This window comes from Chenopodium quinoa, unplaced genomic scaffold (assembly GCF_001683475.1).
Source record: "Chenopodium quinoa cultivar QQ74 unplaced genomic scaffold, ASM168347v1, whole genome shotgun sequence".
Classification (NCBI taxonomy): Eukaryota; Viridiplantae; Streptophyta; class Magnoliopsida; order Caryophyllales; family Amaranthaceae; genus Chenopodium; species Chenopodium quinoa.
Window position 1 is genome coordinate 28,598 of NW_018742788.1, and position 72,089 is coordinate 100,686.

Sequence of the window (72,089 nt, forward strand, 5' to 3'; positions counted from 1 at the left end):
ATCACCCGTTGATGTAGAGCTGTCATACTACGGTCGCATTCAAGAAATATGGGAGCTTGATTATTGTAGATTCACGGTTGCTCTTTTCCGGTGTAAATGGGTTGATAATATCAGGCGTAACGTCAAATATGATGACTTTACTCTTGTAGATCTTAGCCACCTAAATGACAGTGCGGAACCATTCATCCTTGCATCTCAAGCTAAGCAAGTGTTTTACGTAACTGACCCAGCAGATATGAAATGGTCTATTGTGTTTGCCGGCAAAAGAAGAATCCTAGGCATTGGAGATGTCGAGGATGAGGAAGAATATGATGCGTTTGATGACTCGGCACCTTTCACTGTTCCTAGACCTGTTGTACCAAATGACATAGACGACCAAACCAATTATGTGCGATTAGACCACAACGAAGGAATATTAGAATGAGGTACTATTTTTCAGCATTTTTGCAAATTTAGGCATTGAAAGTATTATCAAATGAAAAGTTAGGTGAAAATGAATTAATTATCTGTCATAAGTATTATTAAATGACAGGTTAGGTGAAAATGAATTAAAGTGTTAATTTACTTGCCCATTTTTCACATTTTCTTTTAATTAAATGAAGTAATTTTTAAAACATTTGAAATATGGAATAAAAACGACCTACACTTGTCTATTTTCTATGTTGATTTGTATTATAATTAAGCAATTTATATTTGATTTTATAAATTTACCTTACAAATGTATTTATATTACAGCTAATAACGTGTTATGTTTGTTATGGTAGGTGATTACATCTCATGGCGGACGATCAGGACCGTATTTATGTCGAGGATGTAGAGGATGATGATGATGATTTCTCTGAGGATGAGGATGGTGATGAGCTGTATGATGTGAACAAGGAGCCTGATTTGGGTGAGACAGAAGATCAGGCTCAGGATGAGTTCGAGCGTAGGTTGGATGAATTTGAAATTTCGGCTGAACTAGCGCCTCCTATTGAAAATGCAGTTGCTGAGACGGTTGGTGAGAACGCTACTTCCCACAATCTAAGCCAAGGAAAAAGTGGAGGAGGTGTGAGGGCACCGGCTAAGAAAAAGGTGAGGGGTCCGACGACAAGTTTCAAGAAACCCGTCGGTCCAATGGTCCTGGAGTACGACAAGGCGGGCCAACCTGTAGGAAAATTCCGTCGTCCATATGCTATTCACGTTGGTCTTTGTGCGCGTAAAATCCCAATTACACTTCGTATGCGGGAAGTACCTCCAGGCTTGATTGACACCTTTTGGAATGATACAAGGGTAAGTGTTTTATTTGCATATTTACACAATTATAAAAACCTTTACTTTAATGTTATGTAAAAGGGGAAACTAATAATCGACTTTGTTTGTGCTTGCAGAGTTTGTTTAATATTCCTAATGATCCCGCCAAGCGAAGGGTGTTTGAATCTTTGCTAGCCGAAAGATTCAGAGGCTTCAAGACCGTATTAGTCCGTGGTTGGATCACAAAGACTGTTGTGAACAAACCAAAGAAGAAGAAAGGCAATGATGCTGAAGTCATCAATGAAGAGCTACTCCCATGGCAAAAATGGCCAAACATATCGAAGGATGATTGGGAAGCTTTTGTTATTCAACAAAGTACAAAGGAAGCAATTGTAAGTTTAAGTAAATTTGATTACAATTGTATAATATATTAACTTTTTTGAAGTAATGATACTAACAATTCTAATTACGTAGGAACCGAGGGAGCAAAATTCCAAAAATGCAAAGATGAAGCAATACACCCAATGTATGGGGTGTAAGACATTTGGTGAATGTAGGGAAAGGTGGGTCAACAAAGGAGTATACCCCACTTCGCTACTAAAGTCCTCCGAAGGATCCTCTGCTTCCACGATCACTACGCTGGTGAGTCGTGCCGGTGATTTCTTCTGTTCACTGCATGCGCGTGACAAGAAGACCGGAAAATGGGCCATCAAGGCTCCGGAAACCAAAGAAATGGCAGATAAGCTCGTAAGCAACTATGAACTTGTGAACTTGTGAACTCTATGAATCTTTTTCATAAATATCATTTATGGATGCTATGAATCTTATTTACCCACAAACAAAAAACTATACTTATGATGCCTTTCTTTTTTCTTTTGCTACAGATTGAACACACTAAAGAACTGGTTGAAGGCAAGCTCGTCCCAAGTGTAGAAAAAGACCCTTTCACCTTGGCTTTAGGAAAGCCCTACCATCCAGGACGGGTAGTAGGTGCAGGAGGGTCATTGCTAGGATGGGAAAAAGTGATGGGTCTAGAGTATACCAAATCAGGAAGATCCCGAGCAAGTGTTAACTCACCTCATGACTTGGTTTCCACGATGGCATCGATTAAGGAACAAGTCCGCAATGAGCTCATAGGTGAATTTAACGCTTGGGCGAAGCAAATGAACTTACCGAGCTTGCCTTTCCCCTCGAATACACCTGTCGACTCATGTAGTCACCCAAAAGGAAAAGGGGAAGATGTTATACATGGAAACGATGATATACATGAGGTAGTTTCAAAACTATTAGTTTTGGCATATTGAGTTAGTGGTATCTAAGGTGGCATTAATTTATTTCTTGTTGCAAGGTGGTACGCCTACACATGCGGACTCCAGAAAGCTCGATAATCCAACACATCATCATTTTCCAGATTTATAGGTGATTTTGTTTTGTTCTATCTTAGTGAATATGGGCACATTATCAATTGTGTAGGAAAACGACCCCTTATGATATGTTTGGCTCTAATAACTGATCTTTCAAATTGGTGTAGGAAGACACCCGTTGTGCACTTCTACACCCGGACGAATCTGGAGCTTTGCTTGTGGTTGCATATGGTAGTGCACAACCGGCCGAACAAGGTACGGTCCATTTACGACCGCTTAGGCCACAACACTACTCGGTTGGGATCAATTCTGTTATTACCGGGTTCGAGGACATCCTAATACCGGTGCCCGTAGAGGAGGATGAGTTTACTACACTTTAGGCGACAAAAGGTACTTTTGTTCAGTGGCCATGTACTTGGGTAAGGTTGATGAACCAGGTAATTAAGATTTTGGGCTCGCTCTTTACTTTATGCCCGGTTGTCTTCAAAAGAGTTAGATGGATTTGTCTTTTCTAACTAATTGCGTGATTTATTGTATTAGATTTCGCAAAAAAGACAAACTTCAAAGAGGAGGGTGGAACAACCTATAAGCATTGATCAATCGGTGGCAAAAAAGAGGAGTGAACAAGGGTCGGACAGTGAAAAAGGGTCGAAGAAGAACTCTTCGAGAGGTTCAAAGCTACTCCACTTGTTGATGACACGGTCCTTCAAACGCTGTCTAAAGATTTAACTTTTCTACACAACCATGTTAGTATGTTGCCTAGTGACACTCCCATTCAAGTGCCACTACCTAAGGCAATGTTCCACTTTGATGAGGATGCAGTGGCATGGCTTAACAAAGAAGATGTGAAGGAATTTCTAAGTGGTTCAATGCTTAACATTTCCCTCGTTCAAACATTCATGAGGTAATTTAATGCCGCTTATATCATGTTATTCAGATTAGTGGTGATTGTCATTTAATTTTCAATTAATATTTTGTTATCATGCATGCAGAGCTCTACGGGAGCACTTACTTGAGATTGATTCTCCGTGTCAAGTAGGGTAGTTATGCCCCGAGCAAATCTCCACTACTAGAATCTTAGGCGACTACCCTAACGTGTCGTACTATGTTGAACGGGGTATCAAGGAATCATTGCGTGCGGGTGACGAGTTCATATTCGCCCCATGTTTTGAGGAGTACGTTTGACCATTATGTCAAATTTATTTGTTTCCCCTAATTATATGTTGTACATGGCTAATTACTGATTTGTTTGTGTATTGTGAATTTATGTAGTGCACATTGGACCATGCTGGTGATTTGTGTTCCCAGTAACACCATCTTCCTTTTTGATTCAGCTCGATTGCCTCATCTGAAAAAGCTCCTCGTGAAGTCTATACTGCGAAAGTAAATATAGCTATCTAGTGTTGATTATCCTTACTTAACTCATTTATTATATTAGTCATACTAATCAAGTTTTAACTTACTTTTCTATAGTGTTATGAAGAAGATCAATTGTCGAGCTCCTCAAGGTCCCACATGGAAATCACCAATGGTAATACTACATGATTTTGTGATTTTCATAATAAACAATGCGTAAGATGTTGCTAATTTTTTATGCATGTTTGATTCATTTACTGTGTTCCTATGCTAGTGCGCACAACAAGATAACGGAGTTGATTGCGGACTATACGTGATGAGATTCATGTTGGACATACTGAGTCATTCTACAGACGCACAACAGCTTGATGAGGTATGCGTCTTAAAACCCTTGATAAGAGAAAACCCTTGAATTGCGTCTTAAAACCCTTGAATTGTTCTTTTAATGTGATTTCAAACTCTAGCTTCCTCCAACTAGGTATTAATGACTTGTTAAGAGGAAGAGTGGCTAATTTGATTAAAAATATAGAAAATAGGCATACAAGTAGTGATATAGGCCTTATTCGGACCAATTAGGTTCAAATTGCGTCCTAAAATAATTCAAACGCTCTTTTAATGTGATTTCAAGCCTTAGCTGCATCTAACTAGGTAATAATGACATGTTAAAAGAAATAATGAGTTGATTTGATAAGAAGTGTAGAAAATAGGCATACAAGTAGTGATATAGGCCTTATTCGGGCCATTTAGGTTGAAATTGCGTCCTAAAATCATTCAATTGCTCTTTTAATATGATTTCAAGCCTTAGCTGCCTCTCACTAGATAATAATGACATGTTAAAAGAAAGAATGAGTTGATTTGATAAGAAGTGTAGAAAATAGGCATACAAGTAGTGATATAGGCCTTATTCAGGCCATTTAGGTTGAAACTGCGTCCAAAAATCATTCAAATGCTCTTTTAATGTGATTTCAAGCCATATCTGCCTCTCACTAGGTAATAATGACATGTTAAAAGAAATAAAGATTTGATTTTTTAAGAAGTGTAGAAAATAGGCATACAAGTAGTGATATAGGCCTTATTCGGGCAATTTAGGTTGAAATTGCGTCCTAAAATCGTTCAATTCCTCGTTTAATATGATTTCAAGCCTTAGTTGCCTCTAAATAGGTATTATTGACATGTTAAGAGGAAGAATGAGCTAATTTGATAAGAAGTGTAGAAAATAGGAATACAAGTAGTGATATAAGCCTTATTCAGACAATTTAGGTTGAAATTGCGTCCTAAAATTATTCAATTGCTCTTTTAATGTGATTTCTAGCCTTAGCTGCCTCTCAGTAGGTAATAATGACATGTTAAAAGAAATAATGAGTTGATTTGATAAGAAGTGTAGAATATAGGCATACAAGTAGTGATATAGGCCTTATATAGGTTGAAATTGCGTTCTAAAATCATTCAATTGCTCTTTTAATGTGTTTTCAAGCCTTAGCTTCCTCTAACTAGGTATTAATTACATTTTAAGAGGAATAATGAGCAAATTTGATTAAAAATGTAGATAATAGGCATACAAGTAGTGAAATAGGCCTTATTCGGGCCATTTAGGTTGAAATTGCGTCCTAAATCATTCAAATGCTCTTTTAATGTGATTTCAAGCCTTAGCTGCCTCTTACTAGGTATTAATTACATGTTAAGAGGAAGAATGAGCTAATTTGATTAAAAATGTACAAAATAGGCATATAAGTAGTGTTATAGGCCTTATTCGGGCCATTTAGGTTGAAATTGCGTCCTAAAATTATTCATTTGCTCTTTTAATGTGATTTCAAGTTTTAGCTGCCTCTAATTAGGTAATAATGACATGTTAAAAGGAAGAATGATCTAATTTGATAAACAATGTAGAAAATAGGCATACAAGTAGTGATATTGGCCTTATTCGGGCCATTTAGGTTGAAATTGCGTCCTAAAATCATTCAAATGCTCTTTTAATGTGATTTCAAGCCATATCTGCCTCTCACTAGGTAATAATGACATGTTAAAAGAAATAAAGAGTTGATTTTTTAAGAAGTGTAGAAAATAGGCATACAAATAGTGATATAGGCCTTATTTGGGCCATTTAGGTTAAAATTGCGTCCTAAAATCGTTCAATTCCTCGTTTAATATGATTTCAAGCCTTAGCTGCCTCTAAATAGGTATTATTGACATGTTAAGAGGAAGAATGAGCTAATTTGATAAGAAGTGTAGAAAATAGGAATACAAGTACTGATATAGGCCTTATTCAGACAATTTAGGTTGAAATTGCGTCCTAAAATTAAAAATTGCTCTTTTAATGTGATTTCTAGCCTTAGCTGCCTCTCACTAGGTAATAATGACATGTTAAAAGAAAGAATGAGTTGATTTGATAAGAAGTGTAGATAATAGGCATACAAGTAGTGATATAGCCTTTTTTAGGTTGAAATTGCGTTCTAAAATCATTCAATTGCTCTTTTAATGTGTTTTCAAGCCTTAGCTTCCTCTAACTAGGTATTAATTACATGTTAAGAAGAATAATGAGCTAATTTGATTAAAAATGTAGATAATAGGCATACAAGTAGTGATATAGGCCTTATTCGGGCCATTTAGGTTGAAATTGCGTCCTAAAATCATTCAAATGCTCTTTTAATGTGATTTCAAGCCTTAGCTGCCTCTTACTAGGTATTAATTACATGTTAAGAGGAAGAATGAGCTAATTTGATTAAAAATGTACAAAATAGGCATATAAGTAGTGATATAGGCCTTATTCGGGCCATTTAGGTTGAAATTGCGTCCTAAAATCATTCAATTGCTCTTTTAATGTGATTTCAAGCCATATTTGCCTCTAAATATGTAATAATGAAATGGTAAAAGAAATAATGAGTTGCTTTTTTAAGAAGTGTAGAAAATAGGCATACAAGTGGTGATATAGGCCTTATTCGGGCCATTTAGGTTGAAATTGCGTCCTAAAATCATTCAATTGTTCTTTTAATGTGATTTCATGCCTTATCTGCCTCTAACTAGGTATTAATGACATGTTAAAAGGAAGAATGAGCTAATTTGATAAGAAGTGTAGAAAATAGGCATACGAGTAGTGATATAGGCCTTATTCGGGCCATTTTGATTGAAATTGCGTCCTAAAATAATTCAAATGCTCTTTTAATGTGATTTCCATTCTTAGCTGCCTCTAATTAGGTAATAATGACATGTTAGAAGAAAGAATGAGCTAATTTGATAAACAATGTAGAAAATAGTCATACAAGTAGTGATATAGGCCTTATTCGGGCCATTTTGGTTGAAATTGCGTCCTAAAATCATTCAAATGCTCTTTTCAAGTGATTTCAAGCCTTATCTGCCTCTAAATAGGTGTTAATGACATGTTAAGAGGATGAATGAGCTAATTTGATAAGAAGTGTAGAAAATAGGCATACAAGTAGTGATATAGGCGTTATTCGGGCCATTTAGGTTGAAATTGCGTCCTAAAATCATTCAATTGCTCTTTTAATGTGATTTCAAGCCATATTTGCCTCTAAATATGTAATAATGACATGGTAAAAGAAATAATGAGTTGCTTTTTTAAGAAGTGTAGAAAATAGGCATACAAGTGGTGATATAGGCCTTATTCGGGCCATTTAGGTTGAAATTGCGTCCTAAAATCATTCAATTGTTCTTTTAATGTGATTTCATGCCTTAGCTGCCTCTAACTAGGTATTAATGACATGTTAAAAGGAAGAATGAGCTAATTTGATAAGAAGTGTAGAAAATAGGCATACAAGTGGTGATATAGGCCTTATTCGGGCCATTTAGGTTGAAATTGCGTCCTAAAATCATTCAATTGCTCTTTTAATGTGATTTCAGGCCTTAGCTGCCTCTAACTAGGTATTAATGACATTTTAAGAGGAAGAATGAGCTAATTTGATAAGAAGTGTAGAAAAAATAGGCATACAAGTAGTGATATAGGCCTTATTCGGGCCATTTAGGTTGAAATTGCGTCCTAAAATCATTCAAATGTTCTTTTAATGTGATTTCAAGCCATATCTGCCTCTCACTAGGTAATAATGACATGTTAAAAGAAAGGATGAGTTGATTTTTTAAGAAGTGTAGAAAATAGGCATACAAGTAGTGATATAGGCCTTATTCGGGCCATTTTGGTTTAAATTGCGTCCTAAAATCATTCAATTGCTCTTTTAATGTGATTTCAAGCCTTAGCTGCCTCTCACTAGGTAATAATGACATGTTAAAAGAAAGGATGAGTTGATTTTGTAAGAAGTGTAGAAAATAGGCATACAAGTAGTTATATAGGCCTTATTCGGGCCATTTAGGTTGAAATTGCGTCCTAAAATCATTCAATTGCTCTTTTAATGTGATTTCAAGCCTTAGCTGCCTCTATCTAGGTATTAATGACATGTTAAGAGGAATAATGAGCTAATTGATAAGAAGTGTAGAAAATAGGAATACAAGTAGTGATATAGGCCTTATTTAGGCCATTTAGGTTGAAATTGCGTCCTAAAATTATTCAATTGCTCTTTTAATGTGATTTCTGAACTTATCTGCCTCTCACTAGGTAATAATGACATTTTAAAATAAAGAATGAGCTAATTTGATAAAATGTGTAGAAAATAGGCATACAAGTAGTGATATAGGCCTTATTCGGGCCATTTAGGTTGAAATTGCGTCCTAAAATCATTGAATTGCTCTTTTAATGTGATTGCTTTAGCTGCCTCTCACTAGGTAATAATTACATGTTAAAAGAAAGAATGAGTTGATTTGATAAGAAGTGTAGAAAATAGGCATACGAGTAGTGATATAGGCCTTATTCGGGCCATTTTGGTTGAAATTGCGTCCTAAAATCATTCAAATGCTCTTTTAATGTTATTTCCATTCTTAGATGCCTCTAATTAGGTAATAATGACATGTTAGAAGAAAGAATGAGCTAATTTGATAAACAATGTAGAAAATAGGCATACAAGTAGTGATATAGGCCTTATTCGGGCCATTTAGGTTTAAATTGCGTCCTAAAATCATTCAATTGCTATTTTTATGTGATTTCAAGCCTTAGCTGCCTCTCACTAGGTAATAATGACATGTTAAAAGAAATAATGAGTTGATTTGATAAGAAGTGTAGAAAATAGGCAGAGTGGTAGTCGTATTAGTCTTATTTAGGCCATTTTGATTCAAATTGTGTCTAAAAACTCTTGAATTGTTCTTTTAATGTGGTTTCAAGCCTTAGCTGACTATAAATAAGTAATATTGATATGTTACAAGAAAGAATGAGTTGTTTTTCTAAGAAATGTAGAAAATAGGTGAAGTAGTAGTCATATAGGCCTATGTATTAATTTTTTGCCTAACTTAAATTGTAAATGTATTTTTACATACATAACCTCAGTAATCAATTCTAACTAATATCATTTTTGTTTAACCAAGTTTAGAAAGGTATAGAAAGGAGGTCCATTGACGAGCAAAGAGCTGAATGAATTTCGAGACATGTTAGCGTCTTTCATCACATATAATTTAATTTGAACTTGTTAACTAATACATTAATTATTAGTATTGTTTGTAAATATAACACCTTTTAATTAATGAGTTGTAAAAGCTATATGACACTTCATTGTATCGCATTTAGGATTATTAATTAATATTTATGTATTGTTGTTATTATTTCAATGTAAAAATTATTATATTATTAGTATTTTTAATAATATAATAATAATAATAATAATAATAATAATAATAATATATATTGATGGCAAAATTAATACAGGATGTGCAGGTTTTTAATTATTATTAGGAAATTTTGAAAATAACCACCCAAAAAAGAGTCACTTTTAAATTTAACCACCCAAAAAAAAAAAAATATAACCACCCATTAAATTAAATTTTCACACAGATGACCACCCATTTTGAAAATTCGGTGGAAATTTAAGACATTGGGCCCACCATAACTTATTTCCCTCCTTTTTTTTCGTTCTATTTCGACTTCCCTCACAGTTGAACTTCCAGAAGTTATTGTCAGTTGCTTCTTGGTTGAATTTCTCAGAAAAATCTCAAAAAAAATTGTTTAATCTGTTTTGCGCTCTCTATGTATTCATAATTTATCAAAAATTGGGGAATTTAAAACCCTAATTAGTGGTGGAAACCCTAAATTTCTCTCTGAAACAAAGGACTTGCTCGTGGGTGATTGCGCGCCATCTGTTTGGGTGTTTGCTAGAGACCAGTAGCGTGGGGCAGGAACCTGACAATTGCAGTGTACAATGGCGACGTCAGAGGTAATGTATTTTGTTCCTTGTCTTTAATTGTGAAAGTTGTTGGTTGTTGATGGTATAATTGCAAATATGTGCAAAGTTAGGGTTCATTATGTAGTTCATTGAATTAATTAAAGTAGGTCAATTATTGTTGAATACTTTATGTATGTTGGTAGGACAGTGATACAGGGATATGTTTTTTTACAATATGCCCAATACATTGCTTTTTTTTAATGCTGGTTTGTTTAGTGGTAGTTGAATTGTTTAATGATGTTTTGAGGACAATTAGTTTTGGGATTAGTTTATTGCTGCTATGTTGAACACATTGCATTATGTATGTTTACTTCTAATATGGGGATTAGTGAGGCATTTGGTGTTGTGTACATGTATTGATAGTGGCTTATGATATGCACAGATTGATGTTGAAAATGAATTTGTGGATGTTAAGGTTAGATTAGGGGTGGGTTTGTGAATAAAAAAATAAAGGGAAAGACTTTGTGTGGGTATGATGGTGGCTCTGAATATTGGAGGTACAAGTGCAGACTGAGTGAGATGTCAGTCAACTTGTTAGGGAATCTTGCATTTGGGGCTTTGTAAAGTTAGATTTGCATGTGCCTAGCATGTGGAACATTTGGTATAAAAAAAAAGGGGAAGAGTTGGTCAACTAGTAAACAAGAAATAGTTACTGATGATGATGTGAGGGGGTTTTTGGAGACAAAGACCAAGGATGGGTTTGTTGTAGTATATTGTACTACCCAAGACAGTCAAAGTAAAGCAGTGAAGCCCAGTAAACTTAGGAGAAGCCCAAGGTTTAAGCAGCAATTGGGAAATAAAGAGAATGATGGGAAACAAAACCAAAAAAAAGGGGCTAGGGTTGGAAAGCAAAGTGAAAAAACAACAAGAAAGCAATTGTTTTCAGAGAGTGTGAAAGGGAAGAAGAAGCAAGGTGAAGAAGAAGGCACATCTGGGGGAAGTAGGGTGAAGGGAAAGGGAAAGGGTAAAACACAGGGGAAAAGGAAAGGGAAAAGGAAAGGGAAAAAAAAGAGAGAGGTTGACAGTGAGTTGTTTGATTCAGAAACTGGATCTGGTTCTTCAAGCTCTGACTGCCCTGATACTAACATAGAGTGGGAAGCAGGGGAAGATGAGGAGACTGATATTGGAGATGGTCTTAACAGCACAATTAACAACATCATTGATGAGGTGAATGCAAGTCTCCAAATTGAGCAACAAAGGGTTGAATATGAAGTGCTGAACAATGATGATCTGCTTGAAAGTGAACTATTGAGCAAAGAAGTTGTTGTGCAGGGAGAGTTCACTTCTAACAGTGAGGAGTTGGATAGCCCTAAAGGGTCTGATGATGAGCAGGATGATTGTCCATGGTTTCATGCATCAACAGACTTCAAGAAGGTCATTCAATTTGTGAAAGGACAGAAGTTTCTTAATAACAAAGTGCTCAGGAAAGCTTTGAAGCAGCATGCCATTGAGAACGGGTATGAATACTGGTATTTGCACAATGACAGCAGCAAAATAACAACACAATGTAGAAGAAGATGTAAATGCAAATGGAATAAAAAAAGAACTAGGCTGCCTATGTGCACATGTGTTGGGGGGAGTAAATGCCATTTTAAGGTTGTGGCTAGGAGGTCTGTGAACCAGGATTTTTGGCAGATTAAGAGTCTACATTTGAAGCACAAGTGTGTAAGGGTTAGAAGCAATTTGAATTTGTCTACTGAATTTTTAGCTGAGAGGTACATTAAGGAGTGGAGAAGTGACCCTGGGTGGAAGCTTAAAAGTTTCAGGAGGAGAGTGTTAGGTGATTTAGGTATTGAAATTAAATATTGTAAAGCTTGGATGTCAAGAGCAAGAGCTAAGCTTATGATATATGGTTCTGCAGCAGAACAATATGCAAGAGTGTGGGACTATGGGAGGTACTGAGTGCAATGTGGTAGTTGATGGATTGGAGCAGATTGAACCACCTCTGTTCTTGAGAATGTTCATACGCCTTGCACCACTTAGGAAAGGATTCATGTCTAGTTGCAGACCAATTATTGGGGTTGATGGCTGCCATCTGAAAGGTCCCTATCCTGGTCAGATTTTGGTTGCAGTTGGTAAGGATGGCAATAACAATATTTACCCCATTGCTTGGGCAACAGCTGAAATTAAAAATACAGAAACTTGGGTGTGGTTTCTTGAGAGCTTGATGAAAGCACTGAGAGATGAAGATCAAGGTCTGGGCTATACCTTTATATCTGATAGGCAAAAGGTAAACATAAATACAAATCTAATATGAATGCTTTGTTTATTTTTCATGGCAATTGCCTTATTTGATGTATGCTGTGTGAACAGGGACTGGTAGAAGCTTTGCACCAAGTGGTTCCTTATGCAGACACTAGGTTTTGTGTCAGACATATTTGGGCAAACTTCAAGTTTCAATTTAGTGGCTCAACTTTCAAGGAACTCTTCTGGTCTAAAGCAAGGGCTACAGTACAACACTGGTATGCAAAAATACCAAGATATAATTGTATTTCATATTTGTTTGTGACTGGTTGGCATTCTGATTTTTGTGTGTAAATGTGTGTATGGTTTGTCTTGCATTTGTAGTTTGACTTTGAGGTTGCAATGGAGTCAATTAGGTTCTTGTCTAAAGAAGCATTTGAATACCTTTCTGACATTCCAGCCAAACATTGGTCTAGACATGCCTTTAGCACATCCTAAGTCAAACATGTTGCTCAACAACATTTGTGAAACTTTCAATGCTGTAATGAAAGAAGCTAGGGACAAGCCTATTTTGACTCAAATGGAGTGGCTTAGGAGGTATGTCATGAAAAGAAACAATGACAAATGGGATGCTTATCAGAAAATGGAAGGGAAGGTTGTTCCTTATGTGAAGAAGCTTTTTCAGAAGATAGAACCAGCTGCAAGGCATTGCATTGTGCAACTGTCTAGGGGTGACAGTTATGAGGTAGAACTCAATTCTGATCTAGTCACAGTGGACTTGAGTTGGGCAACATGCACCTGCTTTCATTGGGATCTAACTGGTATCCCCTGTGTCCATGCATATACATGCATCATGAACAAAAGGGCTGATCCAGAAGATTATGTTGATAGTGCTTATCTTGTGTCAACATATATGTTGGCATATAGGCTGGAGATTGCAGCAATGCTTGGTCCACACCATTGGCAAAAGGTGAAGCTTAGGCAACCTCTACCACCAGCCATCAAAATACAGCCAGGTAGGCCTAAATCAAAGAAGAGGAAGTTGGAAAAGGGAGAAATTGGGGGGCAAAAGCAAGAGGGGCAGCAGCCACTCAAAAGGATGGCCACTTTTAAGAATTGTGGCCAGCTAGGCCACTATGCTAAGACCTGCAAAAACCCTCATGTGACACCAGTTGTAGTGTCCTCCCCAAAGAAAGAAGGTGGCAGACCCCATTTGGACACTGACTGGGTCAAAGATCAGAGAAAGAGGAGAGCAGAAAGAGCTTTGAAAAAGATAATAAGTAAGATTTTAGATTTTTGTATTTTTGGTTTTTGCAGTCTAGCTTTAATTGCTAACTCTGTAATGTGGTTTACAGAGTGCAGTTGGTGGTACACCTGGTCTTAATAGCATAGGGAGCAAGAAGTTCCCTTAAGAAGAGCAGCAGAGGAAGCAGCAACAACAACATGACAGTCAGCAGAGCCAAGCTGCATCCACAACAGCTGCCACAAGCTATGCACCTCCTCCAACATCATCCACATCAGCTGCAGCCAACCTCCCAAGTCAAATGCCACCAAGAAGCAAGCTAAAAGTCATTATACCTAAGAAGTAGTATAATGTACTTAGACTTAGGAAGTACATGAATCACCTCCCATTTTGTATGTTAGAAGGGGGAGATAGTTAGTTGGATGTTTTTGAACTTGTTAATGAATATGTGATATGCTTTTGGATGCTACAATGCTTATGGCTGTAATGTGTTGGGTTGAACACAAATTTTTTTTGTGAGACATGTTCATTGACAGTAATAACATGTTCATTGACAGTAATCACTTTGCACATAACAGTAATAACTTCTTCATTTCATTCCATATTAAAACATATTCATTCAAAGCTTGTTCATTACATTCCATAATATAACATATGAATAGCATTACAATCATCCCAGCTTGCACCTCCCCATTAAACCAGTTTATTCAATACAACATAGCCTAAAACTGAAAAAACAGAAAACATAACAACTACAACAAGTTTGAGGTTGCTGTCAGGATTGGCATTGTTGCTGATCATCTTCTTCTTGTCACACTTAGGGCCTTGCATTTCAGTTTCAAAGTGTCCACCTCATTCAACAAACATCTTCTCTGCCAGTCAAGTCATCAACCTCTCTCTTCAGTGAGTTCACTTCAGCCTTGATCAGCCTTTTGTCAAGAAGAAGTTGGTTGATCACCTCTTTCTGCCAATCTGTTCCATCTTCAGTGTCAACCCATTCAAAACACTTGCACCCCCTTGTCTCAGTAACAAGGTCATAGAATTTGCATGCCCTGAATTTCCTCCCTGGGTTCTCCCGAGTCCAAGATGTCAGCTTTGCAAAAGGCAGCCCACAATTCCATTTCTTCTGGTTTGGGGGAGATGAGCTATTCCAAGACATTTTACAACCTGCAAATACCAAAATAAGTGTCATTTACCAAACACTTTCATTACACAATGTGTTTTAGAGTTTATACTCAACCACACATACTCATTGTAGGGGTTGACCTCCATAATGAGGATAACCAGGGGGTGGCCATGTCCCATTTTGCTTCATCTTGTGCTCTAATATACAGTCATCCAAGAAACCAGGGTCATCTGTGCTCCCAACATGTATGGTATACATGTCCTTATTAGGTAACCTCCTAATCATCTTGAACACATCACCATCATCTTCTAAAGTCCAATACTTCCCTTTATATATATATTGAAATGTGGGATGCAGGAGGTCAATTGATCCTTCTACTGGATCTTCCATTTCACGAATTTGATCCTCAATTGCTATTGCTGTGTCCAACAAATTATGTTTGCCTACTTCATATTCAATGTCTATAGCAACACTCAAGTACTTAAACATGAATAACTCCTTATTCTCCTCCATTACTGCATCAAGATTTCCAACAACAACAAATCAATGACAATCATGCATCCAACAAAACCCCAATTACCTAATCACCCTAATTTCCCCCAATTGTACAAACAAGGTTAATTATACAATTGAAACCAAATAATTCGTGCTAAAAAAACAAACCCTAACTAACAATTCCGCCAATTTTCCCCAAATTAATTGCAATAAGAACCCTAATTTTAAAAATTCAGAAACCATACCTGCTACGATTACAACTGCTGTATGTATGGGGGATTCGTCTACAACTAGGGCATTTGATTTCGCTGCAAATTTTGAAGAAATTGAAGGAGATTTGTGGGTTTAATTTTGGGGAAGTGTTTACTCTGAAAAAATCGTGGACAATTTCAATTACAAAAGGGAAAAGTAGCCGTTATTAGCCGTTGGGTGGGCCCAATGTCTTAAATTTCCACCAGATTTTCAAAATGGGTGGTCATCTGTGTGAAAATTTAATTTAATGGGTGGTTATTTTGAAATTTTTTTTTTTGGGTGATAAATTTAAAAGTGACTCTTTTTTGGGTAGTTATTTTCAAAATTTCCTTATTATTATTTGTTAAAATAATTATTTATTAAAAATTTTTATAAGAAAAAAATAGAGGTTTTTGGCACCGGTTTTTACAAAGAACCGGTGCCCAAAAAAAATTTTAATTATGGCGCGTGAACTTTTTGCCACCGGTTCAATGTGAAAACCGGTGCTAAATCCCTTGTTATTGCCACCGGTTCACTTGAAAACCGGTGCGAAAAGTTGTTTTGGACACCGGTTTCGAACCGGTGCGAAAACTTTGAGGATTTAGCACCCCCCAAATAAAAGACCGGTTCAAAACCGGTGGGGAATGTATGGTTGGAACCGTTGGGGATTGGGGTTTTTCGCCTAGTGTCACTCTTTGTTTCGGTGTTCGCTGTCCGGTATTTTACCGGTGGTGAACGTTTCTAAGGTCGGTTTTTCTCGTTTTCTCTTTTCCGTGATACCTGATGAGTTATCCGACGAGGGTTTGTCAGATTTTATGGTAATCCGGCGGGGTTGATTCATGGTTTTATTGGTGTTTAACTGTGAGAACAGTTGCAATAAATCCTCCATTTTTGGGATAATGAGTTGTTTTGTCGGTTTTCTGGTAGATGATGAAGCCAAACAAGTTTCCGGTCGCCGAAAAAACGAACCTAGCTCTGATACCAAGTTATAAAGAATAGACAGAATTTTTGGGGGTTTTTAATTTTCTGTATTGTGTATACAATCAACTGATTTACAGGTAAATTAATACACTAACACTTGCCATATTAGCTCCTAAAATCATTCCTGGAAATATGGACTGATTTGATACAATAATCTAAACATAGCAAGTGAATAAACATAATTACAGACAAGATTTTCTACACAATATTCTAACATTTTGTTTGTATCAAGGTGCTGAGGGATATGGTCCAGCCTGCGCATATCATGGCAACTACTGAAAGAAAGTCCAATGGGACCATACCGAGAGCTCTAATTCTTAGTTCTTGTTGTAATAACCTTTGTCAAAAAAAAAAAAAAAAAAAAAAAAACAGAAACATGGAATAAAATTGAAGGGAATGGTTCCATAAAAAACAAAACTTTCAAGTTGCTTAATTTGTAGAGTGACAAACAGATTCTTCTCCGGGACAACAGCCACCATCAGCACAACAGCCACCTCCATGTTGCGGAGACAACATCAGAGAGAGAAGCCACATCTTTGAAAGCCTGGTGAAAGGCACCGGCATTTCAGGTTTTCGTTTCTTTAGATTTCTTGATTGGTTTGGTCTGCATTCTTCTTGTTTCCTCACAAACAAAGCAATGAAAAAAGACTTCTTTGTCCTTAACAGGAGCCATCCGAAGCACGTGTTCAGCTGCCATACAAGATAAAGGCATTAATCAAACATAAGCCTTGAGGCAATTTATCAAGTTACTTAATGACAAGATCCAATGGGGAAGTGCTTCACAGTAAAACCTCACATATAGACAGATATGTATCATCATGAGGCAAAAATGAATGGGTATTAGAAGCGAATATTACTACTAGCACATGAACTATTCCTACTCCTATACAAAACATCGCCACATAATGATATAGATGGTTCCGCAGCATATGATAGGACATGCTACAGTGCTACCCTTCTAGCAGTGAGCTACTCCAGCACTGCCACAGTTCTGAGCAGAAAATGAACCAAGTGAAGATTACTTATTGTTTATATATGAAAAGGTACCTCCAATATTCCCTAACGAGATATATGAAAAAGTATCTCCAATATTCTTTAACAGGATATCCATCTTCATTTTCTAAGTTAAAGTTGATAAATTAAGACCATAATTATACACTGACATGTAAACATAATCATTTGGATCTTGTTATATGCATTTCAATGTGTATTTTCAAAAAATCAACATTTCGCACTTCTACCATCCCCAAATAAGCCACAAGTGACTAGATGTCACTTTACAAAATTATGGGTACTGAAGTCTGAAGGCAAATAAATGGGTAATTCTCTGTTTCTCATTGTGAGAAACAAGTTTTGTTTCTCATAGGGTATGTGTCAAGATTTGGGGCTCCCACTCATGACACATACGCGGTCCCCACCAGTGAAAAACATCATATTATATTTCAAAATGCCATTATGAGAAACAAAAGTGTTTCTCATAATGAGAAACTAGGGCTCCCTCCAAATAAATGGGTCTTGGAGATTGGGGGGTCAACTTTTTGAGGGTAGAGCCAGTAGCAGTTAATCCAGACTGCGTCAGGGATTAGAAGCATCGAATATCAAACGATAAAATCTTGGTGCTTATATCTCCCTCCCAACCATTTTATTTGTGCACAAGGAAAAGGAAGTATTTTTTTATTTGGCCCCAAAAGGCACATAGTGCATAACAAATTAACAATACATGTGTGATGAATTGACTACCTTATATTTTGATGATTGACTTACGTAAAACAAATTCCGACTAATGATGCTTAAAGAGTCTTGGTTAAGCAGAAGATTCAGGTTTGAAGTAATATGTTCCGGAGTAGGAACAACAAAGTTTGGAAGATTTGATGATGAATGCAAGCTTTCAAGATGTCCTCACAACTCTATATACTTAGTTACTCAGTGTACGAACTTAAGAAACAAAAGTGTTGGAAGGAATTAAGAAGAAACTCGAAGTTCCTGAAGGAACCTGAAGTTCCTGAAGGAACCTGAAGTTCCTGAAGGAACTTGATGATTGACTCAAAAAGTTTTAAACGAAAATTTGAAAACGGTTTTCAAAACCCTTAATTTAAGGAAGTGATAAAATCAGTTTTGAAAAAGATTTATTTTATAAATAAATAAAATCAAAATAATTCATTAATTTAAATGATAAGTTTTAAATTAATTAATTATTTAGTTATCTTTTTTAATAATAAATAATTATCTTTTTAATAAATCTTTAACTGATTTTTGACTTAGTAAAAATAATTTTTTACTTAAATTAAGGAAGCACGTTGATTTAGGAGTCAAGCTAGGGAAATCATGTTCCTAAATTTCCTCTGCCTACATCCCAACTTCTCAGTCAAAGAGAACGTGGGATTAAGGGGGAAGTGTGAACTTGATGGAAGCTTGGTTTAACTCCTTATAAAAAACAGATCAATGTTAAGTTTTGAAAGTGTGGAAAAACAATTTTAAGTATTCTGAGCGTAGGGTTTCAAAGTGTTTAAACGAGAAGTTCCTTCCATCCTTAGTCTCTTAAGTTCTTTAGGAAATATTTGTAATCATTGTGTAATTGGGATTGGGTTGTGAGAGTTGTAAAGTGTGAGACTTGAGAGAGTTCTTTACACTGTACAAGTGATTCGGAGTAGAATCACAAAGTGTGAGAAACTGTGATTGAGGGATCACAGTTGGGTAACTTGAGTTCCTCACGGAACTTGAGTCTAGGCAACGTATTAGTGATTGTAAATCATTTTTACATAGTGAATTTATTCATTGCCTATCTCAGTGTCTTTTCTCTTAGTAGTAGATTTAATTCCGCAAAATTTACCATAGTCTACATATATTACAATTCACCCCCCCTCTTGTAGTATACATTGTTCTATCAATTGGTATCAGAGCAAGAAACTCGAAAAAGCAGGAAGCCCTGTCGAGTCAAGTTCCTGGAGGAACAATGTCGAAGGACGAGAGACTAGCTGAAGGTTACTCTACACAAAGACCACCACTCTTCAATGGGAAGTACTATGCCTATTGGAAGACAAGGATGGAGATGTTCATACAGTCCGAGAATTATCAAGTCTGGCGAGCTATCGAAGTAGGAGATTACGAGGTAACCAAGACCAATGCAGAAAATGAGGTAATTCCTAAACCTATCTCTGAATATGATAGAAGCGACTTTGAGAAGAAAGAGATTAATGCTACTGCTAAAAATCTCCTAGTTTGGGGTTTAGGGCCAGATGAACACACTCGTGTTATGGGATGTAAAACAGCAAAAGAAATATGGGATTTACTAGAAATAACCCACGAAGGAACTCATGAAGTCAAACGTTCTAAAATTGATATACTGCTTTCTATATATGAACGTTTTGAAATGGGTTCAAAAGAAACTATTCAAGAAATGTTTACTCATTTTAAAAATATTACTAATGAATTAGTTTCTCTTGGTAGAGTTGTTCCAATGGATGAACAGGTACGCAAAATTCTAAGAAGTCTTCCTGAAGATGAACGGTGGAGATCCAAAGTGGCTGCTTTGCAGGAATCAAAGGACTTTACAACTTTTAACCTTGAACAACTTGCAGGTTCCTTGATAACTCATGAGCTTCACCTATCAAACAAAAGTCAAGAAAGCTCAAAGAGCCGAGGAATTGCTTTAAAATTTGCCCAACCAAGTGAAGAGGATTCCGAATCTGGAGAGGAAGAAGCTGCTATGCTAGTCAGGAAGTTAAAAAAGTTGTACCGCAACAAAAGGTTTGGTGACCAAAAGAAAAGGAACTTCAAGAAGATCCAGTATTCCAAGGAAACAGGAGGATGCCACAAATGTGGGAACACAGATCACTTCATCAAGGAATGCCCTCTCTGGGAATCAGAAAAAGGAAAAGGCAAAATGAAGGAACACGGAAAATCTCATACTCCTAACTTTTCAAAATCTGATTACAGGAAAGCCATGATAGCTGCGTGGGGAGACACAAGTTCCGAGGATGAAGAAGAATCCACGGAAGAAGAGACTGCAAACCTGTGTTTGATGGCTAAACACAGTGAGTCTGCTAAAAAGTCAAAGGAGGCCAAAGTGAGGGGGAACAACACATGGTACCTCGATAGTGGTTGTTCGAAGCACATGACTGGAGATAAATCAAAATTCCTCTCACTGAAGGCCTACCATGGAGGGACTGTGACTTTCGGTGACAATAAGAAAGGTGAAATCGTTGCAATTGGAAAGGTAGGAAAGTCAAGTTCCCATGCTATAGATAACGTGTTCCTAGTCGAGGGACTCAAGCACAGTTTGTTAAGCATTCCACAATTTTGTGACAAAGGTAACTCAGTAGGCTTTGATTCTGAAAAAATGTAGCATCATCCACAATGATACAGGGGAGGTTATTTTGGAAGGAACTCGGAAAGGGAACACATACACAGTGGACCTCAATACAGTTCCAAGGAACAATTTAACTTGCCTAAGTGTCATTGAGGATGAGCCCCTTCTATGGCATAAACGTTGTGGACATGCCAGCTTTTCTTCAATTGATAAATTGAGGTCAAAGGACTTGGTAGTAGGACTTCCTTCAACCAAGTTTCTATGTGACAAAATTTGTGATGCTTGTGTGAAAGGAAAACAGGTCAGGTCATCCTTTAAATCCAAGAAAATGGTGAGTTCCACGAAACCTTTAGAGTTAATTCATATGGATTTGTGTGGTCCTATAAGGATTCAAAGTAGAAGTGGAAAGAAGTATGTCTTAGTAATTGTTGATGATTATTCTAGATTCACATGGGTAATTTTTATGTCTAGCAAAGATGAGACTTTTGATGAGTTTATTACATTTTCCAGGAGAATTCAAAAGTCCACCGGTCATCAACTGATACACCTTAGATCCAATCATGGCACTGAATTTGAGAATTTTAAATTTGATGATTTATGTAGGGAACAAGGCTTAAGTCATAATTTCTCAGCTCCAAGAACTCCACAACAAAATGGAGTTGTGGAAAGGAAGAACATAACCTTAGAAGACATGGCTCGAACCATGTTAATAGCAAGCGAGCTTCCAAGGAACTTCTGGGCAGAAGCCGTGAATACAGCCTGTTATATTATAAATCGTGTCATGCTAAGGCCTATATTAAATAAGACACCCTATGAACTTATGAAAGGAAGAAAACCGAATATATCTCATCTGAGAGCATTTGGTTGTAAATAATAATGGTAAAAGGAACATAGGGAAATTCGATGAAAGAAGTGATGAAGCCGTATTTCTTGGATATGCTACTAACAGTAAAGCGTATAGAGTTTACAATAAACGTACTATGTGTGTTGAGGAAAGTGTGCATGTTATATTTGATGAAACTAATCCACTTCCATGTAATCAGAAACATGAGGACTATGACTTTGAAATTGGTCTAGTACATTCTCAAGAACAAGAAGAAGATGCAGTAATTCCAAATAAGCAGCCAACTCGAGTAAATGAAAATCATGAAAATCGAGAGAAGGAACTCGACATACTGACTGAAGTTCCTTCGATAGAACAGCCTCAGAATGAAGAACCTGCCAAGGAACCAATAACACAAGAGGAAATCACTGAAGAAGAAGCAACTGGCTCAGGAAATCAGAATAGTCGAGTTACTATCCAAACCTTCCAGCCCAAACCTTGGAAGCACCAAAAGTCACACCCACTGGACAAAATTATCAGTGACTTATGCAAAGGAACTCAACTAGATCGCAAACGAGGAACTTATGTGCCTTCAATGCTTTTCTATCTACTTTGGAACCTCGCAACCATAAAGAAGCCTTAGAAGACCCTGACTAGATTATAGCCATGCAAGAGGAACTCAATGAATTCGAAAGAAATCAGGTATGGCATCTTGAACCTAAGCCAGTAGATAAAAAGGTCATAGGTTTAAAATGGGTCTTTCGAAACAAACTTGATGAATATGGTACAATTGTAAGAAATAAGGCTAGGTTGGTTGTAAAGGGATATAACCAACAGGAAGGTATTGATTTTGAGGAAACATTTGCTCCTGTTGCTAGACTGAAGCTATTAGAATATTGATTTCATTTGCTACTTTTATGGGTTTTAAGTTGTATCAAATGGAAGTAAAATGTGCATTTTTAAATGGTTTATTAAAGGAACATGTTTACGTTGAACAACCCCCTGGATTTGAAAATTCAAACTTTCCTAACCATGTCTTTAAGCTTGATAAAGCGTTGTATGGATTAAAACAAGCCCCTAGGGCATGGTATGAAAGACTATCAAAGTTCCTTCTTGAAAATGATTTTAAAAGAGGAAAAATTGATAAAACCTTGTTTTTAAAATCTAAAGGAACTCATTTATTAGTTGTACAAATCTACGTTGATGACATTATTTTTGGTGCAACTAACGAATCTTTGTGTAAGTATTTTGCTGATTTGATGAGCAGTGAGTTTCAAATGAGTATGATGGGGGAACTCAATTTCTTTCTCGGTTTGCAAATCAAACAAACTGAAACAGGTATATTTATTCATCAGCAAAAATATGTCAAGGAACTTTTGAAAAAGTATGACCTTGAAACAGCAAAGATTAACCACACACCCATGGGCACTAATGTTAGACTAGACGAAGATCCCTTGGGAACTTGTGTGGATCAAACGAAATATAGAGGTATGATTGGTTCCTTATTATATTTAACTGCAAGTAGACCTGATATTTCTTTTAGTGTTGGTCTTTGTGCTAGGTTCCAATCCAATCCAAAAGAGTCGCATCTAACTGCCGTAAAAAGAATACTGAGATATCTTAAAGGAACGGCTGACTTAAGTTTATTCTACCCACTAAGTGATACATTCGATCTCAAAGGATTTGCTGATGCAGATTATGCCGGAGACTTAGTAAATCGCAAGAGCACGTCAGGTATGGTTCAATTCTTAGGCTCTTGTCTAGTTTCTTGGAGTTCCAAGAAACAAAACACTGTAGCTCTATCCACTGCTGAAGCAGAATATGTAGCTGCTGCTGCATGTTGCTCCCAATTAATATGGATAAAGCAACAGTTGCGTGATTTTGGCATAATTTTAGAATGTGTTCCTATATACTGTGATAATACTAGTGCTATATGCATCTCAAAAGATCCAGTACATCATTCACGTGTAAAGCATATTCATGTTAGGCATCATTTTCTAAAAGACAATGTGGAAAAAGGCTCTATTAAATTAGAATTTGTACAAACTGAATATCAAATTGCTGACATTCTAACAAAGCCTTTGAGTAGAGAAAAATTCGAAAAGATGCGATTGGAACTCGGAATGATAAAGCTGAATTGAGCAGTTCTTCTTGGAACCCCAAGGTATGTCTTAGTGAAACGACTGAGCATTGCTATATATAACCTTGGTGTGAAAAAACATAATCTCGAATCTTGCAATGAAAGAGTGTGTAATTCTAATGAGTGTGTGATCATGTGATTATGTTGATGAAGAAGACAAATTAAGCCATATTATTTTCCAAGTTCCTTTTTGAAAAGCTCTGTACAGGTCAACCAGTATTTTACTTTGAAGTAACTTACTGGAATTTTTTTTCTTTCGTAATTTTTAATTTTCTTTATCTTTAAATTTTTATTTTTATCTTTTTATTAATTTTATCTTATAAATTTCAAAACAACAAAAAGATTTTTTATTTTCTCAATTAGATTTTATCTTATTTTTTATCTTTATCTTTAATTTTTTATTTTATCTTGATCATTGTAAATGAATCACAAAACCCTTCAACTTCCCCCATTAACCCTCAACCGTCACTTCCAACCCCTTCAAAAGTCACATCATCACCCGTCACTTCCCATAAACCCCTCTTCACCTTCAAGTTCCCACCAACCTCCATTAATACACTTCTCCTATTTTCTCAAAATTCACCCAACCATGAAAACCAACATCAATTCCAACCCCTTTGAACGAAGATCCGGACGGAACTCACCATCAAAACTCGTCCCTCCAACTATGATAATCTCTTCCTCCTCTCAAGCTCCAAAACGCAAGGCTACTCAACCCAAGGAAAAACCAGAAAAAACTAAGGCCCGTCGCACCGCAGTACCCTCGAAGAAAGCCCGGCAAACCCGAAACGACAAATTCTTACTTGGCTATGCAATTGATTACTCATGGTGCACGGATTGTAAGTTTTCCGAAATTTTAGAGTTGTTGGATTATCAAAGTTGGATATATTTGTTGGATTTGTGTACAAAGCTTCCAATTTATCCTACATTAATGGATGAATTTTGCTCCTCTTTTGTTTGCGTTGATGGTGTATGTAGTGCTACGGTTGGTGGTGTGAATATTGAGTTTGATGCAGGTTATTTGGCCAAATTGTTTACAACCCCAAATATTGGATATAGAACCTATGTCAAAAACAAATCCAAAAACACCGTAGATGGCCACAATGAAACCGAAATTGTCACATTTATTGGTGGAAACCCGAAAGTTACTACAACTAACCACAATGCCTTAACTCCTTTGCATAAACTATTGTTCAACATCATTTGGAGAGGAATTCTTCCTCGTTCCCAAAAACGAAGTACTGTAACCCTGTTAGATGCATCCCTCATCTTCTATCTAGCAAAGAAAGTTAGCATTAACTTTCCTGCCTTAATGATAGCCCACCTGGACCATTGCATTCCCGACTTACACATACCCTATGGTTCCCTTTTGACAGTTATGTTTCAGGATTTGAAAGTTCCTTTGCCACAAACCGAGAATTACATTCTCAAGCCTGAACACATCCTTCAAGAAAAATCATTGTTAAAGCTGAATTTAAAAGTGGTGAATGGGAATAGTTGTTTTGCATCTGATGTGCAAAGTGATTCTGAGGGGGAACACAGTGAGGGGGAAGGAGAAAAGAAAGAGGAAGATAGTGGGAAATTACAGAAGAAATTGGTGAGAAAGAAATAGAAAAAGATAGTGACAAAGGGGTCGACGAAGACAAGAGTGATGGGGCAGTAGAAAAGAAGAGTAGCAAACGAGAGAAAACAGAAGGTGAATCAGAGGAAGCAGGAGAAAAAGAAAAAGAGAAAGATACAATAGCAAAAGAGAGTGGGAGTGAGAAGGAGGAAGAGGATGATCAAGAGGAATTAATGAGAGAGTTGCTTCAGGAAATTGGGGCTCTGTCAAACACACCCCTGTAACAGGCAGAAGAAGGAGAAGTATCAGACTTGCTACATCTAAACCCAGAACCCTGTAATCTGAGCTTGTTATTGTTGAGTTGGATGATGATTCAACCAAAGTTTCTGAAGGAACTTCCATCCAAGTTTCTCAGGGTCCCTCCTCATCTGTTCCAGAAGAAATTCCATCACCACCTTCAATTCCATCCCCTGCTCACCACACCACACCTTCTCCACCTGCTTCACAGCCTTGTACTTCTGGTTTCGGATTCAGTTCTTTTAGCTCTGGTCCTAGTTCCTTGCAAATCCAGGAGGAACTTAAGCTTTTGTCCACTACACTTACACAGAGTATAACTAACCTTTCTTCTAAAGTGGATAACTTGGCTACTAAAGTTGAGGGGTTGCAAACTCAGATGCTTTCTCTGGAAGATAAAGTAAACGCTCATATGGCCTCCTCGACTCAGGAATTCAAAGCTAAGGTGAAGGAAAGTTGTTACAAGACCATTCTTGATGCGATCAAGGATGTTCCCTTACCATGAAGCTACTACCATTTCCTAGTCTTTGCCAAACATACCTACCCCACTGTTTCTTGTGATTTATGAACAATGTTCTTTTGTTTAGTTTTTCTTTTGTTTATTTTGGATTTTTTTTTGTTTGGTTTGTTTTACACATTTCGTTTTGTTTTGGTTTGGTTTGAACTCAACTGGCTTGATTTGTTTTTGAATTTGATATTCTCATTTTGGTTGCATATAAACTGTGTGCGCATGCTTAATCGTTCATGAATTCAGATTTACTACTCCCTCCGTAGTTTAGTACTATATATAGCATGCTCTTTCTATCATTTTGATAATGTCAAAAGGGGGAAGAGAAGAACAAACTCAGAAAGCTGGACTCAAACCGATTCCTCTTCAAGTCTTCATCGTTTAAGCAAAGGTATAAATTTCATAATTTATTAATTTCATGAATGATGCAGACTTCTTAATACTTAGTTTATTTTACTGTTTTGTTTATATAATTAGTTTACTCAGTTAATGGTTACGAAATTTGCCTGGATGATTATTTTGTTTTAACCGAGTTTGTTTTTGTTTGTCAACATCAAAAAGGGGGAATATTGTTGAATTGACTACCTTATATTTTGATGATTGACTTACGTAAAACAAACTCCGACTAATGATGCTTAAAGAGTCTTGGTTAAGCAGAAGATTCAGGTTTGAAGTAATATGTTCCGGAGTAGGAACAACAAAGTTTGGAAGACTTGATGATGAATGCAAGCTTTCAAGATGTCCTCACAACTCTATATACTTAGTTACTCAGTGTACGAACTTAAGAAACAAAAGTGTTGGAAGGAATTAAGAAGAAACTCGAAGTTCCTGAAAGAACTTGATGATTGACTCAGAAAGTTTTAAACGAAAATTTGAAAACGGTTTTCAAAACCCTTAATTTAAGGAAGTGATAAAATCAGTTTTGAAAAAGATTTATTTTATAAATAAATAAAATCAAAATAATTCATTAATTTAAATGATAAGTTTTAAATTAATTAATTATTTAGTTATCTTTTTTAATAATAAATAATTATCTTTTTAATAAATCTTTAACTTATTTTTGACTTAGTAAAAATAACTGTTTACTTAAATTAAGGAAGCACGTTGATTTAGGAGTCAAGCTAGGGAAATCATGTTCCTAAATTTCCTCTGCCTACATCCCAACTTCTCAGTCAAAGAGAACGTGGGATTAAGGGGGAAGTGGGAACTTGATGGAAGCTTGGTTTAACTCCTTATAAAAAACAGATCAATGTTAAGTTTTGAAAGTGTGGAAAAACAATTTTAAGTATTCTGAGCGTAGAGTTTCAAAGTGTTTAAACGAGAAGTTCCTTCCATCCTTAGTCTCTTAAGTTCTTTAGGAAATATTTGTAATCATTGTGTAATTGGGATTGGGTTGTGAGAGTTGTAAAGTGTGAGACTTGAGAGAGTTCTTTACACTGTACAAGTGATTCGGAGTAGAATCACAAAGTGTGAGAAACTGTGATTGAGGGATCACAGTTGGGTAACTTGAGTTCCTCACGGAACTTGAGTCTAGGCAACGTATTAGTGATTGTAAATCATTTTTACATAGTGAATTTATTCATTGCCTATCTCAGTGTCTTTTCTCTTAGTAATAGATTTAATTCCGCAAAATTTACCATAGTCTACATATATTACAATTCACCCCCCCTCTTGTAGTATACATTGTTCTATCAATGTGTGACCTACGCAGTTTGTGAATTATATAGCCATAAGCAGCATCAGTCTTTATGGGTCCCCACGAGATCTTAAGGCCAGCCTCCCAAGTCGCAACAGTCTCTCTAAATTGTTAATCTTACCAACTTATACTCATCTCAAGCATTAAGCATATCCCCAAGTCCATTTTAATATCACACCTCATTTGGGTAAAGTAATACGAAGTACAAAATTACAGGGCTACAAGTTCTATTCCCTTAAGAAAACAAAATTTAGAAGTTTTTAGTTACCAGCAAGTCAACAGGTGATATATTCATGAGATAGAAAGTATGTCTTATCAGCACTTACATCCTTCAAAGACTGGCAAACCTCGACGAGGCCATTCAGGGAAGGGCGTTGCCAGTTCAAAACCATTCTTTAAAGCCGTGGGTAAGACTGATTTTATAACATCTTCATTTTCAAGTTGGTGGATAGAGCATGTACTGTAAACAATCCTCTCAACTGTTGGGACTGCAAAATTAGAGCAAGAATGATTACAAGGTGGATAATATCTTCCCACTATACACAAACTGCTTCTGAAAAACCAAGAAGTTACAGGATTCCGTTAAAATAAAATATCCAAGTAGTGAGAAACCAAAATGAAGTGATACGGTATTCTTAAAGGATAATACACGCTTTAGAGCCTTCTTCTGAAAAGCTGAAAGGTTCGTCAGCCGGATTACATCAGACACACCTGCTTTATCTGCCCAGCAACAATTTCAATAGATGAGTCAAAACAGAAATTGTCCTAAGCTCATTAAATGCCATGCATACACGCTTCCTGGTTTAGTCATGCTGTTATTAACATACTTGGTACATTTTTCAATTACCATAATAAATTAACCACAAATTAACATGATTAATGTCGGTCTAAAATCTGACTATCAAGCTAGAACGATGATCATGCAGATGTTAAGTGTGAACTGGCACAGTAATAACAATGAAATATGAAGTAATAAAATTCTACAGTGTTTTCTGGCAAGTTAATTTGGATCCAGTATATATATAAGTATATAACCACATACATGATGCCTTAATCATTATTAATTTCATATAAACTATTTACAAAAAGAGAAGGAGCTGAGAGATCCGGAATTTAGACGATATACAATCATTGGTTTATCCTGGAGACAGAAATTTATCACACTGCTAACAGAGAGACAGATTGATATATCATAACCACCTAAGGAGACAACTGCCAAGTATCAGATTGATCCTTAGCATTGCTCACTCGGTACGTTAAAAGTAAAAAGAGGACATTAAACAGAAATTAAAAAGATAAGGAAATAAAACGAGATTGAATTGGGGGAAAAGCAAAGGGATAAGACTGTATTGATGAAACCAGGGTGAATTACCATTTAAAGCCTAATCAACATTTTAAGTGGTTGGTGCTCTGACTGCTATCTCTAGTGACACTTTCTCTTTCCACGTATCTGAATAAATCTACATTGACCCTCTATTTCTTTGCATGACCATTCCCTGATTGCACATCACATCATTCTTTAACCCAACATTGTACGATTTCCCTCAACCCTATTCTCTAATCCAGTAATCTTTGATTTATCTCCACACCCAACATAATCCATAATTGACTCAAGTGACATTTACAATGTTAGTTATGTTACCCTTCACCCAAGCACAGAGATGGGGGTTTATGGTGATTTGCTGCAACTTCAAAGAAAAAGGATCCAGCAATATAATGACACCTATTGGACCCTTCACACTTTAAAGGTAAAGCAGTAGCTTATCCCAGCTAAATTCAACTAGCATTTCTTCTCTTATGAAAAAATATCTATATTTCTAAAGGATAGGGGAATGGGGGTAAATCACTTATATAATAAAAAAGGAATATCAGAAATCTAGTCACTTACTATTCGTATGTGAAGGAAGTAAATGATCCAATCTTTCAGCTGCAGTCCCTGATCCAGAGCAGGAAGGATCCAAGAGTATAGAACGAAGCTGTTACAAAACGTTTTAATATACAACATTAGGGAAGAAACAAAGGAGAGTAGTTAGGCCTCTAGGTATTGAGAGTACTTAATTTACATAGCATAACCAGCATAACTGCATAAGTACCGTTCTGTATGTAACATTGTAACGGAAAATACAATGAGGTGTTTAATAGTAATAGTGTGAAATATAGGTTTACAGCAAGTTATCCAGTTCCTTGGTCGTATGAGCAAAGATTAATAAGCTTCAAAAAAAAAGGCTTTCATGATCATGGGAACTGTAGTAGCAATTTACAAATCATATTTGACAGGAAAATAAAGGTGGGGAAAACAAAAACAAGCACAGTTGCCATCAATTTACATTGGCAGCATCATTCCAGATTAAGAAATGCCAATAAACAAATTTGAGCTTTCACCAAATAGAATCACTGTTGCAGTAACTACTATCTAACATCCAAAAAATTTCACCTTTGAGTAGGCTGAATCCTCTGGGTCTATGTTCAGAAAATTCCCATGATGAACTTCCACATCTGTTGTCTAGGTCAAGGATACAAATAACCATAAACGTAAACTTAAAGCGAGCAGTGCAATGAATTATTGGTTTTATCTTTCATTTCACACTTTAAATATTGCACACATCTGAGAGAGCTAAACAAAAGAACAGCAGCCAACTGTAAGAACAGAGAAAAAAAAGGATACTATTTGCCCCAGCTACGTTGACAGTGTTTTGAAGAAGTTTAACCCGATCCGCATTCAACTCACATGCTACAATCTTTCCCTTGCCTTTCATGAGAGCAGCAAGATGCACAGTTTTGTTCCCTGAAGCAGAACAAGCATCAAGGACCTTCAAAAAAGCAACAAGTTACTACAGAAGAAGAAGAAGAAAAAAAAGAGGTAGACAAGTGCCAAAACACAAAAAAATTGAGCAAGTGTGCATCCCTCCAACATTTTTCATTTATTATTACACCCTGCAACAAATTTCCCATTTGGAATTTTCAAATACATTTGCTACACGCATTTTAAGTTAAAATATAAACCAAGATAACATGAATTATTGTATAAGTTAAGATTTCACTACTCATAAGCATTTATCATATCTTTTAAATAATTATTAATTTAAAAAATAACAAATTATAATACAAAAAGAAACCTTAAAGAGTATTTCTTCCTATCCGATGCCTTTCATCTTCCCTCTTCCCACCATTGCCTCTTTCATTTCACACCACAATTATTAACCCTATGCCCCTCTACGTTCTCTACACACATCTTCATATTCATTTACACAACCATGTGACTATCCCAGCTCCCTCTTACCATCACAAACTGCCACTCAATGTTCTTTTGCAACGAACAGCGCAACTACTAGCAAATAACAGAATAATAGAGAATAGAAAGAGAGAATAACGGGAATGACAGATTGATTGATTGATGAAGGATTGAAAGAACAAGGTAGTGACTTTAGGTCACAAGTCTCCAAGGTTCAAATTACACTTTTCTGAATGCTCCCTCTTTCCGATCCTCAACTTCCCCTACATATAGGAATACACTAGCTGATGTGGCAACAAGCCTTATTGTTACATTTACTACTTTCTGTCATTTACCCAAGATACAAAAGGACAACATAAAATAAGCCCCTAAGACATGTTGCGGACTGCTGTAGTGGGGAGTGCTGCTCTACCTCTGTTGCTGTTGCTGCACATGTTGCGGACTGCTGTAGTGGGGAGTGCTCCTCTACCTCTGTTGCTGTTGCTGCTGCACTTGTCTCTTCCTCTTGCTGTACGTATGGATTAGAGGTGGTGTGGGTTGGTTCATTACATTACCCGCCCCCAAAAGACACACCTTGTCCTCAAGGTGGAAGTCAGGGAATCGCAACTTGATTGCTTCCGCTTCCTCCCACGTGGCTTCCATGTCTGGCAATCCCTTCCATTTAATTAGGACCTCTCGAATCCCAGCCCCTTCCCTGCTGTGACCGACTCTGGTTCTACCACCAATTATAACTCGTGAGGAACTTGGTTAGGGATGGTGGGCGAGCTTGGGATGTTTCCAATGGGAAAATCTCTGTTTCTCCTCGTGAGAAACAGAACCTGTTTCTCATGGGGGCAATATAGTAAAATAGGGGGTCTGAGTGGGAAAATATAATGTGACGTGTTTTTTGTTAACGTCCACCTGTACACATTAGCGCCATGTAAAGTTGACGGAGTTAACTTCTGCTGTTCCATAATTTTGCCTTGAAATTGTGAAATAATTAACACAATGTCAGGAAAGGAGGTGTAGTTGGTATACTTCAATCAAACTGGCCAAGCAAGTAAAAGACAAAGTTTGGTACTTTTGTTGTACAATTTGCTGAATATTTAATTGATTCTTGTGCATTGATATTATATGTGGACAACAACCCCTACTATCCCTACACCCCTACTATCCGTCACTTTTTCTTCATCCGTCACGTTACTTTTGAAACCTACATCACATCGTTTCACCTCTACCCTTTTCACCTTCCCACTTCTTTTCACTTTGTCTGTCAGCCGTCACTTTTCCTCTTCATCCCTGCTCCAAAATTTCTGATATTTTCACTCTCTAAACTCATCTTTCTCACTTTCTTGGAAATTTATTTCCTTTCCTTCATCAATGGCGCCCAAAAGAAAATTGACTGCTTCAGCCATGTGAGATGTAAAAAGATAAAAAGATAAATTAACAAGCTCGGACTCGTGCTTCAGCCATGTGAGATGTAAAAAGATAAATTAACAAAGTTTAACTTAATATGGGAAATTGTTGTCTAAGATCCATAATTTGGGGGATTTTGAGTGATTTGGCCTTTCTGAAATGCAGGCAGTAGCTAGCTATATGCATGTATTCATTACCTACGTACCTGCAAAAGATAACAAGGAGGAAGTAGGTAGGCGACTCATCATTTATAACCGTTGGTTTTAACCTGTATGAATTGCATGTAAATAGCTATTACTTATTCTGTAAAGCATTTTTTTTGATGGATAAGCTTTCTTTTTAAAAAAAAAAAAAATTATTTTACGAGGAGGATTCACCATTAATGGAGAAAGGATAAGCTTTTTTTTTTTTTTTTTTTTTTTGTAAAATTATTTTACGGGGAGGAGAAGCTTAACTGAAAATGTTTGAATCGAAATTAACGCCATCCCACATGCTAGCCAACTAAGCATGCCTACTCAGAAGCTCAGAAAGGAAAAAAGTTGGAAGTAATTTCGAAACTGCCACTAGAGAAACAAAACTCGTTTCTCCTCGTGAGTAACTGGGGCTCGCCCGTTTCCAATAGCACGTTTCAATTGAGAAACATGGAATACAGGGTGAATAAGACATTGATCTGGTAGCCGTAACTTATATGCCACCTTCCCTACCCGCTGGATTACCTCATATGGCCCATAGAAACGAGCCGCTAACTTCTCGAATGGTCGCCTTGCTAATGATTTTTGGCGACATGGTTGGAGTTTGAGAAATACGTACTCCCCCACACGGAATTCTTCCTCCCTTCTCCTTGCGTCAGCCCCTTGCTTCATGGTATGCTGTGCCTTTAACAGATTGAGAGGTAGCTCATCCAAAATTACATCCCTCTCCTGGAGCATTTCCTCTAGACTGTCTACTGGAGTGTGCCCCACACCCAATTTTAACAACCTTGGGGGATCCCTTCCATACAAGACACGAAAGGGAGACATTTGGGTAGAAGAGTGGACTGCAGTATTATACTAATACTCAGCCCAAGATAGTCACTTTGCCCAAGCTTTCGGTTGCTCTCCAGCTCAAGACCCTTGTTGACCACCTCTGTTTGACCGTCGGTTTGGGGGTGATAGGAAGTGCTCCGTCGTAATTCTGACCCCTGCAGCTTGAAGAGTTCTCGCCAAAACACACTAAAAAAAATTCGATCCCGATCGGTGACAATACTTCCGGGGAACCCGTGCAACCTCACAACCTCCTTGATAAAACGATCAGCAACCACCGCCGCGGTGAATGGGTGTTTAAGGCCAATAAAATGGGCGTATTTTGTGAGTCGATTGATGTGAATTTTGATCCGAAAATCAATCTTCACAAGGGATATGCCTTAACCTTCGTCCCATACAGATTACTCACCAAGAACTAAGTTAAAGGCTAAGTCTAATTAATTAAGAATCCACCTAATTAACTAAACCAACGATTGTTTTAACTAAAACAAACAAAACAGCAATTAACCCGCAAGTTAACAAAAGGGATATTTAAGCTGTAACTTAAATTATCAAAGTGTTTATTAATCAAAGTCTAATCTCTTTTCATGTGATAATGAGGCCTATTTATAAGCTAGACTCTCCTAGGAAGATTAGGACAAGTCCCTAATTCAATCCTAAGCAAACTAGACTTCTAAACTAACTTGGAAAACAAGGCAGCAATCAAGACCCTTGGATAAGATTTCAAACCCTTGGATAAGATTTCAAACCTTACCAATCTTGTTCACCAAGCAAGACCACACGCCTAAAAACCAAAGTCAAGTCCTAATCCACTTAGGAACTTACTTTGCTAAAAACAAGTCCTAATTCGAATAGGAACTCACTAGAACAAAACAATTCCTAATCAAAATAGAAATCCTAACGCTTAAAACAAGAAAAACCCTTTCAAGTGAAAGGTAAAAACTTGTAAGCCAAAACTATGAAAGCAATTTAAAGATTTTACAAGAACATTCAAAGAATGTTCAAGACCCTTCAAGAACACCAAGATTCGTGACCAAGCTCACGAAAGGTTGATCTTGGTGGCCAAGGAAGGTATGCGTCGTTGATGATGAAGCTTCCAAGTGAAGGAGCATGCTTTCTTGATTAATCTTGATCAAATTAGTCAACTCTTGATCGTTGCACGTATCATCGATCCACCACAACTAAAATCACATCCACCCCATGTGATTTTGGAAGCCCTTCAATGAAATCCATGGTAATATCCTCCCATACTGCGCCGGGAATAGGAAGTGGTTGTAGCAGCCCTGCCGAACTTTGTTGCGAGTGCTTGTTCCTCTGGCACGTCACACACCCCCGCACGTATTCTGTCACATCACGCCTCATCCCCTGCCAGAACCACTCAGCAGCTATCCTTAAATAAGTTTTTGTTTCACCCACGTGCCCTGCTTCCGGTGAGTCGTGGTACGCCTTAAGCAAAGCTGCTTTAAACTTTGAATTTTTTGGTACTACCTGGCGTCCTTTATAAAAGAGCTGATGATGTTCAATTGCAAACCCAGGGATTTCTTTCCCTTCCGACAGCTCTTGTCTCACCTTCTGGAGTAATTGGTCACCTTCAATTTCTCTTTCCAGCTCACTCCAATCCACCATGTTAACCGTGATTATTGCCCCAAACTCAGACTCCTCCTCTCCTTTGCGTGAAAGAGCGTCAGCCACGCGGTTCGCTACACCCGGTTTGTACTGTATCTCGAAGTCGAACCCAATTAGTTTCCTAATCCATCTTTGATACTCCATCCCAACCTTTCTCTGCTGAGTTATGAACCTCAAACTTTGTTGTTCGCTCCTCACAATGAATCTTCTGCCCAACAGATAGTGCTTCCATGTTTGTACCGATAAACACACCGCCATTAACTCTTTCTCATATATCGATTTGCTTCGGTTTCAATTCCCGGCCCCAAAATCTTGCTAAAGAAAGCAATCGGCCTTCCTTCTTGCATTAACACCGCTCCAAGTCCGAAACCCGAGGCGTCTGATTCCACCACGAACGCCTTAGTAAAATTCGGCATGGCCAAAACCGACGCAGAACACATAGCCTTCTTGAGTTCCTCAAAGGCTCGAGTAGCTTCTGAACTCCACTTAAAGTCGGTGAGTGGATGGGCTATGTGAGCATATTGGGCTATAAATTTCCTATAGTAACTCGTAAGGACCAAAAAGCCCCTCAAGTCCCTCAATGTCTTGGGTATGGGCCACTTGAGCATGGCTGAAATTTTCTCCTGATCCACGGCTACCCCTTCCTGAGAAATGATGTGTCCCAAGTAGGATACTCTTTCTTTACCAAACTCACACTTTTTTTGATTAGCAAATAACAAGTGATTCTTGAGAGTGGACAGAACAACTTGCAAATGTTGAACATGCTCATCTCTGCTAGTACTATAAACGAGAATATCATCAAAAAATACAAGTACAAATTTGCATAAATAAGGGCGAAATACCTCATTCATCAATGATTGGAACGTAGTCGGTGCGTTCGTGAGGCCGAAAGGCATCACAAGGAACTCATAGTGGCCTTAATGAGTACGGAACGCCGTTTTGTGGGTATCCTCCGGTCTCACCAAAATTTGATGGTACCCCCCCTTGAGATCAAGTTTGGAGAAAATTCGAGCCCCATGCAACTCATCCAATAGCTCATCAATAACCGGGATCGGGTATTTGTCAGGGACGGTCTCCTTGTTCAAGGCTCTATAATCCACGCAAAAACGCCACGAACCGTCAACCGGACTCGAGAAGGGGCTAGTGGATGGACAGATGATTCCGACCGCGAGCATTTCTCGAATAAGCTTCTCAATCTCATCTTTTTGGAATTGTGGGTATCGGTAAGGTCGCACACTTACAGGATCGGACCCTTCTTTGAGTGTGATCCTATGCTCGTGCCCCCTCTTGGGTGGCAGCCTTTCTGGAGCTTCAAACACCGCCTTATACTCCTCCAGCACCTCCTGTAAAAACTCAGGTATATCCACCTCGACGATGCCCCTCTCACGGTCCTCCTTCCTTCCTTCTAACTGATATAACTCCACCAACACTCCACCTTGTTCCTTTCTAAGTGTTTTAATCATTGATTTCAAAGTAACCCCTGTTCGTGCTAGAGAGGGGTCCCCCTTCATTGTCACTGTCTTCCCCCCTTTTTCAAAGCTCATCTCTTGAGTTTTCCAGTTTGTTAGCACTGACCCCAATTTCTCTAACCATTGGACGCCAAGAATGACGTCGGCATTCCCGAGTTGGAGGGGTAAAAAATCTTCTGTTATTTCGACCCCGCCTCCCAGGCTCAACCTCACCCCACCGCACTGACCACGTCCTCTCACAGCCTCCCCATTTCCCAATGAAACCCCGAACGAGCTTTCTCCGATCACCGAAATTTCGAGTCTTTCTGCTGCTTGTACGGAATTAAAATTGTGAGTTGCTCCCGGGTCGACCATGACTACCACCTCCTGCCCTCCAATAGTCCCCACAAGCTTCATGGTTTTCGGATTTGTCAGCCCCACAATCGAATTTATCGAAATCATGGCTGGAATTTCTTCCACCTCCTCCGGCGCTCCCACGGCTGCCAATTCTCCCTCTTCCTCACCTTCTTCTTCTTCCACTAGAAGAACACTAAGCTCTGTTGCCTTACATTTGTGCCCAATTCCCCATCTCTCATCACATTTAAAGCACAATCCTTTAGCTCTCTTGTCTTGCAATTCCCTCTCTGTCAATCGCCTCACTTCCCTTGTAAATCTGGTGGAGTTCGAACTTACTCTGCTTTGTGAGTATGAAGTAGGCTGAGAATTAACTGACCCAGCTGAACTTTGTGTTTGTGGAGTGGGTCTTTGTGAGACAGCCTATGGTGGATTCGAATGGGCCGGCCCACTCCGCCACTCAATAAGGTAGAAGCTGGGGCTCTATTAAAATAAGAAAATGGGCCAGGCTTAACAACAACCCCAGCCGTTTTCTTTTGCCCACTGACCCAGTTCCTTTCTTCAACCCGGGTAGCTAGATCCATAGCTTGCTCCAGGGTAACCGGGTTTAGCATGCGTATTTCTGCCTGATGTCATCTTTTTACCCATTCACAAAGTGCCCCTTCATCAAGCTCTCCGGCACATCCATCAACGGGGCCGCCTTCTCAATGAACGCTCGCCGGTAGTCGGCAATGGTGGTGGTGTGAGTGACGGCAAGCCACTGCTCGTGGAGAGTGCCTGAGTTTGTGGGTCTAAATTGGTCCAACACCCTCCCTTTCAACTCTTCCCAATTTCTCAATGGTCGCCGACGACTCTCCCATTGATACCACCTGAGAGCATCACCCTCCATAGAGACCACCGCTGCCTGCATCTTCTCGTGCTCCAACAGCCGGTAGAAGTGGAAGTATTTCTCGCCCCTTAATATCCACCCATCCGGGTCGGTTCCTTGGAACAGGGGCATTTCTAACTTCCTATATTTCCAATTTCCTCTTCCTTCTTGCTGTTCTCGCGTCTCACCTTCGTTTTCCTGTCTCAACCCTTCCAATCCTATCCCAACTCCCGTCCGTAGATTTCGTTCTATTCCGACGCCTGAGAACTGAACCTCATCCACGTCAATGGGGGTCTTTCCAAGATTACTCACCTTATCCATCGTCGATCGCATCGATATCTCTTCAAAGAACTTCTCTTGACCATTCATTATCATGGATATTTTTCCATTTTGATCCTCCCTGAAACGATTCAACCGTCCTTCAAGCCTCTGATTGGCATCTTCTATGGCTTCCCTATTCCTTCTCACTTCATCCTCCTGAGTTTTGCCGAACTGTTCTGTGAGTGACCGTTGGAGGTTCTCCATGCTTTCCGTAATTGTTCTAGCGACAATCTGCTGGATGGAGTTCTCACCGCCTTCCACCTTCGACGATATCTCCATCATGTGTCCTTCTAACGCCTCAAGTCGTTGAGTATGGGTTCCGGCTGCCGGGGCCATGGTTGCTCTGATACCAATTGCAACGAACAGCGCGACTACTAGCAAATAACAGAATAATAGAGAATAGAAAGAGAGAATAACAGGAATGACATATTGATTGACTGATGAAGGATTGAAAGAACAAGGTAGTGACTTTAGGTCACAAGTCTCCAAGGTTCAAATTACACTTTTCTGAATGCTCCCTCTTTCCTCAACTTCCCCTACATATAGGAATACACTAGCTGATGTGGCAACAAGCCTTAATTGTTACATTTACTACTTTCTGTCATTTACCCAAGATACAAAAGGACAATGATGAGTGACATTTATGTTACCCTTAGGGGTAGTGTATTGGTCTCTTTTCTCCTGTTTTTCTTAGGTTTTTCTACCTCTTTTCTCCTCTTATGGCTTCCTTTTTTTTATAGATGAAAAGTATGCTTATTTGCGCTTGTTTTGATAATCTTTATGCATTATTTTATCATCCCCATGCTCTCGTGATCTTTGCTATCTTTTGCAGGTTCCATGGCGGTCCTAAGCACGGTAGGAGGCCCCTTGGCCAAGTATGGAGGCATGGACAAAGACAAGAGGAGCAAAAGGGAAGGAGAGGAAGCAAGAAGAGGAAGTTCAAGAGGAGGTGTGGCCGAACCTCTAAGAGGTTCGGTCGAACCAAGGTGTGGTCAAACTTTTGAAAAGTTCGACCGAACCTCCAAGGCAGTTTCAACCAAGTTTTCAGCATGTTTACAGGAGGGGTCGAACCAGGAAAGTTCGACCAAACAAGGATTAGGGAGGTTCGACCGAACCTACCCAGAGTTCGACTGAACCTACCCTAGGTTCGACCGAACCTACCCAGAGTTCGGTCGGACCTTTTCCCGTTTCAGCTGACTTTTTGCGGAGCTTCCTAAGCAATTTTGTAAGGGGTATAAATAGATTTTTTTGCTCATTAAAGGAGAGGATTTTCAATTTAGAATAGATTTTAGGTTAGTTTTAGGTTTTAGAGAGAGAAACTCTCAAAATTTTAGAGAGAGAAAGTGAGGAGCACAATGGTTTTCATGGATTTTGGATAATCAAATGAGGAATTTGAAGATCTCCATCTTATATCAATGAGCATTTCTTACTTTCTCTTCTCTTATTGCTTTATTTAGTTGCTTTCATTATGCTTGAGTAGTTTCCCTTCTACTAGGTGTTGAGTGAGGCTTTGTAATGATTATTTGAGTTATTTGAGATAAATTTGATGATAACTGTGTGATTAAATTGATTGAATTGATGTTGGCATGTTGTTTGTTTTAGATTGGATTGATCTCCCATGATAGCACACTTAATTGCATATTGGTTTTAGTTTGACAAGGGATTGTGAATTAGAATTGATATATTTGATTGCATTTTGGGTAATTTTCTTCTATGCACCTAGTCAATGAGGGATCTAGGCTAGGAATTTGAGAGATTACTTTTGAGTGTAGTTAATTCTCATTATAATTCTTTCTTTGCATGATTGATTATCAAATGGATTCTCATTAGCTTATTAATTGTTCTAAGTGGATCTTTTCCCCTAGTAGACTTTATCATACCTTGTTCTTTATATGTGTTTTAGTGTAGTTGTAGTGTCCTTTATCCGTAAATCGACTTCGGCATAGCTTAGGAATTAGATTAAGAACAATCTAGCATTACCGTTCCTTGTGGTTCGACTCCGAACTTACCACTAGACTTGTTTAGGGGTTAGTTTTAGGATTTATAAATTTATTTGATTGAGTGTGGAATGTGCGACCGTTCTAACGCCCATCAGACAACATAAAATAATAAGCCCCTAAGACATGTTGCGGACTGCTGTAGTGGGGAGTGCTCCTCTACCTCTGTTGCTGTTGCTGATGCACTTGTCTCTTCCTCCTGCTGTACGTATGGATTAGAGGTGGTGTGGGTTGGTTCATTACATCTTTCACGGTGATCACTATGCTTTGTCTCTTACCCCACTTAAAACTGCATCTATCTTCCCAAATAGTCAGCTCTGCAGACACTGGTATTGTGGGATTGGTGGGCTACAACATTTATATGAAGGAAAGGAGCAAATGACGGAAGAATATAAAAGAGAGAGAGAGATATCAAAAGGAAAGGGATGATGGTGTTGGAAGAGGTGACATTGGCAAAGAGGGTCTTTTCTACAGCGTGAATGATAGAAGTGGTCAATACTTGTGGTGGATGGCAGTGTGCCTGAAGATGGCAGCTGAGAAGGAAGAGGGGGGGTGTTCCATTTTCTTTTACCCTTTTCTAGACTTCAAAAGTGTTTCCCATCACTGAATTTTAACTCCATTCCTTCCTAGATAATAATCACAAATAAATCAATTCACACTAGAACGTCCACAAAAAAACTTCATGTTATTTTATGTAGATAACTTTCTTACTCAATCCATGTGAAGAGGACCTCTTTCTCTTTCTCTAATACTCTCACCCCACCCTACTAAATTCCTCAATATGTGTGCCAAAGCCTTACACGAAGATTTCTCTTTCAAGTTTCAACCCATATGAATTGGACTTCTCCAGTGACTCTCTTTCCCTCACACTCTCATCCCACCCTACAAAATTCCTTAATATGCACGCCCAAGTCTAACCAGAAGATTTGTCATGGACAAAGGAAAAGGAGTACAAATTATGCACATATATCAAACACTTATTCTAAACCCATTTTCTTTCAAAAAATTTACAACAGCTTCAACTTTATTCCTCGAGAACTCCATGCCAGATACTTTCATAAGATTTATTGACAAAGGCAAAACACAAACTTGAGGTAAAATACATAACACTTGAAAGAGTACCTCTACTTCTAATCTCAAAGACAATCTGGATATAAAACTGGTTTGATTATTGCTTCCCCTTAACGTATTTATCCTGTATAAGTCTAAATATAACTCAGTTGTTTATCTTATTGCTATCATTTCTTGCTCTTTTTCATTGTTTTGGGCAATTTACACAAGAGCACATCAGATAAAGAATTAAGGAATAGTATACAAATCAACAGTAGTAAACATAAATGTTGCAACGGGTAAAGGTACCCACAAATTTAGCTTATTCTCATCTCTAAAACCTCAATTGGGAGAAATTAAGGCTCTATGTACAGCTACTTGTATGATTGGTAAAAAAAAATAGAAACTATGATGGAGGAGAAGGATTTTGTCGATGACTACACGGAATAATCACTTTTGGTTCACATAGCCGACCCCACTTATGGGATTAAGGCTTTGATTGATTGAAGAAAACACTGTGAATTAGAATAAAAATATAAACATATCATCCCAAAATACCAATAAAATTTATTATGAGTTTGGTTACACACCTCACAGAAACTAAAGAAGCATTGAAAACAGAGAAGTGTACAAGAGCCACAGACTTAAAAACAAGGGTTTCTAAGATTTAAAGCCTTGCAAACTCAACATATTGACACTCTAATGTCACAGAGGATGTTGTTAGAAACTCTAATGTAACCATTCATTCTCTGTATTACAGTATTGCATCTTATTGAGAACAATTGTATGCAGACATAAGACTGCCTCCTTTTCCACAAGTTGATAATTACAGCACCAGCTCAGCTCATAAGCAGAATTATTGATAGCTAATCAAATCATTAACAAACCTGCCAACCTGGTTGAGGCCCAAGGGCAACTGCTACCATAGAACTTGCCTTACCCTAGCAGATTGCAAAATCAAATAGAAGTTTGTTACTGTCAGTTTTACTAATGGTCTTATCAACATACTAAAAGCAACAAATAGAGATAAGAATGCATACTTGTAGAAAGACACTTCCACTTGTCACTGGTGGGTGATCATGCAAATCAACACCAGGTGGAAGAATCAACAGATCTGGAACTAAGTCATCCTTCTGAACCTAAAAAATGAACAATTTGGAAGCCACTAACATAAACGTAAAACACCAAAATTATCAAGAGCTTGAGGAACAACCACTATTGTGTCTCAAACTTCAAACCTCTTCTGCCCCCAACCAAAGGAGAGGAAAAAGGATGAAATAATCTAGCAAACTTACTGTGCATTTCTTTCCAAGTTCTATAGCAGAGTCAAGCCAGTCAACATCCAGTTTCAAAGTATTTACACGGACATATCAAGGTTTTGGAACATCTGAAAAGAAATTTGGTAAGCCTGGTATCCTAAAAGAAACCAAGCAGACACTGTAAGAACAGATGAGTGATTACAATACTAAAACTAAAGACTCCACACGTGATATACTGATGCCACAGAGAATATTTCAAACACAAAGTATTAATATGATGAAGGGTTACTTCTATTGACATATGCAACATCTGATAGCCTAAACCATCATTCAGCTATGAAAACTTTAGTTCAAGTCCTAGAATATAGAGAAGAGTCTATCATTATTGTTAATATTTACCTGGGGTCTTGTCTTGGGATAGCAGGTCTTCAACTTGTTTAACCTTTTTTTTTAGCTAGTATCTTTGCCAAAGTAGACTCAAGGGAAGCTTTTCGTTGAAATAGAAATTTGTTCTGCATTGCCCCATGTCGAAATTTCCTGAACATTTACATTCAGTTTATCAACAGAAAGCTCACATAAAAGGGGCAAAACTAAAACACAATGGACTCAGCTTTATCTGAGATAAGTTCTTTATCTTACTAATTTCTCTCAGTCAGAGTTTCAAAAGAGCATGAGACACAGTGAAGAAATAGGGGTTCTAAAGCCCGGAAATAAGGTAAGGTGCAAATTGCAAAGGTGTGCTCCTCATAAAGATAGGCCATAAATTCACCAATAATTTTCACACATGTAAATTTTTCAAATAATCAAATACTGTCATACATAAATAATAAATACATAAAAAACATTGTTATACATTATGTATTTGAGTTTCCATATAAAACTTATAGAGACAAAGATGTTACAAGATTCCAGAGGCAACAAATGTTTGAACCTCAGAACCTGAGGTCTCAGAGGAACTTTTTTAAAAGGCACGGCTTCGAGTAAGGAAGCATGTCAGATTTTGAAATACTTAAGCCTATTATGGTCATTAACCACTCTTTGGTTATAAGCTTACTTGAAAGAACCTGCAGCATCTCACGGAATATACAATTAATAGGTACCCGTAACACTACCAATAGAGCTCACAGCTGCATTCCCTCCCACATTGGAGCCTGAATCTAGCCATATCAATATAAAATGGCCTTTTTACGCTTTGACTTCCCTTCATCCCTTCTAAGCAAAATGTCAATCTTGGTATAATTCATGTCCAATTTTGGTATAAGAATTTAAATTCCAAGGAAATGAAAGAATGATATGATGATAAAACATGAGGTTGAATATTTCCTTGCTGAATAGCAAATCGTAGGTTGTTACATATAATAGCGCCTCCTATCTCTACAGCAGAAAATATAAGAGCATAATTAATTCACAAATGACCCCTTCCAGATTATTGCCATCAATCCATTGTTATTATAAATTCAAAACCTCACTTTAAGCTCATGTTACACGATCAGATACACAAGCTGATCAAAAAATATATATATCTAAAGTAACTATTTATCTTCCATTTGGTGTTTAAAACAGCAAAAGTATCCAAGACTTCTTTGATAATAGGAAGATCTGAGAGCAATCAAAGCCAAAATAATGTCATTTAAAAATCTCATTAATCTACATTAAAGCATACAACATGTGATAATCTCACAGCATCAACACAACTGAAAATATGATTTCAATTTCTCCTAATTCCACCAGTATAAAAAATATATTGCATATAAAATCAGTATCAACACATGCATAAGCAATAAAAAAAAAAAAACAAAAAAAAAAAAAAAAAAAAAAGGGTATAAACTCTAACATAATATCCAATATGCTATAATGGTTTCATTCATTCACCAATTATGCACCCTAGATTTACAAGATACGGAGTAATTCATAGCACATGACGTAAAGTAATTTTCCATAGACTTATTTTAGCTTCTTGCCTATAAGGTAGCATGCTAAGTTAACAACTATGTGCATGAATCGAAACTAGCACCAACAAAGACGGCAATGTCTATTAAATCGCCATTGATCAAGAAACTCATACTTAGCTACACAATGGCATGTTAATGCTAGAAACTAGTATGAGAACAGCAAGTGTGCAAGCTAGAAGAGGAAGAACAGAGGTAGCGAGGGGATGATAGTAGTATTATCAAACAGAGTGTTCAACAATACAAGCCTTCTTTCGAGAGGAAGGAGCTCTCCCAGAACAATTTCCTAAATTAATTTCTTGATACATTCCCCCTCAGCCAATAACCTATTAATACCCTAAAATTAACCCATAAAACAAACTTAACACAGCTAAAGCATGGCAGCCAAAATAACAAACTCATAACAAACTTTTCTATAGATTACTATTTTACCCTCTACCCCAAAACTGATACTAACAACCTTCCAACTCAGCATTCTTCTAGCTAATTCTTGTTGGGCCTTCTAGCATAAGTGAAACATATATCGGTTTTGGGCTGATTCCTTGCAATACCTCCCACCCAAAGTTTCACCTTGTCCACAAGGTGGAAACTAAGGAACCTGAGATTAACTTCCTCAAAGTATTCCCAAGTAGCTTCAAAGTCCTGCAAACCCTTCCAATGAATCAAAACCTCCATAGTAGCTTGAGAATTTCTCACACCAAGCACTGCCCCTAAGGCCTTTTTCAACTGAGAAATATGAAAAACTAGGTGAATTTTTTCCCCTGGGGGACATTGCAACTTATAGGCATCTTTGCCAATGTGCTGAGTCACCAGGTAAGGGCCATAGTAGCAAGGAGATAGCTTATCATTGGATCGTCTCACCACGGACCGCTGCCCATATGGCTGTAATTTCAGGTAAACCAGATCACCCACCTGAAAAACTCCCTCACGCCTTCCCTTGTTTTCATAGTGTTGCATGTATACTTGAGCCTGCACTAAATGGAACTTCAAGTCATCAAGTATAGCATCGCATTCCTACAACTGTGCTTCCACATAAGCCACAGTTGTGCTGCCAGCCGAGAACCTGATTAAATGAGGGGGGGTCCCTGCCATAAAGGGCCTTGAAAGGAGTGTAGTTAGTGGCGGTATGGAAAGAGGTATTGTACCAATATTCCGCCCACGGTAACCAGCGAGCCCAAGTATGTGGTTTGCCGTTCACAAAACATCTCAAATATGATTCCACTCCCTTGTTGACAACCTCCAAAAAATGCTAAGGAAGATCTTGTCTCGATCAAACACAATGGAGCTCGGTATACCATGTAACTTCACTACCTCAGACATGAAACTTTGTGCCACACTCTGAGCCGTAAAAGGGTGTTTAAGCGGGATGAAATGCCCATACTTGGTTAATCTGTCTACTACCACGAGTATGGTATCCCAGCCTAAGGACTTTGGCAAACCTTCTACAAAATCCATAGATATGTCCTCCCAAACCTTTTCCGGAATTGGTAAAGGTTGAAGAACACCCAAGGGAGACAAGGTTGAATGCTTGTTCTGCCGACAAACGTGACAGTGCTGGACATATCTTGCCACATCTTTTCTCATCCTAAACTAGAACCATTCCCCTACCAGTGGTAAGTCTTGATCTGAGGTCACCAGCATGCCCACCCACCAAGAAGTCAGGATACTCTTTGAGCAGCTTGGAGGTCAGCTCACAACGCTTCGGAATCACAATCCTCTCCTTGTATTTCAAAACACCATTTTCCAAAGTAAAGCACTTCGGTGCTGCCTCCCCCTTTTGTAGTTGCGAAATCAAACGTTGGAGAGCTGCATCCTTATCTATAAAAACCCGTACATAATCCCAACGGAGACCACATGAAGTCACCATAGTACCACATTCAAATTCAGGGCCACGTTGGCGGGATAGCGCGTCTGCCACTTTATTAGTAGAACCTGGCTTGTAATGAATGTCAAAAGTGTACCCCATAAGCTTGCTAATCCACTTTTCGTATGCCTGCCCCGCCTCCCTTTGTTCCTCCATTTGTCTACCGCAAAGGCGCAAACTTTCCATCAACTCCTCGTAAATGGGTTTACCCCTATTTCTGGTGCCCAAGATTTTGCTATAATACGCAATCAGGTGCTCTGCCTGTAGCAGGACATGCCCCTAGGCCATGCCCTGAAGCGTTTGTTTCAACCACAAAAGACAAAAGGCAGAGAGAAGTCAAGTGCTACCAAGATAAGAGCATTCACCATGGCAGTCTTTAGTGTGTTGAAGGTTGAAGTGGCAGTCTCAGTCCACCCAAAATTCTCCTTGCGCAATTCATCAATCAAGGGAAAGGCAATTTGTGCATAGCCCTTAATGAACTTGCGATAGTACCCGATAAGGCCAAGGAACCCCCTAAGCTGCTTCAAGTTCGTAGGGGGAGGCTTGGACCTTTGGAAGAGTCAAATTCTACCCCGGCTGCTTGCTGAGATGACGTGCCCTAGATAAGCCACCCTTTCCTTCCCAACTTCACACTTCTTAAAATTGGCAAACAGCCGGTGGTCAGCAAGAACCTGCAAAACTTGTTGCAAGTGTTCCTTATGAGATTCAACACAAGGACTATACACCAATATGTCGTCGAAGAACACCAAGACAAACTTACGCAGGAAGGGCCAGAAAACGTCATTCATAAGTGACTGAAACGTGGCAGGGGCATTTATTAGCCCAAAGGGCATTACGAGAAACTCGTAATGACCCCTATGGGTTCGAAAAGCTGTCTAATGGACGTACTCGGGCTTCACCCGAATCTGGTGGTAACCAGATTTTAAGTCAAGTTTTGTGAAAACCGCCGAGCCACCCAATTCAGTAATTCATCAATGATGGGGATTGGGAATTTAATAGGGATTGTCTCCTTGTTCAGAGCCCTGTAATCAACGCAAAAATTCCATGACCCGTCTTTTTACTTCACCAACAAAACCGGGCTAGAGTAAGCATTGGTCGTCTGAATTATCCCTGAGCATATCCGAAACCAGCCTCTCAATTTCATCCTTCTGGTTATACGGTCTGACGCTAATTGGATTAGCACCACTACGCAACACAATGGCATGCTCAATCTGTCTCTGAGGAGGTAACCCATCAGGCATGTGAAATACATGCTGAAATTTCTATACCAGTGGTATGAAGGCTGTAGGAATAACCGGTTCTGATTCGCCTGCCTTCTCTAAGTTATTCAATTCAAACAGATAACCATAGCCTTCCTTCTGCAAGTTTTGAACATTGCCTTCAGGGAGATACCAGTTCGCCCCAAATGGGGGTCACCCTTCAAGGTGACTGGGTTTCCATCCAACTGAAATTTCAGTGTTTGTGTTTTCCAGTTGATTGTGATGGTGCCAAGCTTCTCCAACCATTGGATCCCCAAAATCATATCTGAACTCCCTAATGGAAGAATGAGGAAGTCTTCTACAATCGTGACTCCTTGAAGGTCCAGCAATATGCCTTTACACACCCCTTCCCCTTGAACCGCTTCACCGATGCCAAGAGTCACCCCAATACTTCGTAATTCCGTTGGGTTTAAACCCAATTTCTGAGCCGCCACAGGGGAGATGAAGTTGTGAGTCGCGTCGGGGTCAATCATTACCACCACGGAGCTCCCATTCACGAAACCGCTCAAACGCATCGTTTTAGGGCAAGGCAGACCCTAACGGAGCTCAAGGATACTTTCGGGGTTGAAATCGGGTCTGGTTGAGGTGTAATGAGGCCCTCTGTTTGCGTCTCCACCATGGAAAACTCACCGGCGTCATCCCCGTCATCATCATCCACTAGGAGCAACACGCTCAAACCGCGGCGATGACAACGGTGGTTCATCGTCCACTTTTCATCACAACGGAAGCACAATCCTTGCTCCCGCTTCTGTTGCATCTCTTTTTCCGATAACCGTCTAATTTCTCCGGTGTGTTTAAAGGTGTTAGTGGTGGTTCGGTTTGGGTTAAGGTGTTTCAGGTTCGTGTCTAGGGTTGATGTGTTTGGGTTGCTGGTGTTTAGGTTGGTATTTGGGTTGGGTCGATAAAAAGGGTTAGGAGTTCTCCAAGTAGGTAGGCTCTAAGTGGGTTTGGGCTTTGGGCCGAGTTTCAATTTTTCTACGACCCGAATCGACAACTCCATGGCATGGTCCAAGGAAACCGGGTCCAACAGCCGGACCTCAACCCGTATTTCCTCTTTTAACCCATTAAGATACTGCCCCTTTGCAATATCCTCACGGTGCCGGTTTGCTGGTGGGCGAGCCACTGCTCGTGCAAGGTACCGGTCGCGGTGGTCCTGAAGCGGCGGGGAAGGAGTCATTTCAGCGCATCCCAGGTCAAGGGTTGACGCCTATGTTCCCATGGATACCACAGCAACGCATCACCATCTAGCGCAACCACGGCGGCCTCCACTTGATCTTCTTCAGTAAGCCGGTAAAAATGGAAGAACCTCTCAGGATCCACCCATCCGGATTCGTACCATCGAAAACAGGCAAGTCGAGTTTCCTCAACTTCCAATTCGATTGCCCACCTTGATAGCCACCATCACCGTAATTCAAGTGATGCTGAGATGAGAACAGATTATCTCATGGATTTTGTGATCCATTCCCCAGAACGAATTCTCTCCTGTCCGGCAGCGATCTGGGAGGTGATGTCCGTTTTGAAAGCCGGCATTGCAGTGGTGATCTCCTAAGCTACGGGCGACGGCAGCCTCGAGATTTCCTGCCCCAACAAGTCTAGACGTTGACCGTGATTTAGGCGAGCCATCTCCTGTCCCGGCGTGGTTTGTCACCGGTCTGATACCAAGTTTGCTAGAAACTACTATGAGAACAACAAGTGTGCAAGCTAGAAGAGGAAGAACAGAGGTAGCCAGGGGATGATAGTAGTATTATCAAACAGAGTGTTCAACAATACAAGCCTTCTTTCAAGAGGAAGGAGCTCTCCCAGTCCAATTTCCTTAATTTCTTGATACATTCCCCCTCAGCAAATCACCTATTAATACCCCAATATTAACCCATAAAACAAACTTAACACAGCTAAAGCATGGCAGCCAAAATAACAAACACATAACAAACTTTTGTATAGATTACTGTTTTACCCTCTACCCCTATACTAACAACCTTCCAACTCTGCATTCTTCTAGCTTATTCTTCTTGGGCCTTCTAGCATAAGTGAAACGGATATCGATTTTGGGCTGATTCCTTGCAGCTAACTAATGAAAACTACAGCACATCGGCATTTAAGCTTGGTGGGTTGGTGGCAGACCATTAGGGGTCAGCAAAAGTTTTTTTTTCCACATACTGTCATGTACGTGTTTCACTTTTGTCCGTAGACCCAAGATCTGTAAATCAATACCGCAGTAACAAATTCAACACAATAAACGCTGGTCATCTTAGGCTTGCTAAGTTAGATGTAGTGTGCACTTTCTGTATTAACAACAGTAGTATATAAAGAGTGTACTTTGGTTTCACATCTAATTTTCAGTCACAAATATTATGGTGATGTCTGGGCTGAGATAGAAAAATATAGACGGTGAGGCAAACCCATTGAACTATGTAAATCAGAAACTATGGCTGAATCTGGCAGTCTGAAATCATATAATCCAATTGAATGAAGTCGAATATTCAGATACATATTCTTTGAATGTAGCTGAACAAGTACCATAACTGAAACTATATTGACAGAACAATTGCATGTTGTCAACAATGTATACCCGTACGATTCTTTCTACAGCTAGGCTAATTCCCTAACATATACGCAATTATCCCAGGACAAGAAGTCTATCATGCCCTTACTTGATTTCCTTCCTTAACCAAAAGTTTAATGTAGTTTGGTTCATAAAAAACTTTTTGTAAAATGTCTCTTGTTACTCCATAATTGCCTAACTTGTTAGACAAACAAGGCGTAAACATCTTGTGCAGGATTGAGTAATGGAAACACAGAGAAAAACATTTGACTAAATGTAATCAGAAAGATGACAGAGAATCAGAAACCAAGAAAAAAATCAACTCATTTAGGAGAAGCAGCAAAATCAGTTGTCTGACTTATATTTGAATGGAATTCAGGAAGCAAAGAGTAAGCATTCAGGCTTTGTTCGTTGTAAGTGAGAGATGATAGGTTTAAAGCCACAGAAAATAACAGCTTCTACCACACAAGGAAAGTTTGTCTTTCCCACTCAAAGTATGACATGAGAAAAATGGCAGCAAAGTTCACAACTAATATCCTAGTAAAATAAAATTCACTGCATTCAAGCTGATTTTAAGTAACTTTCCGGCAGCAATCAAAGCACCTGAGATCTGATATAACCACAAATACTTATACAAAATTACCGGTCAAGTTTTCATTTCTAAATTACTATTTCTGCCAAAAATAAAAATACTTCTGATAGTGTACCAATTACCCCTTGTAATAAGAACTTGCCATGATTTCACCAAAATATCCATTGTAATAGTCTAACTAGTTGTGTCATTAATATCATAAATTTACATAAAATAATGTTAGGGATACCATCCCTGATCTATTACTAAATTGAGGAAATGTGACAACATACCCTGAAATTATAATTTCTAAAGTTTAAATAGCTAATATACTCCCCTCCATTCTTTTTTTGTTCGACGCACTTTTCATTTTAAGCTGTTTTTATAAATCCTATTCACTTTGTTTACTCGTATTTCATTTATGGCATACCTCTTTTACGTATCATCTTACCCCTCCAACCCCATAGTAATTACAACTTTTCATACTCTCTCTTACTTTATTCACTTTTACTTACACAAACTCACCTTTTTAGTAACACCCCGATAATTCTCTCTTAAAACCTGTAAATACCTTTAACAATTTGCAAGATAACTACTGACGTGCTACCGCCACGTTTTCAAACGTTAAGGCTAGTTTAGAATTTAGCAGCAAAAAAACTAACTCACTCAGTTATCAATAAGTTTCAATACCAATAATCAAAACCAAATTTAGTCTTACAAGTTGGAACTATCAAGGCCCTTATTCAAAACCCGATAAAAGTAGTAAATAAATAAAACCAGAGTTAAATTAAATCCAAACTTATGAAATGAAATAAACTGTGGAAATATCCAACACTCCACTCAAAATCCCACCACCTTGATGCAAATTCTGATTATGTAAAAACCTGTGATAAATCTACTCCCCAATATTACAAGTGTAAAATTGGATCATTACAGAGTCATTGAAAAAGCGAAGGCCATGACCGGGAAAGAGACACACAAAAGCACGCAATCAGCGTACATACAAGCAACAAAATATAACAAAGAATCCCTAACATGTTCCTAAATATCAATTAGTACACACAATTTAATTACTGACTCAAACACATGCGAACATTACTAAGACTTCACTAATTAAATACAATAATTCATTTCATTTCATTCATTGGATTAAGCAATAGACAAGGTTGTCTCCCCATACTCCATTTCGGAACATCAATAAAAGAAAAACCCCATGCCTCCTTTCACAAACATCAATAAACATCCAATGGCACACGGGCACGACTCCGTGGCCATATCTAGTATGAGATCTCATCTAACTCCTTATAGTTTTAAAAAGTAGTTGAAAACAAGAGACTCGTAGATAAGACGACCTCTAGAAAAGTGCACGGCTAATACCTCGTGTCCCCCAACCCCATTGTCATTACTCTAAATGTGCACAAATCCAGAGTTTTATTGCTCATCTATCTTGCACTTTACGTGATTTAAAAGTTTGGACTTGGTGATGACTCAATGCAAAACAATTCAAATTGCCAATTCAATTCTTGATTTATTAGTGACAAACAATATTTATTATTGAATCATTTAACTACCTCGGTGTATAAACACTTTAAGTGCATAAGGCAGCTCAATCCTCAATCCTCAACCTCGTCTTATAAGACTTTAATTCTTCCTTTACTCATTCCATTTCAATAATAATGAACGATTAATACAATAATTCATTCCATATATTCATGTACCTTTGCCTCTAAACTCATCTTGCAAGTCATTGCATAAATAATACTTACAAGAAAAAATCAATTCGCATTTCTCATACATGAATCAAACCAATCATCACATTAATCATCAATCAAACTCACTACCAAACAATTTCAACCAATCTACAAGTTTTCCTAACATGATTCTAAATCTTTCCAAGTCCTTAAACATGCTTCTAAAGTCAAGGTTTTCGTATCCTTGTATGTACCTTGAGTACACAGATAGGTGGCCACTTTCTCAACTAGAAATCACCCTCTACGAACCGTTCTCCCAAACCAAATAACGAAATCTCAATTAACACTCAAGCAACCAAATTTACAGCAATACTAATAAACTTCAAAGGCTTCAAAAATTGTTTAAAACAGCATTTTTAAGTCTCCCAAACACTTAAGCTAATAGCTTAAAAGTAGAATTATGGATTTCAATCGAAAAATCACCAAAATGCACCTTTATTTATGAAATTTCAGCATGTTTAACTTACTAATACAAGCTGAAAATTTATTTTATCAATATCTTTTGGAATTACAAAATTTGTATTTGTACCATTATAATAATAATCGTTTAAAACATGTAAAAGCACTTTAGACCTTTTTTATTGTACTTAAACCATAAAAATCAGATTATTTATAATCTGGAAATTTGTTGGGTAATTATCATTGATACCCTCCAACTTTTGGCTTTTATCTTTGATAATCATCATTAAGTTTTCATTATCAGCGGTATCCTCATAATTTTCACCTAATTACTACAGTAAGCATGCCGTTAATAAAAAGCTAATTTAGTTAATTTGAAACGTTTTAGTTGGAAAAATGAGGAAAAGACTTCAATGCCCTCCCATTTAATCTCCCTCCAACCTTTCCCTCCAACATTTCCCTCCTAAAATCAATTCCCACCACATTAACCTTATAAATACCTGTTCTTTCTCGTTTTTCTTGCTTTCTCTTTCTCTTTCGTTTTTTTTTTTTTTTTTTTGCTTTCTCAATTTTTTGTTCGAAGTCAAATTTGCAATGGCTTCCTCTTCTAGCACAAGATCATCTGCAAGCAACAAAAATTTAAGAGGTGTGTGGGTTAAAACCATTACCTGCAATTGTAATCCTCCAAGATCTGCATACATTAGGTTCTCAAACTCAGCAGCTAATCCTGGAAGGCCCTATTACAAGTGCAGGCTTTGTGATTTGTTCTTGTGGCTCACTGATGAACATATTGTAAGGGATGTTGGTGGCAGACCTGGTGACGTGTCAGAAGCAGCATATGTTCAACTATTAAGGGCAAAATTCACTGAGTTCATGAAGAAGACATATGAGCTTTGCTGATTTTGTTCATATGGTTGTTAAGATTGTTGTTGTTATGTATTTGGTCTTGTTGGTTGTTGTTTTGAAATAGATGTAGTTCAAGAGTGGGTGTGTGAGTTGCAATGAGAACTTAGTTGTGAGATGTAATTTGAATTGATATTAATAAAAATGTTTGCTTTACGTTACTCCCCTGTTTCAATAATTATTAACACTTAATGCTGCACTAACAAGAACAAAGTAGTAAAATTAGGGAAACTAACAAGAATAAAGTAGTAAAATTAGGAACAATAAAAGGCATATATTAACTGTTATAGAAAAAGCACTGCAACCCAAACATACTGTTTCAGAAGGTTACATATCAAAAGTTAACTTGTACCAAGTTCTTGTCTCACCAAAAAAACTTTACCAATTGTCTGATCAAACAGCACCAAATTTTGGTTTATATATACATCAAAAAGCATTTGCATATCTCAAAATTACATCCTAGTATCAGCTTTGGGACTGTGACAAGTCTTGTGGCTGACTTGACAGTTGTGAGCTTATGAGCTCAGTTGCACCAGACCCTTCACCCTTTGATTTTGCTCTTGCTTCTTTTGCAGCATTTTTCTGATCTCTCATTCTTGGGTTTTGTATCATTAGTGCTTCTCCAGCCCTTAGCTCTTTTCCAGTCAGCCCTCCTTTGCAAGTTTTTTTGTTATGTCCAAAACAACCACAGCTTGAGCATCTCACAGTTCTTGTCCTTTTGCTTGGCTGGTCCTCTCCTTCTTCCCTTTTCCTGTTTCTGCTAGGTCTACCAACCCCCCTTTTCATCTTTGGTGGGTGAACATGAGGAGGGTTCTCAGCAGCAGATTCAGGCCACTGACTAAGATATGGGATAAGAGCTATGCAATGACTGTACACCTTTTTGTAGGTCTGTGCAGAATACCAGGAACTGACATAATTGTGAGGGTCAACTTTTGCATGAGTCATTGCCTTTATAGCATGTCTAATCTGCAAGGTATGCTAGACAATTGCCAAGCTCCACATGAGCAAATCTTACTATTTAGGCTGAGAGGGAACTGTGATTTACCCTCATGAATCTCATATTCCCCTGGGCTTGACTGGAAAGCTCTATAGTTTGTAGAAGCTTTGCTGATCTCTTTGACCAATCTTACTATCTTGGGGCAGAGTTCATCATTATTCAAGGCCATTGCAACCTCATGCCTTGAAGCTATCCTGACCATGCACACTCTCCTTATACCTATCATAACATAACAATCAAATTAGCAATGTGAAATGCAAGTCAGCTTGATCATTCAAAATAAGTGTGAAATGCAAGTCAGCTTGATCATTACCTTCCAGCAAAGTCAATACTGGCCTGCATCTGTCAGGTCCAAGTGTTTAATTAAAACTCTCAACAAAGTTTGAAGTGTTGGAGTCATTGCACACATTTGGATCAAATCTGTGTTTACTCCACTTAGATTGATGCCTAAATTTGCAAACCATTTCATGACAGTCTCCCCACCTTCCTTTTGAAGTCTCTCCATTGCTTTTCTGAATGTGAATTTGTTAGTAGCATTGCAAGCTCTCCAGAAAAGGGTGTACATAAGTGGACCTGGGAAAGCTTTCTTGAAATTTCTACTCAAGTGTCTTCAACAGTACCTTCTCTTAGCTTCAGGCCAAACAGTTTTCAATGCAACATCAACACCCTACAACAATCACATATATCAATGTATGCCATTAAATGTAGCAATAAAGAAATGAAAAAGTGAAATATATACACACCTTCTGCCTGTCAGAAATGATTGTCCAGTCTGTCCTCCCTGAATCTTTGACTATGTTGTGGATGTGCCAGAAAAAATAACTCCAACTATCTTTGTCTTCACTGTTAACAATAGCATGTCCAACTGGGTATATCTCATTGTTACCATCCAAGGCAACAACAGATAGTAAAATTCCACCATAATTTCCCTTTAAATGAGCACCATCAACTCCAATCAAAGGCCTACAGCCTGCTAGGAAGCCTTTCCACTGTCCAGCAAATGAGATGAATATGCTGCTGAACAAATTAACCCTTGGAATGCTTTCACTCTCATGCCATGCCACAAAGGCCTTAGAACATGGGTTGGTGCTCATTATAACTACAGCATATCTAGGTAAGTGGTTGTATGACTCATCATGGCCTCCAAATATCTCTTGAACAACATATCTCTTCAACCTATACAAGGTGGCTTGCTTCAAGTAAATGCCAAACCTCTGAAACAGAAGCTCATTAAGGGCCTTTCCTAGAATGTCTAGATTTGCCCTTATGTCTTCCATTACCTTTGTAGCAGCCCATCTAACTGTACAAATTGGGTTATAAATTTCTAACCCCCTGCAGTTATGCACATCTGGCCAAATCTTCTTTATAGCCCAAGTCTTTCCATCTGGCAGCCTACTAGCATGCAACCTCCACTCACAGCATTGAGCCAAGCAAGTTACAGTGTACCTCTTGCTGTCTGCAGCCACCATAGCAATTGCAAAGCCTTCCTGAACTGCATAATCTTTCAAGGTCTCTCTAAAATGGGCCTTGTCAATAAATATCATCCATGGTCTAAGAACTATCTTCCCAAATTTTACTTCTTCATACATCTCCCCTTGATTATAAAGCTTATCCATATAATTCTCTTCATCAGAATCATCGACAAAAGCTGACCAAAAGGAAGGTTCCCAATTGTCTTTTATGTGGGGAATAGAGGTTACATCATGCAACTCATCCTCAGGAACATCACCATCAGGGATTACTTCTTTATCTGAGTCTACTGGTTCATCCTCATACACACCAACTTCATAATCACCATCCTCAGAATCATCACCACCAGATTCATCACTAGAATCAACACCAGACCCATCACCAGAACCATCACTAGAACCATTAGGATCACCACCAACACCAACCAAACCATATGTAACCCTCCTTCTAACACTAGGTGCACTACTCTCCCCTAGCTTTATGTGTCCAGTAACTTGTTTAGGCACTCTCCCTTTCTGACCAGTCCATATACCCTTCCTAATTTGAGTAGTCTTAGGAATTTTTCTAGCAAATATGTTAGGGTCAGTGATAATGTTTGATGGTTGGCTGTTTGGACTTGATCTGGGAAGGGGAGTGGTCTGATTAGCTGTGACTTGGGGTGGTGAAAACCTAGGACTTCTTCTCACAACAAGTGTTTTGAAGACAGTGTGTGGTGATTCAGGTGAAGGAGGTAACTTCTCACTCCAAGACCCAATTGACTCCAACTGTTTGGACTTGCCTTACCCTTCCCAGCACTAGAACCAGCCTTGCCCTTACCCTGAGCCTTTTCATAGTATTTCTCAAAATCCTTCCTACCCTTTTTATATTCTTTGCTAGACTGCTTACTAACACTCTCTTCATATATTTCCTGCATATCAGCAAAGGTTGCCTCTGGATCATGATTAAATTCAGTCCCAAATATCTCATGTAATGCAGGGCTACTAGGAGTAATCACACTGCTAGAGACACCAGCATCCTCAGAGTACTTCAATCTCAATCTCCTCCTAGGCTTAAGTTTGGTGTTCTCATTCCCTGTCTTAGAAGGAGTGGTATTTTCTACAGAAGGCTGGGAATTCTCAATCACAGTCAATGGTAAGGGTGGTTGGTTTAGAGGTGGTGATCCTAATGGTTCTTCATGTAGAGGTGGTGATTCAGGTGGTGATTCAGGTTCTTCAAGTACACCCTGGCTACCTAATCCAGTAGCTAATTTGTTCCTCCTAAACTCAGATACTAAGTCATTCATAAAAGTTGAATTTAAAGTAGTCCCAACCAAAATCTCATACATCTTGGCATCTGGGAGTGTCCTAAACATCCTAATCAGATCACCATCATCATCTATTGGCCAATGTTTGCCCCTATATGCATAAGCAAGTATAGGGTTCAAAATAACTACTCCCTTCTTTTGTAAAATATCTTCAAATTCTATCATTAAGTCCATCAAGTTGCACTTATCACAGTCCACATTAATATCAACAATATGCTTCTTATACTTAAATCTCAGTGTAACCGTGTCATCCATTCTGCAAAGTAAATTACACTACCACGATTTAAGCACAACATAATTCACAAACTGAAGAACACATATTTACACCTAGATTAAGCATACATACAACCACCAACACATCAACACTATAGCATGCAAACTCAAACTTAACAATTTTGAATTATGTAAGTTACAAAGTACAAAATTTAGCACGCATACATAATCATTGGCAAATCGCTCCTAAATCAAGGCTAAATCAAACAACATAACAGCATAATTCAACATAATTCAACCACTCAGAAGAATCTTAAGCCTAGCAACTTAAAGCGAAAAATTCAAAAATTACAACAACAAATAAGCACTAACCTTTAACAATCCACAAAGAAGGCCTGAATCTCCAAGAAATTTGCTTCAGAAGCGCAACAATTAGGGTTTGAGGAAGAATAAGAATAGGGGAGAGAATAAGGGAGATGAACGATCATAAATTTGGAGTAAATGTTGTCAGTTGAGCTTGGAGGGAGAATTAAAGAGTTGGGGGCATTTTTGTCAAGTCAAGTCTAAGCATAAACCCTGTCATTAACCCTAAATTAACTTTTTATTAACGGCGTGCTTACTGTAGTAATTAGGTGAAAATTATGAGGGTACTGCTGATAATGAAAATTTAATGATGAGTATCAAAGATAAAAGCCAAAAGTTGGAGAGTATCAATGATAATTACCCTTTTTTTTATGTGAATGTAACGTGAAACAAGAAGGGAAAAAAAAAAAATTGGTGGTTTATAAAACAAAAACTTAATATTATGGGCTTAATGTGTTTAAATAAGTGTGGGCTTATTATCGGGTTTTTGTGATGTCGGATTAGTTTAGCAAGTTTAGGAATACGGGTTTATATGATTAAGTATACATAACTTTCTTTTATTTTCTGATCAAATAAAAGTTCTAATGAGTATTTTAAATAAATAATTAAGTATACATATTCGTAAAATAATTCTTTGGTTTATATTAAAAGTAATTAATATAAACAAAATATTTCCGTATTAAATAAAATATAATTATAATTTCGTAAACTACGGGGATTACATTGTTACATTCTCTCTCTTACTATATCTTACACTCACATTCTTCAACTATCTCTTGAATTGCATATCTACATTAAGTGAGTAGAATGTTAAAAGACAGGAAATGCAGTACTACTATCATTAGTATAGCGACCCTGTAGTACTATTGTAGTAAATAGAACAGTGTTAGCAAGAAAACACACCTAGCCACCTAGATGGTTGGGTCCCTTAAAAATGAGATTCTGATATTTGTTAACCAATGTTAACTATTCATTTTCCTTAATTATGATCAAAGTTGTTTGGGTCCAATTCAGACAACTTAATTGGTCCGGTCCAAATGATTTAATTACAAAAGCCCAAAGCAAGGTTCAACTCTCCAAAAGCATGCTAAGTCAGCCAAGCCTAGTCAGCATGGCAAGCCCATCTGACTTGCGGCCCACTTCATCAATTGAGCAAGGTATAAAAGCCTTCAATTGCCTCATTTATCATTCATGCACGTTAAGCCTCAAGCAATTCATTCTCTGGCATAGCTTATTCTCTCCACGCACTGAACTGACTTTAGCATCGGAGGGGCCTTCCTCGGCAACCACCCCCAAGGCTAGTTTACGTGTGTTTGCTGTGCAGGATTTCCTCGGCCCGATCATCACTTAGACCAAGATCGATCTTCTCCCTCGAAAAGGGCCTGCTAAAGGTCCTATTGTTTTCATCCAAAACAATTGGCGCCGTCTGTGGGGAAGATACATCAAATTAAGCCAAAAAAAAAATCAACCAATCTTAGTAGAAACATGACTAAGAGCGGTAAAAGCGCCGTGAGTGCTAAGAAGAATGGTCCTTCCTCTTCGAGGAGAGACCTAATTACGGTGAGAGTGAATCAACCAATTCAACCATCACCGGAACCTTCTTCCCCTTCTTTAAAAGCTCCCTCCTCCCTGGAAAAGGTAGCATCGGAGAAGTCACCACCGCAGCATATTCGCCAGTCGACAAGCTCGTCTCAGCCGAATCAATCAAGCTCACCAGTCCTCCTCCGCAAAGCTTTCGTTCCCAACCGAGAGCATCTCCCCAACTTTCAAGGCAGCCAAAAGGAGGCCTGAAGATGCAACCACCTCAAACCATTCAAAAGTCGTCGCAACGACCGGGATGATGAGGAGGAAAAAGAAAATGACCCATGCACAAAAAGGCCAAAAGGCAGCCAAAAGGTGAAAGGAATGGTGTCCTTCCAACAAGTGTATTATTCCGGTAGAGGGTTCAGAATTATTACAGAGCTAATTCTTCAGTAAGGTCAAGTGATCAGAATGCCTAGGTGGAGGCCGCTTCCGATCAGTAATATCGAGGTACAATTGATATTGCAGCTTAATCTTAACTGAACCCTTCGGGTCGAACCCAATCGAATCTCCGATCCGAGACGTCGAATTAATCCAAAAGGATTTTATGAGTCAACAGAGTTTTACGAATACAGACGTCGGACATCGAGCCTAGGGCGTCGAGACCGAGCGTCGCAAAATCACAATCGACAAGTATGAGCGTAGCCACAGCTAGGCTAGGCTAACTCATCATAGGCACTAGGCGCGCCATAGCAGCCTTAGCATCATGCCTAGGCGCTGTCGCAGCCCTAGCGTGATGGCTAGGAACCATGGCTGGCTATCGCTAGCACCAAGCGCGCCAACACAGCCCTAGCAGCATCACTAGGCGCTATCGCAGCCCTAGCATGATGCTGGGCGCCATCGCAAGCCAGCAGCCCATCGCAGGCCTATACGCATCACTAGGCGCATCATGCGTGGCCTAGGATGGCTGGGCGCCATCGCAGCCCAAGCAGCATCACTAGGCGCACCATGCGTGCCCTAGGATGGCCTGATGCCATAGCAGCCCTAGCATAGTGTTGGGTGCATGGCAGGGCCACACGCACCAAGCACAGCTAGTGCTAGGCACTGGCGCATGCGTGGTGCGTGGTGCCTGGGAGAGGGGTGTGCGTGCATGGTGCACAGTGTCGGGGCTGATGCGTGAGGCCATGCGAGAGTATGTGCGAGGGGCTGGCAAGCCAGCACGCATGTTAGGCATCTTGTGCGAGAGAGATGTGTGGTGCGCATAGTGTGGGAGTGCGGTGCGTGGCGAGAGGCCAGCATGCGTGGCTCGCTAGCAGCACGCATGCTGGGGCCATGCGGGCAGCGATGATGCGTGGGATGCTAGCACCAGCGCCAGCACGCACCAGCCAGCGCCAGCAAGCATCAGCGATGCTGCTGGGCTAGCTGGCACAGCCTGCTGGCACGCTAGCTGGCAGCTGGGCAGCAGGCTAGGGTGAGGTGGTTTGTGAGGAGAGTGGGGACCAAGGCTTTTGGAAAGCCTTGGGAGCAAGGCATTGGTCCCCCCACCTCTCCATGGTCCTCAACTAATACTCTCTCTCTCCTTGACACTTGTCGAGTTGTGATTGCATTTATTTATTGATTTATTTTAGAAATAAATTAAATAGCAAATAAAACATTCTCCCACATTGGTTGGGGAATGAAAATCAAGGGATCATTTCCCTATAAATACCAAGCTTGGTATTGGGATTTGATACAACCTTGAGTGGAATTAAAAAGGCAACTCTAAGAAAAGAGTAAACCTTTGATTCGTAAAACTCATAGTTATTTTGTCCGGGTCTTGACTAACCTTCAAGACTTAGGACGCTCGGGTCGGGTCGAGGGTACGATCCGTCGGAGATCTCGTCTTTTCGGGATTTTGAAGTAAGAGCTCTTTAGGAGCGAAGCACGCGTCAAAGGTATAATTCTTGTCCTTAATCTTGTTTGATTAAGTTTATTATGCTTGTTTAATTGTTTTAATTAAGGGGCGGGTCTTGGTGGGTTTCCTTCCGTGTAGTGTCGGGTCACTACGAAACCCTACAAAAGGAGGCCTGAAGATGCAACCACCTCAAACCATCCAAAATTCGTCGCAACGACCGGGATGATGAGGAGGAAAAAGAAAATGACCCATGTACAAAAAGGCCAAAAGGCTTAAGTGCTTCGGCCTAGAGGTGATCATTTGGCGGGCCGGGCCAAGCTTCGGGCCGGATTTTTTTGTGCCCAAAATGGTCGGGCCGTACGGGCTTTTCATGCCAGTCCTAAAAAAATCAACTAAATATGCATAAAAACGCATTCCCAAACCCGGCCAAAATCGGGGCGGGCCGGGCCATACTTGATCAGGTCTACTTTGGCCCAAGGCACCCCAACAAAAGAAAAATCTTTGGGGAAGGAAAAGGTTGATTCCTCGTATGAGCCGAAAGACCCAGAATATCAGCCAAAGTCTAGGAAGCCTGCTGATATTGACAGCAGGCCTGATCGAGAAGAGTCCAGTGCCAAAGCCATGGAACTGGACAATCAAACTAAGTCAATAGAGTTGACCGAAGGGAATTCTGAAAGATGCATCAGCATTGGGCTAGGTTTTGATCCAAACGTCCGTGTTGAACTTATTCAACTCCTTCTGGACATCAAAGTTCTGTTCGCTTTCTCGGCAGCAGACATGCCCGGGATTGATCCGAACCTCATCTCTCACAAGCTTAATGTCGACCCTACATGTCGGCCAGTTAAGCAAAAGAAACGGAATTACTCCGCCCAAAAGAACCAAGACATCGCAGCTGAGGTCAAAAAACTTCTAGATGCAGGCTTTATTGAGCCTTGTCAGTATCCAGAATGGTTGGCTAATGTGGTGACGGTTCAAAAGGCAAATGGCACTTGGAGAATGTGCGTTAACTTCACAGATCTAAATAGGGCCTGCCCGAAGGACTTTTATCCCTTGTCGAGGATCGATCAATTAGTCGACTCGACGAGTGGGCATGCCCTGCTTAGTTTTAAGGATGCATTCTCGGGGTACCATCAGATCATCATGCATCCCGACGACAAAGCAAAAACGGCCTTCGTTACAAGCGCCGGGGTGTACAACTATAAATGATGCCCTTCGAATAAAGCGGAGCAACTTATCAAAGGCTGGTTGATCAGGTCTTCGCCGAGCAAAAGGGTCGTAACATGGAAGTCTATGTTGACGATTCTATCGTTAAAAGCAAAAAAGACAAGGACCATGTAACGGACCTGGCCAAAACCTTCGCCACCCTTAGAAAATATCAGATGAAGCTGAATTCGAAGAAGTATATCTTCGGCGTGAAGTCAAGCAAGTTCCTTGGCTTCATGGTCAGCAAAAGGGGGATTGATGCCAATCCCGCCAAAATTCAGGCTACTCTAGATCTTCCCGAGCCGAAAACAAAGAGGGACGTTCAGCGTCTCACTAGCAGAATGGATGCCCTTTCCAGATTCATCTCTACAGCTTCGGACAAGGGGTTTCCCTTCTTCAAAGCGCTAAAACTCCCGAAATCAAAAGAGCTCATCTGGGAAGACGAGCAAAAAGAGGCCTTTAAGCAACTCCGTGAGCACCTAGCTCAACTCCCAACACTGGCAAGACCATCTAAAGGAGAAACCTTATACTTATATGTGGCAGTTAGCCCCGCCACTGTAAGCGCGGTGTTACTAAGGGAAGAAGAAAAAGTTCAGCGACCGATCTATTTTGTCAATCACACTCTAACGGATGCCGAGACACGCTACCCCCTACTCAAAAAAGTTGCATATGCAATAGTGGTAGCCGCTCAGAAGTTGGGGCCCTACTTTGATTGCCATCAAATAGTGGTCTTAATTGATCAGCCACTAGAAAAAGCCTCGGCAAAGTAGAAAAATCTGGTAGACTAGTAAAGAGGGCCTTCAAGCTCACTGAATTCAGTATCAGCTACCAGCCGAGGGCAGCTATCAAGGCTCAGGCCTTGGCAGAATTCCTAGCCGAGTGTTCTTAGCAAGAGACACTTGACGAGGAAAAGAAAATCTGGACTGTTTTCACGGATGGATCCTCCACCGTGAATGGTTCGGGGGCCGGGGTATTCATAACCTTGCCCGAAGAAAAATCCTTTGAATGTGCACTGAAATTCTCATTCAAAGCTTCAAACAATGAAGCTAAATATGAAGAATAAGCAGGCAATTGCCCGAGTTCCTATGCTCCGGCGTTGCTCGGATCAGCATTTGGAGTCTTCGAAGTCTCGGCACCAGCAGAGGACGAGACAGGGTGAGCAGTATCTTGCTCCTTTCTTGCAGCCTCCTCTTCTTCTTCGGCCTCAGCCTCGGCTAGACGAGCAAGGAAGGTGATCTCGGCTTCGTGAGCAGTAAGCAAATTTGGATGGTTGGGAACCATTGACCATTCTTCAGACACATCCCAATTGATGCCTGGATCAGCATGAAAGGCCAAGCGCCGAGCCACTTTGAAGCCATTATCAAAACCCTCATCATATTAATCTTGGGTGTAGATTCTGACTTTCAGTAAGTTCTGGGCAGCCTCAAGCTCTGCCTTGGCCTTCGCAGCTTCATTAGTTTGGACCTCAAGCTAGCTCTAGACTCCCTTCAGCTCAGTCTTAGCATAAGAAAGATCAGAATCCTTGGCCTTCAACTAATCGCTAAGTCGCTGAATTTCAGCCTCAAGATCAGCCTGCTTCTGCTTAGCTTCTTTCTCGGCCAAGGCAACCTTCTCATTGAGCTCATTGGCCATCTTCTGCCGAGCTTCTGCCTCTTGCTTCATTTTTTGCTGAATCTAAGCCTTGAAACTCGGAATATCAGCAGCTCCGTACTCCTGGACCAAGGCTTGGCCTTCGTCGATCCAAGGAAAAATAGATTGCTCGAGTTCTCGGCAGAAGTTGCGGAAGCTGGCCGCCATTTCATCCATTCGAGACTGGCTCGCAGCAGATTCTTCCTCTGCTTTCTTTCCCTACAATTCAGCGAGCCGAGCTTGACAATCTGCTTCTTCGGCTTTACTTTTCAGCTCCTCGTTCATACCCGCAGCCATGACATGGTTATGAACGGCCTACAAGGTTCAAAAACAAGTTAGCCTAGGAAAAAGACTTAAGCAAAAAACTTGAGTAAAATAACTTGAGTAAAACAAACTTAAATGAAAAGTTTAAGTAAGAGCAAGCTATCTGCATTAGCAGCTTGTGATTTTCAGCAAAAGGGTCTGGCACCCTGACAAAAGGCTCGGACTCCCCAGCAGTGGCTCGAAGGGACCAAACCTTCGTCTTTTCCAGCTTGGAAAGGCTAGACAGATCACCAAAAAACTCGATAGCTGAGTTTCGGTGAGAGAGCATGCTGTTCCTAACAGCTTCTGGAACAGTTGATAGTTGGGCGGACTAAAAACCCATATACGAAGATTAGAAAGTCCGGAAAGAGTTCCCAGCAGAAGTTGAAGGAACAACAAAACTCTTTGGGTCTTTAACTCTTTCCTTGGCTTCCTTAAAATTTTCAGGCGTCCCATCAAGAATTTGAACATCATCGTCCTCAGGCTGCACAATCAGTGCATCAGCCTCTTTCCGAACCTCATCAGCAAAAGGTTCGGCAATGTGCCGAGGAGACGGAGAGAAGCTTGTGATGGGAGGAGTCATTTGCTGAACTTCTCATCCCGATTTTTGGGAGGAGTTGGAGTCTTCTCTTTGGCCACATCGGCTGGCCCTCATCCAGCCGAGGTCTCTTTGTAGTGGGATCAACAATTGGGAATTGTCCCGAGTTTACTACGGCCCTTCTTCTTCTTTGTCCGGCAATTTCTTCAGCCGAATATTCGTCTGAAGATGATGATTCCTTATCTGGCTCTCTCTTGTCTCCTTCTTCTTCGTGAGACTACAGCAGAAGAGACAGGGGTCAAAGAGCGATATCGGTATCGTCCAAAAAAAAAAAAAAAAAAAAAAAAACTCCAAGCCGAAGCTTAGTACTTAGAAAATTTTTTAAGAAAATTCAAAAGAAAAAAAAAACTAAAAAAACTAAAAAGAAGGAGCAAGGCAAGGAGAAAAAGCATTAAGGTTCACCGAAGTCTTCAGCAAATGCTCGTCCTCGGCACTGAGCACGTGAGGTTCAACAACAAAAGTTTATGGCTCAGCACTTTACTCGAAAACTCTAGCAAAGATTCCAGCCCTTACACTAGCTTTGAAAAGCAGTGAAATTTGAACAAGTTTCGGAGAAAATTACCTTTATCAGACTCGGAATTTGACGATCTATATGTTCGGAGCAACGAATTTCAGTCTAAGGCTCGGAATTGCAAAGAATAAGGGAGAAAAAGAAACGGGTTCTCAAGGGTGTTAGCGAAATCAGGGAAGAAGTGTTTGCGAGAAGTGATTAAAGAGAGTGGAGAGGGCGGTTTAAATAGCTTGCTAGAATCAAGAATTCCAAGAGTCATAACCTCCAAAAACCCCACTAATTCCATTTAAATTCAACCATTAAACACTTTTCCAAGTTAACCACCCATTAAACCTTCCACCTTCCCTAATTATTCTCCTTAAATGGCAGTTGCGGCTACATCATTAACTGTCCAGATTCCAAATTCAAATTACAATCATTTGTTTCCCTCCATTTTGCAAGTCAAAACCCGACCCGTCATCCTTCCGAATCGGGTCTGGGGGGCAAGTTGTTTGGGTCCAATTTAGTCAACCTAATTGGGTCGGTCCAAATGATTTAATTACAAAAGCCCAAAGTAAGGTTCAACTCTCCAAAAGCATGCTAAGTCAGTCAAGCCCAGTCGGCATGACAAGCCCATCTGACTTGCGGCCCAATTCATCAATTGAGCAAGGTACAAAAGCCTTCAATTGCCTCATTTATCATTCATACACGTTAAGCCTCAAGCAATTAATTATCTGGCATAGCTTATTCTCTCCACACACTAAACTGACTTTAGCATCGGAGGGGCTTTCCTCAGCAACCATCGTGAGGCTAGTTTACGTGTATTTGCTGTGCAGGATTTCCTCGGCCCAATCATCACTTGGACCGAGATCAGTCTTCTCCCTCGAAAAGGGTCTGTCGAAGGTCCTATTGTTTTCATCCGAAACAAAAGCTTTAACAGTAAAACAATATGCAGCATTGTTACATCATCAACGGAAAAAAAAAAGAGATGTACGTCATGTAGGGTAAATAAGTTACAATTACATCCACAATACATAAAATCCTTTCCATTTAGAATCACAAATAAGCTATATAATTGGCCTTAAAGAATTCAGAAGGACACTACAATAAGTACCACTAAAGTTTCATTGACTATTTTACTAATTACATACTATGACCCAGTTTGCAGCAAAAACAAGTCAACATCTTGAAGCAAATATACAGTAAAAAAAAAGTTAAACAAAACATAATTCTAGTATCATATCATAGTTACAAAATGACGGTGTACAAAACAACGCAAAAATAACATGATATACTTGTGTTTCAAGAACCAAAAGGAGGGAATAGTAGTTCTAGGTACTTTCTTACCATGGGAATCAAACAGTCACTTGGGGGAATATAACGTCAGGGTTGCGAGTGAGTGGGTTCAGAGAGTCAGCTTAAACTTCATTAATGGGGTGAGAAAGGCTCCAAATAAAGTTCCAAGTCCATGGTTTTCTAAGCACTTGTGAGGAGATTCTCATTATTTCCTTTGACTTTGAAAACTGAGAATTACAGTTCTTGATCAAACCAATAGCAAACAACCACTGAGATCCTAATTGTTTAGTCTCCTAGAAGACCATATAACTAGATTATCAGATACCATATACAATCCTGCAATATGAGCTTCGTCTAATCTGAACCTGGAAACAATGCCTTCTCCCTCTGTCATCTTCCAATGTTAACGAGTCACAGGTTCGATTAGTCTCTTCACTTGAATTAGACTGAGCATTGGGCCACCAACTGGTGCATAGTTTCGGAGTGGATCTCTGAGCTGCATCACCATGACTATTGTAAGATTATCTCCAAAAATCCCGCAATTTCTTGATCCATTCTGTGTTATCTTCTCCAGACGATTTGTTGTGATAATAACTACATTTGGCATGATAAGCTCTTAGAACATTCATTGTACTCTTTATCATCCTGATTTTCACCACCTGATATTCCAGCATCCAGTCTTAACCACTCAGCTATTGAAATAGAAAGATCCAACAATCAATTACCATATCGGAAGAGCCGTCGAAGTAGTAAATCCTGGGTTGATATCTGACCTCTTACAGATTTTACCCTGATACTGGAAGGTGCATCGTGATCAGGAATGCCTGACTGTATTTTCAGCCATTCGATCATGAGGGCTTCTGTATTGTCGAGTGCAAACAAGGCCAGATCTCTAGCGGCCACATACTCTGACCCGATATCACTATGACAGGAACTAGCCGGATGCCAACCAGTTCTGCCGGACGAACTCGACAAGTTCAAATGGAATGACACATCAACAAGTAACCAAGGTTAGCAGCACAAGCAGAAGATGGCTGGATTATAATATTAAGAATACAATGTAATACTAGTAGTAGCAATTACAATGTAATCCAAAAGGATAGGATAGCTTTAGGCTATGAATCTCTATGTAACTTGAGGTTACAACTCTCCAAATGTTTCTCACAATTTTCTCGATACCCCCTTACATGCTCAACAGCTTCATTATATATTACAATCTAAAAATAGTTACTACAAAAGTTGGGAAAGCATTAGTCTAAAGTTATGTTTCCAAAATGGTGAAAGGCACATTCAGATGTCATGCCTTGCTGATTATAGATGCCTTCCAAAAAGTAGTGCAGCCTTCATGCTTGGTCTTCTTTCACTTTTATTGCTAAGCCTATCTCGATGTTGCTACTGCTTTGCTTGAGGTGGTTGTGACTGATGATCTATCACACACTACCGGTCGGTCTTGAACCAAAGTAGTCACAACCCTGAACATATGGATGCCCCTCAACTCAGTCTTGGCATTAGATTTATGCTGAAAAGAGGCAGACCTACAGCACAAGTTAGCATAATTAAAAATAAATTCTGAAAACAACCTAGAAATGAAAAAATTAACAGATTAAAAAAAGAGCGTACCTTTCATAGGATATATGTACAATTGCAAGGAAATGTTACTTAACTTTCCGCCTCCGTTTCATGCATCAGCTTCAAAATCTTTTTTTTATTCTCTTCGACAAATTTATTATCTGCCTTAAAATTATTTTCACATTTACCCTCTAGCCTTGCATCACGTGACCCTCTTTGCACAATCTCAAGCAAAATTTCTATGGATTCTAATCCAACTAATATTTTGCCATCATCCGAAATCACTGGCAAAGATTTCACATCATTCAAAATCACAGTAGATTTAGGACATTTGATAATACCAAGGAGTTCCTTAAACTTAATAGGATCGGAAACATCATCACAGACTTCCCACTTTTTGGGATTCCATCCATATCCAAGGTCAAACATTATCCACATGCGACTCAGTTTAACCCAATCATTTATGAGCCCACGTTGAAGGTCATTAAGTTTATAAGACTTTTCCACATTTTGTAATACCTTATACATTACTTTCAGAATCTCATTAAACCTAATACTCTCAGAAATCACAACACAGAGTAGTTTGTAATACTTTTCTGTATCCTCCATCTCAGTTTTAGCTCCATTGAATATTCTAATGATACATTCATGAACCAAACTAGCACTAAACTCAACAGGAAGTGGGTCATAGTTACTTTCAAAATAAAGCATTTTTGCACTCGTAAATCGAAAACCAAATTCCTCAAAATCCTTTACTTTCCACCAATTTCCCCCAACCCCTACAGCCAACATATAAATTGAAGGTTTGTGTACCAAAATATCAACTAAAAAGTTCTCTCCTAAACATAGGGTCACTATGAGAAAACACCCTTCTTTATAATCAATTGATTCTCCACATTTCAATTGGGGCATATCTTTCTTTACATTACACTTATGACCCATATAACCGATACAAAACCTAGAAGACATAATCATCTCAATCAATTCCCAAGGAGCATTAGAATGCTCAAGATCTAAAAAGAACTTATCTTTATCGGAAACTTGATTTGGATGAAAATCCTCTTTCTCTACAACTTTTCCTTGAACACTTTTACTCGTTTCTCCTCCATCTTTTTTCCGCCCCATTTGTTCAAATTCACTCTGTTACACAAAACGGGAAAAATGATAAAAGAGAAAATAAAATTAGGTCTAGCAAGTATCTTGACTCTCAAATAGACTGCCTGCCAAAAAGAAACCATGTTGTGACAGTGACAAGCAAAATTAAAATACAATCCGAAGACATGTTCCTTTAGTAATTTATTTTCTTACATATAAATCCTAACATCATAAATGGTACTATTGGAATTAAAATCGTGTATTCTTATTCAACAGTTTTTTAGTTTAGTTCGTGCACAGTTTAAAGGCTAGAGAAAACTCGACAAAATAAGCAACAGTCAGTTTAAGTAGATAAAACAAATCAAAATTAGGTTCAAAAGCTTCATGGAGTGAATTACTAGAACTCAAGTTCAAGATATTTTCCCTGATAACAGAAGGTGCTGGCATTAACTTGAGGCACAACACAAACTGAAATACATTCCAAAACAATGTAAAATTCACCAATGCAGAAATATCACACAAGCAATCATAAGAACTATAACTCACAATTAATAAAGAAGTTTAGTGTCACCACATTATTAATGTAGTGCAAGTAATTCGACAGGCCCAAAGCCAAATCTTCTTTAGTACATAAATATACATAGAGATGGGGTAGCAGGCAAATTAGCATTTTTAGTGATATCCTATTCTATGTCATTACTTCTGTCCTGATATATTTGGTACTACCACAACATCCGCAATTACAAAATAACATTAGTGATTGATTTTAAGCTGGTGAAATGTTTAGGTGTAGTGGAGTTAAAGGGGGACATGATCATTCCAGACCCCCTACTGGGACTTAGGTTAGGTAAAATCAGGTCAATAAAACTAAACACAAGGAGCACCTACATGGATTTAAATTTCATTAGCTTCTGACCAAGTATGTATCCATGACAAAACAGAATTAACTTAGAAACTATATATCCTAGTTGCATTGCATTGTAAATAACTTCTATCTTCTTCCATGACATTTGCCAGAAATGAGAAACACTAACGAGTTTCCTTCCTTCCTCGGTTTATTAGATATTTAAATTATATATATCTTGCGAAAACTAAAAGGCATGTTCACATGAACTTGATATGAACCATGGTGAAAAAAACCCAAATTAAAAATGAGGCCATTACATTGACAAAAAAACTCAGCAAAAACGAAAAAACAGAAGAAAGAATGAAAACAAACCTGAATTAGGCCCAATTTACAAATATTTTAGGATTAGGAGATTTATGGAGCTTAAAGTCGTATATTGGGCTTGAATTTGTGAATTATACAACACAAAAAACAGAGAAAAAAACAATATACCTAAGAAAAACTAACCTCAACATCTACCATAGCCCATAGGTCCATAGCCATGGAGGTGAGAGTGAGTTGTGGGCAGTGGAAGGGAAATTAGTGTTGGTGTGGCTGGGTAGTTCTGTAGTTGTTTAAGGTTTTGGGGTATGTGGGAACAAAGTTGTCTTTTCAACTTATTTACTTCAAATTTGTTTATTGAAATATACTTACTTCAATCTATTAGACCACTGAGCTGCCTGGTTTTATTCAACAAGAGGGGACATGGAATTGTTTTATCAGTTCCTGTGCATACCAGTTGCCAGTGAGAATGCTCTTACTTGTTATGACAGAGAAGGCTATAACAATATATTGGAAAATGCTAAGCCTCATGATCATAGAAATTTACATAGGTTAACAAAATTCTTTCAAATTGATCATATGCTCTGAATTCACTGACAATGTTCATATAAAATCAGATATATTAACAAATTTAAACATCAAAATCACCAAAATGATCATGCTTAATCCACATCACAATACATCATGCTTCACAATGTCACAAAATACAAACCTAATCGAATGGCAAAATTATCGAATACTCTGCCTCAGGAACATGATTTGAAGGACTGAAATGTGTACTTACAGAGATTAGTGAGTCCATTAAAAATTTTATAATTACATCAACCTATATAACCTAAACCCTTCGCAACATCTACATTTCACATAAATGACATACATAATAAACCTAGATGATGACAGAGATTTCTCTCAAAAACAGTCACAGGAACATCGAATACTCTGCCTCAGGAACATGATTTAAAGGACTGAAATGTGTACTTACAGAGATTAGTGAGTCCATTAAAAATTTTATAATTATATCAACCTATATAACCTAAACCCTTCACAACATCTACATTCCACATAAATGACATACATAATAAACCTAGATGATGAAGAGATTTCTCTCAAAAACAGTCACACTAATCAATTATACAGAAATAATTCCTCTTAATCAATCTTATTAAAATTATCACAATTTGAGCCAAAAATGCGCAACAAAAAAGCAAATGCTGACAATCAAACTTTAACAAAACGAAAACATGAATCAAAATTGAAGAACAGATTAAGAGAGAGAAACTGATGATACCTGAAAAGCTGAGAACTCTGAGTGCGCAGCAATGGAGGAGAGAGAAAGGTTTCTGGAAATTGT

General features: G+C 38.8%; 1 protein-coding gene and 2 pseudogenes across 1 annotated transcript in view; 1 reads left to right on the forward strand and 2 right to left on the reverse strand.

Moving 5' to 3' along the window:
- The window catches only part of LOC110724913, a 5,471-nt gene extending 3,804 nt beyond the window's left edge, over nucleotides 1-1,667 (forward strand). The window contains exons 2-3 of the mRNA XM_021904402.1: nucleotides 765-1,272; nucleotides 1,371-1,667. Coding sequence (XP_021760094.1) covers nucleotides 778-1,272; nucleotides 1,371-1,667 — 792 coding nt within the window. The 5' untranslated portion in view covers nucleotides 765-777. The remainder of the gene's footprint in view (nucleotides 1-764; nucleotides 1,273-1,370) is intronic.
- A 15,247-nt stretch (nucleotides 1,668-16,914) lies between these two features.
- On the reverse strand, nucleotides 16,915-45,921 carry LOC110724914 (annotated as a pseudogene).
- A 21,160-nt stretch (nucleotides 45,922-67,081) lies between these two features.
- The window catches only part of LOC110724916, a 6,402-nt pseudogene continuing 1,394 nt past the window's right edge, over nucleotides 67,082-72,089 (reverse strand).